Source organism: Schistocerca piceifrons, chromosome 2, assembly GCF_021461385.2.
Source record: "Schistocerca piceifrons isolate TAMUIC-IGC-003096 chromosome 2, iqSchPice1.1, whole genome shotgun sequence".
Taxonomy (NCBI): Eukaryota; Metazoa; Arthropoda; class Insecta; order Orthoptera; family Acrididae; genus Schistocerca; species Schistocerca piceifrons.
The window spans coordinates 416,721,688-416,782,635 of record NC_060139.1 but is presented as its reverse complement, the minus strand read 5'-3'; the positions used below and the strand labels follow the sequence as shown (position 1 = coordinate 416,782,635).

The 60,948-nt window shown below is 42.8% G+C and overlaps 1 protein-coding gene across 2 annotated transcripts; it reads right to left on the bottom strand.

Moving 5' to 3' along the window:
- Positions 1 to 273: 273 nt before the first annotated feature.
- On the bottom strand, positions 274 to 49,030 carry LOC124776956 (macrophage mannose receptor 1-like). 2 transcript variants are annotated; one of them, XM_047252189.1, is made up of 6 exons: positions 48,965 to 49,030; positions 37,509 to 37,667; positions 30,542 to 30,572; positions 12,430 to 12,681; positions 7,422 to 7,814; positions 274 to 636 (listed from the first exon to the last, which is right to left on the bottom strand). In XM_047252189.1, the coding sequence occupies exons 2-6, from the start codon at positions 37,644 to 37,646 to the stop codon at positions 470 to 472; spliced, it is 981 nt and encodes a 326-aa protein (XP_047108145.1). In that variant the 5' UTR covers positions 37,647 to 37,667; positions 48,965 to 49,030; the 3' UTR covers positions 274 to 469. The 2 variants fall into 2 exon arrangements, with proteins under 2 accessions (XP_047108145.1, XP_047108146.1); XM_047252190.1 differs by lacking the exon at positions 48,965 to 49,030 and adding an exon at positions 43,689 to 43,828.
- Between the last annotated feature and the right edge of the window lie 11,918 nt (positions 49,031 to 60,948).

The following is a 60,948-nucleotide window of genomic DNA, read 5'->3' as shown; positions in this document are numbered from 1 at the left end:
CTCATCGTGGGATTCATTTTGAAGATGAGGAGGCCGTCAAAACATCCGTGCGTCAATGGCTTAGGAAGCAGAGCTGTGATTTTTACCGTGCTGGGATACATGCCCTTGTTCAAAGATGGACCAAAACTGTAGAGATGGGCGGAGATTACATTGAAAAATGACAAAATGATCCTCAATGTTGTGGTTTTCAACCTATGTAATTGCATTTAAATTTCCTGACAATTAAACGTAGAAAAAAAAATAGGAGGCATTACTTTTTGACTGACCCTCGTATTTTACACAGTCGTAATATGAACACTGCACGCGATACACAGAGCTAAGAACGTGCTACAGATTACTGAGATATAATTATTCTCATTTCAGCTGTACAACTGTTCCGTCCTTCACTCGGCTTCGCAGCTTTACCGAGATCGGGACGGTCCCTTCTTTTCATTGGTGATATGACCTGTGTTCTGGAAACACCAACTTATTATACGGGCGCAATCTCACAGATGAAGAGGAACTTCTTGTCACACAGTACGTCATTGTAGTAGCCTCTGCCCGTCAGAGTTAGGCAGTTCTCGGGTTTCCCACCGTCGACGTTGTTCGGCTCGTTAACGCCCCAAACCTGGAACTCCATGTCTTTTAGGTGCCTGCCTGTAAGAAGTAAACGAAGTCATAGACTGTAGTAACCACTTCAGTTACTGTACAAAGATGATATCACTAGGATGCTTCGAAAACTATTGTTATCTGCAAATTCATGAATGTACACGATACACACACAAAGTCAAGAACGGAAAGAAAGAGGAGCAGAGAAGAACTATGAGACGACACGTACATTCTCACAGTAGCTACAGTCAAGATATTACAAACATCAAACTGCAATGAAATAGCAATTAAATCATCACATTTAAAAAAGTATGGAAAACTTATTCTTAGTAATTATGAAGTATTTAATAAGACAGGTAAGAAAAGCCATCCTGATGTATAACTGCATTAGATGAACTATGGGTGCCATCAGAGTTCTTTTCCCGTATTTCTTACGTTACTCTTCTTAGTGATCTTTGCAAATACTTCAAACGTAGCTTACTGTCTACTATCAACGATGCAAGTAATAAGCTAATATTGGAGGTAATCGACATTATCATATTAAGACAGTATTAATTGCGAGTCGCGATAATGATTGATCGAAAAGCTAAATATTCCTTTTCATTCGCACAGTTACATGCGTTATTACTGAAGTTAACTTTGGTCACTGAAGGTATGTTCAATATTCTATGTAATTTATACCTCTAAATTTGTATAACCTCGATTCAGCAGTTACCTTATGGCCAACATAAGACTTATCAGTTTGTAGTATAAACAACAACAAATGTTGGTATGATATTTGTGAAATATTTTGACTAAGTTCGGCCATCTATGTCTGCTTGTGTACCAATGAATTTGACACAAGAAATAACACGGAATATTTATACTTGCTCATGAATAATCTTCAACACATACGAATTTACACAAATAATGAAATGAAAATTGTCGTTAACATGAACAATGGCCGAAATTACGTACTTAGCGTTAATTATCGACTTAACATTAATTAACTGCTTAGACTACCAAAGAGATGCTTTCCTTAGTCGAATTAGTGGCACAACATCAACGGCGTCGCAGAAAGCTTCAGATGTTCAACGAAAATAGATACTTAATAACGTATGGCACAATGTAACCAAAGGTACTCCTCCCCTGTTGAGTCATAATCGCTTTCTATATGTGAATACAATTATTACCGGTGAACTGTAGCGAAAGCCACCTACAGAGCTTGAACGATGTAGTTCATGCAAAATCAGTGTGACAACTAAAAGAATGAGCGCACTGTGGAAGAAGACGCTTGCAATATCCTTGCCGCTTCGATATATCCCGAAGAGATCACAACACGGAGAAGCTATGAAATATTTTTCAGCAGCTTACTGTAATGTGCCGTTGATATTCTCCTCTCTTTGCCATTGTCATGAGAGATGTAGAGACCCAGAGAAGACAGGGCTTATTTTGCCACAAACACACCCCATTACGGAAGGGAACCCGTTTGGAATGTCAGCAGTTTCAGACGAAGTACTACATGCTTTCACGTACGCCTTATTCAAGTTAGATGTTTACTGATACCAAAGATCAAAAATTCAAATCTACAGTTACACATATGACATCGTATGTGAGAAAAATACACAGCCTCTTTATATTGTCTTGTATGCTAGTTGTAAAGCTTTTAAAGAATCTGCGAAACTATTAGTAGGATTTACAGTCCCTGTGCTCAAACATTTGAAACATACCGACATGCAGAGACGGAAATGCGTCAGAAAATGTAGTAAGAGACTTGAGTTTTAAAAAAATCGTGTACTACTCGTGCGTGAATGATTTCGTTTCCTGCTCAGGTACACAGGGCGGTACCATTCTTTTGTAGAACATCAGTTCTACTTTCCCTGACCAGGAAATGACTGTGACAACTGTAATTCCGTTTGGGATAATAAGATGAATTAGAGATTCAGAAATTTCTTGACAAAGGAAACACTCGGATCGTAATATTTCATTGCGGATTTCCATTCCTCGCCGAATGGGCAGGACTGACCATTACAGCTCTTGATATCTCTCTATCTCTTTTTTGTGTGTGTATGTGTATGAACTTAAAAAACTGAGAGCTAGGCAGTGGACTTACGAAGAAGAACTAATTGACAAGGAATTTCATACGATGGCCATTACCTTCAAACCAAGTATAAAAACTAAAATTATCGTCAACTCGAAGATTGGCTTTAAGACGACAATGCTTTCCTAGGCGTGGTCATATTGCAGGTGGTACTCCGTTATCTTCCTCTGACCTCTGACCTGACTTACGCAGCCAGTTGTAGGAGGAAAATACAGATTAACGTAGGCTTCAAACCACGCCCTGACTGGCAATTTTCCACATTAAGATGCGATAAGTGACAAAAATCCTTGATTCACAGGATATCGAACACGAGACGTTTGCATCCGCATTCTGTTTTTTGCCACCATTCTCCTCTACATCTTTGGCATCACATACGTATTGCGTTCGTCGGCCTAGCCTGTGAGGGCTTACACTGATCAGTGACAACATTATGACCACCGACCCATTATCGATATAATTCCGTCCAGGAAATAGCAGCGTCACCCGACGAGGAATTACTGCTAGTCAGACACACGCACGGTGAATTTCCCGCAGTGTGAGTGAACATGCTGTTCTGTGTAGAGCGGGGAAGGGGCACGTTCTACCTGATGGCCCGGAGGCTGGGCACGTTCTACCTGATGGCCCGGAGGCTGGGCACGAACATTTCGGAAACTGCACGATTTTTCGACTGTTCCAGGAGTGCTGTGGTGAGTATATTCAACACATGGTGAAACCTAGGTCAAACCACGTCCAAACGTCGTGGGGCTGGGCGGTCGCCCCTCATTATAAATGTCGGACGTCGTAGGCTCGGCAGACTGGTAGAACAGGACAAACAGGACAGGCTGCGAACTGTGGAGGAACTAGCATCAGATTTTAGCGCTGGACAGAGTACGAGTGTGCCTGAACACACAGTGCACTGAATACTCCTAACTACGGGCCTCTGCAGCCGAAGACCCATGCATGTGCCAATGTTAACACCATGACATCGGCAACTACGACCGATATGGGCATATGACCATAGGCAATGCATTTTGACACAATGGCAGAGCGTTGCATGGTGTGATGAATCCTATTACCTTCTTCGTCATGACTATGGGAGGGCGTGAATCCGTCATCTTCCAGGGGAACAGCTCCTTGACACATATACTACGGAACGGAGACAAGATGGCAACGGCTCCATTATGCTATTGGGAACTTACACGTGGACATCCGTGGGTACAGTGGAGCTCATGCAAGACACCACGACGGCCAAGGAATATCGCAAAGTGGTTGGGTTGCAGACCACGTACACCCCTTAATGACGATCATGTTTCCCGAAGGCAGTGGCATTTTTGAGCAAGGTAATGTGCCATGTCACAAGACCAAGAGTGTGATGGAGTGGTTCGAGGAACACAGTGGAGAGTTCCACTTGATGTGAAGGTCATCCAGAGTGCAAGATCTGAACCCGCTCGAACACATCTGTAATGTTGTAGAACGTGTTGTCAGAGCTCATCGTCCCCCTTCTCGTAATTCACGGAATTAGGTGACTTGTGTGTGCAAATGTGGGGCTAGCTCCCTCCAGCCACCTATCAAGGTCCCATTGCTTCCGTGCAGCGACGCGTCGCCGCTGTTATCCATGACAAAGATGGACATACTGGCTATTAGTTAGGTGGTCATAATATTCTAGCATATCAGTGTACCCTTCATTGGCGTTACCTGTGCAGTTATTCCATCGGTTAAGTCCTTGTATTGCTTAGATATTACGTAATAAATAAAAGTAAAATTTCATCTTTAAAACCTAATGACTCCTAGAAACTCAGAGGTCTCCTTAAAACGGTTGAAAAATAAAAGTTTCCGAGTAAATAAAATATCATTCGAAGATTTATCTTTGAGGTTTCGCTATGAAAATAACACTATATTCCTAAACATTAAGGGGAACTTTCGTTTATTTCTTTCTTTTGCTTGTGCCGTTTTTCCCGCGGATACGCAGGGTCGGCATGGTTATTCGGATATGGCATTGTTAGTTGAAGGGATGGCCGGATGCCGCCACCCCGTACACCCCCCCCCCCCCCCCCCCCCCACCGAAACCTGGACAGCAAGCTACACCGCGATGCAGAGCGCCTCTCTTGCAGAGTCTACCACTTGAGTTTGCTAACAACTCCGTCACGCTATCACGCTTACCAAATAACCCTGTGACGAAATGCGCCGCTCTTCTTTGCATCTTTTCTATCTCCTCTGTCAACCCGACCTGGTACGGATCCCACACTGATAAGCAATACTGAAGTATAGGTCGAACGAGTGTTGATGGACTAAATTTTCTAAGGACTCTCCCAATGAATCTCAACCTGACACCCGCCTTACCAACAATTAATTTTATATGATCATTCCACTTCAAATCGTTCCGTACGCATACTCGCAGATATTTTACAGAAGTAACTGCTACCAGTGTTTGTTCCGCTATCATATAATCATACAATAAAGGATCCTTCTTTCTGTGTATTCGCAATTCAATACATTTGTCTATGTTAAAGGTCAGTTGCCACTCGGTGCACCAAGTGCCTATCCGCTGCAGACCTTCCTGCATTTCGCTGCAATTTTCTAATGCTGCAACTTCTCTGGTATGATTCTTTCCCAGAAAAGAGTTGTTTGTGTTTTGCATTTCTATCAGACTGTGTCAGACTCGTTCGGGAGCCAAGGTGTGCAAGGCAAACTTTGGACAGACTGTTCTTTTCTTCGAAACACAGTTGGAGAATTCGAACACCTCGCTTATAAATGTTGTTCCGTTGTGATTTTTTACACGACAACGTTGGCACACTACAGTCACACGTCCACTGCCTGCTCACATCTGACGGGTGGACCGTGTATTTGTTGTTCATACAGTCGTTAGTTCAAACTGCTGTAGGTACTGCGCTGACGTCACTTCTGCTACAGGAATAAAATCAATCTCGGAACTATTTGAACAGACGGTGTACAATTCCCTGATCGTAATCTGGAAGATAAACTGATCTAGACGCCGTTCATTACGAGCCATGACTGTCGAGCAAGGCAGACTGGAACGTGGTTTATCGCGCACATCGTTTTCACCGCTATAGAAGTGCCATTTTGCAATCCTCTGCTGCTTCTGCTGCTGCTGCTGCTGCTGCTACACTACACTACTGGCCATTAAAATTGCTACACCAAGAAGATATGCAGATGATAAACGGGTATTCATTGGACAAGTATATTATACTAGAACTGACATGTCATTACATTTTCACGCAATTTGGGTGCATAGATCCTGAGAAATCAGTACCCAGAACAATCACCTCTGCCCGTAATAACGGCCTTGATACGTCTGGGCATTGATTCAAACAGAGCTTGGAGGGTGTGTACAGGTACAGCTGCCCATGCAGCTTCAACACGATACCACGGTTCATCAAGAGTAGTGACTGGCGTATCGTGACGAGCGAGTTGCTCGGCCACCAATGACCAGACGTTTTCAGTTGGTGAGAGATCTGGAGAACGTGCTGGCCAGTGCAGCCATCGAACATTTTCTGTGTGCAGAAACGCCCGTACAAGACCTGCAACATGCGGTCGTGCATTATCCTGCTGAAATGTAGGGTTTCGCCGGGATCGAATGAAGGGTAGAGCCACGGGTCGTAACACATCCGAAATGTAACGTCCACTGTTCAAAGTGCCATCAATGCGAATAAGAGGTGATCAGGACGTGTAACCAATGGCACCCCATACCATCACGCCGGGTGATACGCCAGTATGACGATGACGAATACACGCCTCCAATGTGCGTTCACCGCGAGGTCGCCAAACACGGATGCGATCATCATGATGCTGTAAACAGAACCTGGATTCATCCGAAAAAATGTCGTTTTGCGATTCGTGCACCCAGGTTCGTCGTTCAGTACACTATCGCAACGGTCCTGTCTGTGATGCAGCATCAAGGGTAACCGCAGCCATGGTCTCCGAGCTGATAGTCCATGCTGCTGCAAAACGTCGTCGAACTGTTCGTGCAGATGGTTGTTGTCTTGCAAACGTCCCCATCTATTGACTAGGGGATCGAGACGTGGCTGCACGTCCGTTACAGGCATGCGGATAACACGCCTGTCATCTCATCTGCTAGTGATACGGGACTGTTTGGATCCAGCATGGCGTTCCTTATTACCCTCCTGAACCCACCGATTCCATATTCTCTTAACAGTCATTGGATCTCGACCAACGCGGGCAGTAGTGTCGCTATACGATAAACCGCAATTGCGATAGGCTACAATCCGACCCTTATGAAAGTCGGAAACGTGATGGTACGCATTTCTCCTCCTTACACGAGGCATCACAACAACGTTTCACCAGGCAACGCCGGCCAACTGCTGTTTGTGTATGAGCAATCGGTTGGAAACTTTCCTCATGTCAGCACGTTGCAGGTGTAGCCACCGGCGACAACCACGTGTGAATGCTCTGAAAAACTACTCATTTGCATATCAGAGAATCGTATTCCTGTCGGTTAAACTTCGCGCCTGTAGCACGTCATCTTCTTGTTGTAACTATTTTAATGACCAATAGTGTATGTCCCACAAGAACAAAACCAGCGACCAGATTAGTCCTGCACCGACATAATCTGGCTCGGACAATCAACGTCGACGCTAAACGTAGGAGGCATCGATTCGGGGTGACCTCTATGCGACAGAGGTTTTCATTTTAACATTTGGAGATGTAGATATCAAGAAACGAACAGTGTACGATGTGTGTTTATGGCAATAACTCCGATGCGACAACTTTAACGGACACTGAATGTGGTGCTTACCTGTTTTGGTGACGAAGTCGCCTTCAACAGCTTCATCCGTGAAGCCTATGAAGTAGCCATCATACTTCGGCTCGACGAGTCTCAGCAACGCCTCACCGCGGCGCCACGTGTCAGTGACAGCGAGCGTCGCGTTCTCTGAGTGACACACCTCTGCTGCGTCCGCATATACTCTTTTATCCGTGTGCACCTTGTAGAAGCGCCCTGCGTCCGCCGACCATGTGTAGCCATCGGGAAGGCCCACCGAAAGCCGGCGCTCACACAAGAAAGGCGCTGGATTCTCGCAATTCACGTCGTTCAGCAGTCCGTCGTTGCGGACGTCGACGCAGTCTTCTTCTATACCATTACCGTTGTTGGGCTCATTAGGCTGCCATGGCAGGTACGGCACTGGACGACCTGGTAAAGTACAGGGGGTTCAATAAGAAACAGGATTAGGTTAACTATATCGTAAACGGATCGGCACGTACTGCATTAGAACCAGCCAAACTTGGGCACAGTGTAGAGCAAAAAAATAATAACGGTAAAGCGCACATATGGGAAAGTAGCTCATTAAAACTGTAAGTAGAGTCCGTTTTGCAGACAACGCGAAGTAAACATATACATATTGTTTGAAAAATATCGTATTATCGCCTTGAGTTTCAGTAGTTTCAGTAGTCTGGCCATCATCGGGTGCATAAGAATATTCACAGCATCATGTTAGTCAAAATATAATCATACACTACTGGCCGTTAAAATTGCTACACCACGAAGATGCCGTGCTACAGGCGCGAAATTTAACCGACAGGAAGAAGATACTGTGATATGCAATTGGTTAGCTTTTCAGAGCATTCGCACAAGTTTGGCGCCGGTGGAGACACTTTCAACGTGCTGACATGAGGAAAGTTTCCAACTGATTTCTCATAAACAAACAGCAGCTGACTTGCGTTGCCTGGTGAAACGTTGTTGCGGTGCCACGTGTAAAGAGGAGAAATGCGTACTATCACGATTCCGACTTTGTTAAAGGACGCATTGTAGCCTACCGCGATTGCGGTTTATCGTATCGCGACATTGTTGCTCGCGTTGGTCGAGATCCAATGACCGTTAGCAGAATATGGAATCCGTGAGTTCAGGAGGGTAATACGGAACGCCGTGCTGGATCCCAACGGCCTCGAATCACTAGCAGTCGACATGACAGGCATCTTATCCGCATGGCTGTAACGGATCGATCCCCGAGGCAACAGATGGGACGTTTGCAACATAACAACCGTCTGCATGAACAGTTCGACGACGTTTGCAGCAGAATGGACTATCAGCTCGGAGATCATGGCTGCAGTTACCCTTGACGCTGCATCACAGACAGGACCGGCTGCGATGGTGTACTCAACGACGAACCTGGGTGCACGATTGGCAAAATGTCATCTTTTCGGATGAATCCAGGTTCTCAAAATATCCACGGGTGTGCTGCCGGTCTATAGTGTCCAACGGGCACAATATTTCGGCGATCAAACATGTCGCCATCATCAGGTGAACTGACGGACTGAGCTCCTGTGAACGTGCCGGCACGGAGATCCGTACGCTATGGCTGCTCAGAGGGAACTGGGTTCGGTCGCGGCGGCGGCCGATTTAAATACCCTCCGCCCGCGGCGTGCTCCCTCTGCCGTCCGCGCCCCACGCCACGGTTGCGCGGTGGAACAGATTGCGAGCAAACGTATAGTTGTGCCGACCACGGCGGACAGAGCCATCACACCGACGTCATCTCAGACGTCGTCGCAATCTGTTCCACCGCGCGACCGTGGCGCGGGGCGCGGACGGCGGAGGGAGCGCGCCGCGGGCGGAGGGTATTTAAATCGGCCGCCGCCGCGACCGAACCCAGTTCCCTCTGAGCAGCCATAGCGTACGGATCTCCGTACCGGCACGTTCACAGGAGCTCAGTCCGTCAGTTCACCTGATGATGGCGACATGTTTGATCGCCGAAATATTGTGCCCGTTGGACACTATAGACCGGCAGCACACCCGTGGATATTTTGATTATCAAATACGCCGGGAGAAACTCAAGAATCACAATCCAGGTTCTGTTTACAGCATCATGATGATCGCATCCGTGTTTGGCGACCTCGCGGTGAACGCACATTGGAGGCGTGTATTCGTCATCGCCATACTCGCGTATCACCCGGCGTGATGGTATGGTGTGCCATTGGTTACACGTCTCGGTCACCTCTTGTTCGCACTGACGACACTTTGAACAGTGGACGTTACATTTCGGATGTGTTACGACCCGTGGCTCTACCCCTTATTCGATCCCAACGAAACCCTACATTTCAGCAGGATAATGCACGACTGCATGTTGTAGGTCCTGTACGGGCCTTTCTGTATACAGAAAATGTTCGATTGCTGCCCTGGCCAGCACAATCTCCAGTTCTCTCACCAATTAAAAACGTCTGGTCAATGGTGGCCGAGTAACTGGCTCGTCACGATACGCCAGTCACTACTCTTGATGAACTGTGGTATCGTGTTGAAGCTGCATGTGCAGCTGTTCCTGTACACTACCTCCAAGCTCTGTTTGAATCAATGCCCAGACATATCAAGGCCGTGACTACGGCCAGAGGTGGTTGTAATGGGTACTGATTTCTCAGGATCTATGAACCCAAATTGCGTAAAAATGTAATCATATGTCAGTTCTAGTATAATATATTTGTCTAATGAGTACCCTTTTATCATCAGCATTTCTTCTTGGTGTAGCAATTTTAATAGGCAGTAGTGTATATAAATACATCGGATTACAGTTTTGAGATGAATGAGTACACTACCGAGCACAGCTTTCATAGATTGACGACGTATTTTATGTTATCATGTAATGATAGCGTAAAATTCACCGTTTCATCACCTGACAACAACGAATTCATATTTCGCCTAACATGGTGCTGTGAATACTTGTATGAACCTGATGATGATTAGACTACTGAAACTGACCGTGAAAATAAATTATTTATTCAGTAGATCAAGGCTATAATAAGACGTTTTTCAAATACATAAGAGCTGCGGGGCACCAGTTGCTGAAACTGTATTGAGATACATTTACAATGACAGGAATAACGAGTACTGGGACATTTACCATTTGTCTTACAGAAAAAAAATCATTTGGAAAGGAACTCTCTATTCTAAGCCCGGATAAAATTGTGAAAAAATTATAAGGTTTTAATGTACCTTCATTGATGAGGTTGTAAGAAATGAAGCACATGCTCATATTAGACGAAGATGTGCCCGGAAAAAAGTCGTTTCCTTTTCAGTGGTACCATGCCGACATTCCTCTGAAGTGGTTTTGGGCGAGCGAAGAAAAACCCGTATCGAGGTGGTGGTACGAGGATTTGAACCCTGACCCTCCCGAACACCAGCCTCTTGTCTTAGGCAGTGGGCCATCTCGCCCGCAAAAAAACCGTATGAATTATGATCTCTATAGTATGGTTAAGAACAAAAGCCGTTATATTTGTGTTATTTCCCGAAAGGTGTTCGATATGCAGGATGAACATTAATAAAACCGACAAACTGCAGGGATGGATCCCTGGCTAGAAATAACGAATAAATGGCCCATGAACATGTGTCCGGAAGTGCATCGTTGCCACGGTAAATGGCGCTGACGAATGACAGTTCTTCTGATCACGAGCCGTGTGTTTTTTGCGTGCTCCAGGCTCAGTTATTGACGCAGCGTATTGTAGGCAGCCACATCTGGTAAAGGTTGCTTCGTCGGTAAAGAGGGCTGTCGACAGAAATCCCATTATTGTGACAGAAATCCGATATTGCCGGCCGGAGTGGCCGTGCGGTTCTAGGCGCTACAGTCTGGAGCCGAACGACCACTACGGTCGCAGGTTCGAATCCTGCCTCGGGCATGGATGTGTGTGATGTCCTTATGTTAGTTAGGTTTAATTAGTTCTAAGTTCTAGGTGACTGATGACCTCAGAAGTTAAGTCGCATAGTGCTCAGAGCCATTTGAAACATTTTGAAATCCGATGCTGATGATCCTTGCTCTCATTGCAGATGATAGGTATTGTAGCGGTTGTGATGCAGGATACAGATCATCGTACTTTGGCTCACACTGTGCTGGCGGGCCACTTGCCTGGAACTTGTACTAGTGTTCGTCTCAATATGCTATAGAACCCAATGCTCCATATCTTGTGTACGTATAGTCCTCCCTGGGCGTTTGTCTGTCGGAAAAGAATCATATTCACAAAAACGCCCAAAAAGGGCTTGAAATGTTGTGTGATTTTGTTGGTGTCTGTGAGGGTACCTGCTTGGCCGTACACAAACACCCTTTCGACTTGTTCCTGACATGAATATCGGACTATTCTGCTGCTTACAGTACACCGCGTTAGTCACACAGCCAGCAACACACAGGGAACACGCGGTACTTGGTTAGAGGAACTGTCATTCATTAGCTCCACTTACCGTGGCAACGACGTATGTTCACAGGATCTTTTTTCCTCCAGTTCCTGTCGGCTCTATTAATGTTCAACCTCTACTCTTTCTGAGCTACCCGTATTCAGGAATCTGATAACATCTTTTCAAATCCCAGAAACATTTTCTACACTAGCGAATGGCAAATGGAAATGATCGTGTGGCATTGTTAGCCGGGAGGCCCCATTCGGGGGACTTCGGTCGCCGTATTGCAAGTACATCTTAGGTGAGTCCGCATCGGCGACTTGCGAGTCAATGATGATGAAAATGATAATGAAGGACACACAACACCCAGTCGCCTACCGGGAATCGAACGCGGGCCTCCTGCGTGGTGGACGGTAACGCTACCGCTACGCTACGGAGGCGGACATTGTAATTCATGTGATGTGACAATCAATTTTGACATGTTACTGAAGTGATCTGCACGGTTAAAAATGTATTGCAGAGTGACTCAGAAATAAACACAAGAAAATATGAATTTACACCGAGGGAAGCAATGGTCGGATTTTAAGCTAAATGAGTAATTATTGTTTTTAAACATCAAACAAGCCAAATATAGAAATTAAACTATAAGTGATATTACCATCCATTCCTACGAATACGCCCTCGCTCACTCGATCTGAGATTCCAACGTAGGCGTACCATATCCCCTTCTCTTTGGGGAAGATCTGCTTCAGGCCGTCATAGGCGTAGCGGTCCGGTGGCACCGCCAGCTGCGCCCCCTCGTCTTCGCAGAACTTCTTGGCGGCCGCCCACGGTTTGAAGGTGCGGTACAGCCTGATGAGCCCGTAGCCCGGCACGTAGTTGTAGCCCGGTGGGATCTCCAGCACCTCGGCTGCAACAACACGTTCACCCTACTGCACAGAGGTTTACTTTGTTACGGAGAAACTGTCTTATTTGAGGCTGCGAAACGATCAATATTCCACGGGTCTCCTAGTTACCGGATAATTAGCTTTTGAAGGATCCCTACAGCTGAACAAATGGACATTTAACTGGATGAATATTGAGTACGCCACTTAAGTACCTCCTACAAGTCTCGGGATTGCTGCCGCATGACGTCGACTTCTTGCCACGGTATTTCGGTTAACAATAATTCAGCCATCTTCAGGTGAGTGTTTTGCAGTGCCACAAACTTGGCAAGAAGTCGACGTCATGCGGCAGCAATCCCCAATATTCTTTACTCTGGAAATGTTTCAAGAATCGCAGATTCGCACCTATCTGTGAAGCATTGCTAGCACAAGCTGATCATTTTAGTACCCCCATAAATCCAGGGATAGACTCATATCTGGAGAACATAGAGATAGGATATTTCAAAAATTTTGCATAATGATCGTTAAACTAATGGGGAGGTGTACTGTAGACCTGGTTAACGGGAAACTGTAATTCCCATGGACTGCAGAACTGAAAACGTCAACGGATAAGCGCCTATTTCATTGTTCACTCTGAGTGTAGCTACAGAGTAAAGTTACTGCATACAGAAATGTTTCGAAATTCTGTCGTTTTAAATCGATCTCGGTAAGTAATGCGTAACGGTGATGCAAAGCACTTAATGAGGAAGCGATGTCATATGTTTGCGGACCACTGTGGCTTGTTGTTAAGGTGAACGCACGGCTACAAGTCGGCTGCAGCGACTGAAAATCAACCATCAACTAGAAACAAAAGGTAACGTAACGATTTGCGACTCGCTATGGCCACCTGGAAGAAGCCGACGACAACACTGCAAAGAAGTAAGGGCAGTGGTATCGCTTGCGAGGAATTGGGCTTGAGATGACGTAAGCCGTACTAACTTAACGTTTGCTGAAGACGTACAAGCTCACATCTACCGGCTTACTTGGTAGTTTCGCAGACAAGTTCACAACTGATTACATCACAGCTCCTATAACTGAGGTATCTTATTTCCTTTGCAACGAACTTCTCAGGGTTCTACCACCCCTGATGTTACATTAAATACCGTTACAGTGAGTCCAAAACGTATTCGTCTACCTGCATATCTTTAAGAAAACAAAGTCTGTGTAACGTGAAAAGATATGTATACAAAATCTCAAGAGCCGTCACGTAAGAGGTAACTCGGTAAGTCATTTTTGTTGAAAAGTAAGGAAAGAAAATCATCCAAATCGACAGCAAGGTTAACAAAATAGGAAATATAACTCAACAGCTAGTTCATAAACTATTCGTACACCATCTAAATATGCCGAAATTCTGCGCGGACTGATTAAAACATAACTCTTACCCACGGCACACATTAGAGTCAACCGTGCGCGGCCCCACTCTATCGCCTGTTGTGGTTCTGAATGGCGCCGATACAGTGCAATTAGCGCCATGGGCCGTAAGCGTAATGAGACAAAGCTGATCGAAAGAAAACTTATTCTGCGATTACATAATGAGTGCAAATCTTCTTACGAGATTGCTAAAGCAGTCGGTAGACCTAGATCGACGGTTTAGTCGATAATAGATCGATTTTGTGCAACAAAATCATTAAGAAACCAACTACGTACCCGACGTCCTCACACTTTCACTGATGCATACTCAGACGACTACAGGCAGTAATAGCTGCAAAGGGGAACCCCACTAAAGATTAATTTTTGTAATTGAAATCATATTTTCAGATTGTAAATTAAGAAAAATATGAGTGGACGAATACTTTTTGAAGTAGCCCTTGAATAAACTCTCCATTTTGTCAAATGTGTTATCGCTATGGATGTATTTATTTCTTTGTCCATCAATAACAATGACATACCACGGTTTGTTGCATATGACTGGATGTTCATATTTTATGTTCCCTTCCTTTCACGTGACAAATACTTAGTTTTTTTAAAAAAAAATTACAACTAGACGAATACTTTTTGGACTCACTGTATGTGGTGAGTCCTCTTAACACTGTGTAGTGACTTTGTCATTCGGAAAATTGTTCTTTTATTACTATTAGCATTTCTTTATTTCTATAAATGAGGCGTTCGGTCGTAAAACATGGTAACCAACAAAATGAAAACTTACGGGAAATCGGCTGTTAAGTTTTGAGGAAAATATCAAATAGTTTGCTCTAACAAAACTCACATAATTATGTTGCGCAGATATTCTATGTGTACTGAAAAGTAAAATTCGTCTTAGCTGCTCCTCATAACATTTGGTTTGCGAATATAAGAACTAAAATCAGAGGAAAGATGCCCGTAGATACCTTATTTTTCATTCACGTATGAGACATTGCTACCTTGTTATCTACCAGATACCATGTTTTACAACAACTGACGTTAAATGTTGCTTCTGTTACTTGGCAGTTACCACATAGATGGAACCTTACCAAGATGTTTACAGTGCAGTGGTGTAACATGATAATCACATTGGAAATAAAATAAAGTAGCCAAAAGTTGCATTACCAATTGTTTTATTAGTAGTTTTTAGGTACAATAATTTTACATTTAATGCCCAGGAACTAAGCTCGTGTAATATCCGTGATATGCCTTTGGAATATACTTGAACAGGCTGAGGACATCGCGCAATTTTTCCTTATTGACTGGTATTGGTGTGTTATACAGCAGTGGAAGGGGTGCGTTAAATTTCCCCAGAAAATCTTCTATAAGAGGACGACCTTTCAGCTTCAATGATATTTCTTCACCAGATCCGAAATATGATGTATAAACAGTCAGAGAATCTGGGTCTTTGCGGACCAACAGAAGTTTGACAGACGCAGAAATTACATTCTTGGGTGCTCTAAACAATGCCTTCAGTGAAGAAACTTGAAAGAAATCTCCCTGCTGCATTCTGAACACATTACAGGTAGGTGAGCGTTGGGCGTTTTTCAAGATCTGTCCCCATTCCTACGGGCAGTACATATACTGAATGTGATGCCTCACATACTGCTCTAGTCGACCGAAATCTCTATCTGATAGCAACATAGTATGTCCAACTACTGGAAAAACATGTTCAACACGTTTTACACGGCCACTTGCCAATAATTTAAGCCAGAGAGCGACTATTGTCCAGTTTTTATTTTGACCACAGCAGTTATCTGCTATTACTATCAATTTCTTGCACTGTATGACATTCACGGTGAAGTGTTTCAATATGCAACTTGCAATTTCATCACTTCCTTTCCTAGCAGTAGCCTCGTCCCAGTAATGAAGGTACCCACGTTATTGGAGCTATCATGAATGGTGAGGTTGTAGCAAAACAATTTTCTTTTGTAAAATGCAGGTCCAGTGGATAATTTTGGAATGGGCAACGCCTGTTGGAGATCAAATGTTAGAACAAGGGCTTCTTTGTCCTCTGGGGCAACTTGGCAAAAATGTTTGGCCGGTAGCAGCATGTAGGTGGTGTCTCTCGATTTTGTGTCCAATTTCTTGGACTTTAACGTCATTTTTATCGTTTTCGGCTTGTTGCAGTTCAATTCTCATTGAGTCGAAGTCCTTACATGTGTCTGTCTTAGGAGAGTTGAATCCTATATTACATTCTTCCGTAAATATTCTTCTGAACTTGTCTGATGATACAGGACTGCTACCACTTTCTGAACAGAACTGAGTATATTCTTCAAAACAACGTTTAACTGTGTATTCCATAGACATAAACATCTTATAAGGATTTTTGCGCCTGGTGTAGTGACTTTCGTATTTGGGAAGTTTTGATATAAAAGTATGCAAATTTTTTATATCGTCTTCTGAATACTTTTTCTTGTGGTGCCCATGTGCACCTCTTTTATCTGATGGTGGAGTATGAGCGCCATTGTTTTTTTTAAAACCAAAATTTCGACTCTCCCCCTACTTTTTTGCAGTCCGTGGATGTTGAGGAAAGCAGTTTTACATACTTCTACTTTTTGCCCTTCAACCAAGATATTGTAAGTAAAGGTAAATTTTCTTCGAGAGGGACTTCCACTCTTTTTCGTACTTCATGCAGTTTTTTTAACATCTGTTAGACCAAATAGATAAGCGTTTTGGATGTTGCAGTTTCCCATTCTATTGAACTCTTCAAACACCGAGTTTCATTCGTCAGCATCAATCTTCGAAAAACATTTTTTTATTACAAAGGCAATCTGGGCCTGCTTCTCGAGGTGCTTGTGGATTTCCTTTTCCTCGATAAGACAAATAGCTTTTACCTAAATTACTTAATTTTTAATTTTTTTTCCTGTTGGTTTACCCCACGTTTCCTTTTTCTACCTTATTTGTTTGATTTTTCCTGATCATCTACAGTTTCCCTTTGTTCAAGAGGTACCGACGATCCTGCATAACGGACTCTGTTAGGCGGATTAGATTTTCCAGAAGCAGTAGGTGACCTTACATCTGCATTGTTTTCATCATGACTGTTGGTTGTAGACCTACTGGTACATGGTTCCGATTCACAATCCTGGTTGATATTGCGTGCGGTCGATTTCTGAAACAAAACAAGGAATACTTGTATCGAAAAGCTCATTACCCTATTTTCAAAAAAAAAAAAAAAAAAAAAAAGAGCAAGGGATAATAATAAAAATCTCGTGTGTCTCCCGATTCTGTTGCTAGTCTATCAACTTGAAGCCACTTGGGAGGTTCCCGTATCCCCAACCTGCAAGAGAAGGGATCTACAGCTCATCGCGGAAGGCGATCCGCGGCTGTATCTGGCGTAATTCGTATCTTATTGGAAACAATCGGTCCGAAGATTAACTGAAAACGCTTCGTCATCCGACCAGGATTCAATCTCGTGACCTTTGGCTTGGTAGACAAGCGTTTAAGTCGCTACACTACAGGACGTAAGGTAAAGGTGTTGTGTTTACGTTTCAGGTAAACATTTCTTCTGAAGAGCTGAGTTACACCATGACAATAGAAAAAATCCTGAGTGATTTAAGCTGGTGGGTGTAAAACATGGTAAGTCTAGTAGATACCATGGTCACCTTCACACATATTTATAATTTGCGAGTCAAAATGAAACCTATTTCGGTTATTTCTATATAATGCATTGTGTTTGTGTTTAACGAAGTTTGGTTACACGTACTCAGTTCGTATTTGATGAAAGGAACGTTCAGAATTTCCGTTTTTGAAAAGTTTCAATACGGAACAGGCAGTAAAACTTGGTAAGTGCAGTACATACCGTCTTTTACTTCAAACAGATTAAGAAATAAAGGCATCTGTTGTTACCTTTCTAAGGTGTAATTTGCATCCGATTTGTTTGCACTCATAAACAGGATAATTGTCTGGGCTTTCATCTTCGTCATTACAGGAAGAACTGAAGTCAGAATTATTGTTAGCGCTCGAAACTTTCGATTCAAGTTCCTCATCACTATGGAACAGACTGTGTCGGGCCGCCATGTTTGTTACTTACAATGTTTTACCTGCAGTCAGCTGTCACTTACCATAACATAATACCAACATAATTTCTTACAACGTACACATCTCCCACAGATTCCTTCACCAGCCTATGAAATCAGCTGTAAGGAGTCCGACGTTGCCAAAAACGCCAATTGGCAAAAAATTGTTAGATACCATGTTTTACGACCGAGTGCCTCAAATAATCTCTAGAAACCTCTTAAAATATGAAGTATTTGTTAGTGAATCTAACGTTTCTACGTCAGTTGATCGGTTGTTTATTTTTTAAGAGAGACAGAGGCAGGTTCAGGGAGCTCTTGTTTTAGCTACTGCTTTGTTGGAAGAAAAGTAGTTTATTAGGTTAACGTCCTGGTGACGACGTGTTCTTTCGAGCTAAGTTCATAGCTGTTATGAACAAGAACATATCCGAAAATACGTAATGATCCTCTTGGCAGAGGCACATCTGAAGTCTTCTGAGATGATTGTAGGAAGTGTTGGGAAACCAAATGAGGCTGGCCTTACGGGAGTATGGGTCCATCCATAAATTACGTCACACGTTAAGGGAGAGGGAAGGGGTCAACAAAGTAGTTTGATATCGTGTTACAAGAGGGGGAGAGTGGGGGATGAGTCTTAAGCTTAGTGAGGCTACATATATATAGTTTTGTTTCATATCACAACTCTAACGAATAACATTAAAACATAACAATTCTTTCATTATTATTTATTAAGGTTTAAATTTGCTTGTACTACTTTTTGGCACACGGCGGCCACGCGATATGGCTGTTTCTCACGTACGCTGCACCACGGTGTAGCTCGTCGGCCGCCTTTGACATACGCCGAAAGGTCAATACCGCCTTTGTGGCTCTGACAAAAACCGCGACCGATATGATTAGGTCTATCCCGTATTGTTTATGTCATTCATTCAAAACTTGACTTTCGCTGAGCGACGGATGTTATTCTCTTGGTTCTACGAGTTTGACAATGTTGAAGATGACAGTGTTGAAGATGAAGTGTATTCGACAATCGGAGAATTGCAAATAAAACTGAGGAAAAAGAAAATTACAACTGCAGACTTTCTCCGAAAATTTCTTCGTCGTGAAAATAACGAAAACAATTATAACCCAAAAGGTCACCTCCCTTAGTCTCGTTCACCACCGACTCTATGCGGCTTGTTTCGCCAACTAGCAAAGCTCAAGTCATTCGCAACCGTAATGACATTCGCAATTCGCTGTGCGTTTTTACTTCAACCCCAAGGCCTCATTGTAGGTACGTAAACAACGTGAAAGGATATACGACCGCTTCACGCGAGCCACCGAGCAGCGCTTCTCTGCAGCGCACCCTGCCCTCACACAGCACTTCTGGAAAGAGAAGGGGCTGTTTTGTCTCCGCGGTGCACCGATTTCATTTGCCATGCCGCCTTGTTTCAGTTCTGTCATGGAGTTCGATGAGTACGATACCTCTCTTTCCCTCCTATTTGTGAATAATAAAATCAAAAAGAGGTAATTTCAATGCAAATCCTGCGTGCCACTATATCTCGAAGGAAGAGTAGCTAAATGTTTACGAAATAGGTGGCCAATTTACCCAACTGTGTCGCGGCAACAAACGGTAAACATATGCATGTTAAAAAAGGCAGCTGACTGTGGGTCGTTTTACTGTGGCAACGAAAACATTTTCTCAATATTGTTTTTGGACATGTGTGATTCCCACGGCAGTCTCATGTTCTTTGAGGTTGAAGCACATGTTAGATCGCCAGACAGACCTGTCTTCAAGAATTGATTGCTTCATAACAAGTCAATTGACAAGGAAAGTACATGACCTCAAAGTAGGCAGTTTTATGAAGGCTCTGATTACTTTTCTCTTGTTGTCGTCAAGGTTTTGGCATGCCATCTTTTTTAGTGCGTTAATAAGGAGACAATTTCCTCTCAAAGAGTTTTCAGTACTTTCTGTGAGGGGCTAGAAGATATGTTGAACCTGTTTTTGGCATTCTGGCAATAGATTGCAGAATTTTTGATCGGCCTTAGAATTTATCTCCAGAATTTGGTGCACATATTAAAATATTTGCTCTATGTTGCACAGTTTTGTTTTTGATCGAGACAAATACATATCTGAAGATATTCTGAGTACTTGTATGATACATGACACGTTAACACACCCCACACGAGCTGGAAGAAATCTGAGTGACGCTCACCAATCTTCGTCTTCTCTGAAGAGTGTTTGCCTCAACGTCCGGTGAATAATTTGCTGTAATTTATACGAATATTCCTCATGCTCCATGTTGCATATCAATGAATGTTTTTCAGCTTCACAGTTGAAGTCTTCTGTACTGCCATCTCTAGCAAACAATACTATCTACAGGACAGTTCTACGAAACAAAAATGAGTAGCAGTTGCAATACCTTATGAGCCGACTGTTAACATGCGGCGTGACCCACTGCTTGGGCGGCCAGCGGCGCCACCAGTTGCGTCGTGTAATGTTCCGCAATGTTCCGCAAACGGTGGTCCAGTGGCGCGTTTGTTCCCCACGGTGGCGGTAAGTTGTCACTGACACCCAAACCTCCAGATGTAAGACAACTCAGATCGGTACCAAACATTGTGTCAATAGAGTATCAACCAAAACACCGATTTAGTTTGTGCTGTGTGCTGCCGTCCAGTAGAAGATGCGGAAACGGTAATTAAAAGTAACGTCGGCACTACGGAATATTGGTAAACCATATCCGTAAACTCAGAATAACGAATTGAACGGGTGTCATTGAACGTCTGCCCCGAGCAAAGGCAACGAAAATTAACAAACAAAATGGGATCAACAAAAATAAAAAAAAATGGCAGAGCGTGAAATTATTATATGGGAGAACATTTTCAACTAACGAAGCGAAAGGAGACTGTCAAAAGAACATTGCTACAAACCCTGAAATGTCCTTTTACATGGCAGAAAAACGTTCTCCCATATAACAATTTCATGAGTAATCTGTTAAAAAAAATCGCCTTCAGAGGGTTTGCAACTTGCGACCCTTAGTAAGACGACCTGACGCTCTATCATCTCACCTACCACAGATCTTCAGATTCTGAGCTCACAGATACGGTTTGCCCGTACTCCGTAGTTCTGGTGTTACTTTTAATTAGCGTTTACGTATCTTCTACTGGACGACAGCAGACAGCACGAACTAAATCCGTGACTTGGTTGATTGTCGACGCTCAATTTTTGGTACCGATCTGAGTGTCTGACATCTGGAGGGTTCGGTGTGGCCGGCCGATGTAGCCGAGCGGTTCTAGGCGCTACATTGTGGAGCCGCGCGACCGCTACGGTCGTAGGTTCGAATCCTGCCTCAGGTATGGATGTGTGTGATGTCCTTAGGTTAGTTAGGTTTAAGTAGTTCTAAGTTATAGGGGACTGATGACCTCAGAAGTTGAGTCCCATAGTGCTCAGAGCCATTTTTTTTTTCGGTGTGAGCACCAAAGAAGAACGGTGGCGCTGCACGTCTGAAGGCGCCCATTTAAGCCAATACTTCGTCTGCAGAAGCGCCACTGACAAGCACCTCTTAGAGGCTCAGTGTGCAGGCGGCCAAAATGATGTGTGTCAGAATGCTCATCGGTATATTTTCAAATGAAATGCTTGGTGCAATGAATAATCAATTCATTGTACTGCAAAAACATATGATCCAAACATCAGCAGTGAGAGACTACATGTGACTTGGATGCCCCAAGGAGTGTGTTGGAACCCTTTCTGTTCATGATGTAACGGGAGGCGCAGAAAGAACGCAGGGATTTGATTTGCGTAGTGGGAGTGGAATGGCGAGGTGGGGGAACCTGTCGTTTTGTAGGTTAGAGCGTCCAGTTTCAGTAGCAGTGGCCGCAGTTGAATGTGCATCATCGCGTTTTCGCAGTTGAACATTTCTTCAAAAGTAATGACTCGATGATTGCTGTACAACTATTTTGCCGTACATACTTGAATGTTCCGCGAAATGGTTCGATACCTGATTGCAACACAATATTGCGTTAGGTTGCTCTTTTCGCACAATTGTATCAGTCATGAACCAGACATCGCCTGGACGTCCTAGCACGGAGCGAACGCAGAAAAATGTCGATGGAGTAAGAATATCCGTTTTTTAAGTCCACGCCGCTCCGCTAGGCGGCGTGTTCCAACATGAGCTTATCTCGTCGTTCACTGCAGCGCATCCTTCCTTTCAGAACAGTGATCGTGCAGAAGATTCACGACCGTGATTATGGTGAACGGGGGCAATTTTGTGGGAGAATGCTTGATGTTCTTACTGCTGTTGATTTGTTGATGATGAGCGATATAGCGCACTGCCACTTAGATGGTTATGTAAACAAACAAAACTGTCGCTGTTGGGCAGTAGACAATCCAAAAGAAATGCATCAAAAATCATTGCACAGTGCAAAAGTGACAGTGTGGTGTGGAGTGTCGAAACTTGGAATCGTTCGGCCTTATTCTTTTTTTAAGAAGGCGGTGTTAGTGTAAGAGTGAATGCTGCACGTAATGTTGAAATGTTTCGCAATTTCGTGCGATCACAACTGGACACTATAGGGATAAACATGATCTCACGTTATGGGGATGTCCACTGGCCAGCAAGCTCGTCGTGTTTGTCGGTTTGTGATTTCTTCTTAAGAGATTACCTAAAACGTAAAGTGTACTGCAACAAACCTCGTACACTCAATGTCCTGAAAAGTTGCAATAAGTGAAGAAATTGCTGCTGTTTCACATGACGCGTTGACTAAAGTGGTGCCAAAATTCGAAGAAAGACTTTTAATGTGTATTCACGAAGTAGTCAGCCATCTGCCTGATGTTATCTTTAAAACATAAAAAACGTGACAATTCATGAATTTGGGACATTACCAATTCTAGTGATTAAGTATAGTATGTAATCAAAATAGAGCCAATTACACCAGACTGAAATCCATGTGGTCCTTTTGGGCCACCCTTTATATTAACACCCTTGTGGACAATATTGACAGTAATCTCACACTTTTTGGCGATGATGCAGTTATCTATAATGAAGTACTGCCTGAAAGAAACTTCATAAAAATTCATTAAGATCGTGGTAAGATTTCAAAGCGATGCAAATATTGTCAACTTGCTTCAAATGTTCGGAAATGAAGACTGTGCACATCACAAAAGAGAAAAAAAGTGTAGTATCCTGTGAATCGGTTGGGTCATACAGTATCTGAGCGTCCATGAAATGGAATGATCACATAGGCTCATTCGTGGGTAAATCAGGTGGCAAACTTAGTTTTATAGGTAGAATACAGGGGAAATGCAATCAGTTTACAAAGGAGATTGCTTACAAGACACCCATCTTAGAATATCGCACAAGTGTGTGGAACCCATACCAGATAGAACTAACATGGGATATTGAGCATATGTATTGAGAATGGCAGCACGAATGGTCACAGGTTTGATTGATCCACAGAAGAATGGCGTGAAGATGCTGAACAAACTTAACCATTAGACTCTAGAAGGTAGACGTAAACTTTCCAAACAAGTTTCAAGAAACGTCATTAAATTATGGCTCTATGAATGTATTAAAACCAGCTACGTATCGCTCCTGTAGGGATCTTGAGGACAAGATGAGAGTAATTACAGCATGTACGGAGGCATTAAAAATCATTCTCCTCGAGCTCCATTTGTGAATGGAACGAGAAAAACTCTAATAACTCGTACAATTGGTACGTTCCCTTTGCCACACACTTCACAGTGGTCCGGAAAGTATAGGTGTAGATTTAGATGGAATTCAGTGACTTACACATGCCGATCCACGCTGAGACCATTGCGCAAAAAGAGTGACCCTCACTGTCAGAAGAGCACAAACTGTACCCAGCTTCCTGCTGACAAGTTCTGCTGTTGCATGACGGGGTGCGAGCGAAAGGACAGGGCAATTGTAAACATACTACAAAGCTGAAGTACACGGGACAGCACGATTCTTGTGGAGGAAGAATTTGTGAAAAAGAAAAAAAGTGAACATCAGTGTTCTCCTGCGCGACAATGCAACACTCCACGCCCGCATCTCGTGGTCGTGCGGTAGCGTTCTCACTTCCCTCGCCCGGGTTCCCGGGTTCGATTCCCGGCGGGGTCAGGGATTTTCTCTGCCTCGTGATGGCTGGGTGTTGTGTGCTGTCCTTAGGTTAGTTAGGTTTAAGTAGTTCTAAGTTCTAGGGGACTGATGACCATAGATGTTAAGTCCCATAGTGCTCAGAGACATTTGAACACAACACTCCACACGTCGCGCACATCGCAAGCTTCGCTTCAACGCTTTCGATGGGAGATTTGGAAACATGTTCCATACAGTGCACTGTGCGATTTCCAATTGTTCGGCTAGCTAAAGGGACACAGTGTGAAAGAGATTTGCCAATGATGTGGATGTTCATACAGCCATTCTCGAAAGGGTTCGTGGCCAATGTGCGAATTTTTCTCGTTGAGGGACTGAACGGTTGGTAGAAGGCTCAAACCGTTGTTTATTGATACTAGGCGACATTTTTGAAACAGGGTCGTGTGTCTATGTCAGAAACTCTTATTTGGCCTGTCATAATAATATGTAACTTAATTTTGAGATTCTTTCATATAAGCATTCATTGATTATTAGCCATTTCGGGAGTCTGTAAAATGTAACTTAATGATTAAGAAATGAATGAGGAATGAAGACCTCACCAATAATCACAGCCAGCTTTTCAGTCACATAGTGTTTGTGGCGTTTGTGACAGCTTCGCGTTTATCACAGTGCGAAAAAAAAATCTGTCATTGCATACTGACAGACTTTCACATTAAATTGTATATAGTGACTGCAGGAAACCGTGAAATAGTTAATCATTGATCGGTCTACTGCGTGGGACGGAACTAGAGACGCAGAGGGAAGTAGACTGAGGCTGTTACTCTCGAACGTAGGGCCAACTCTGTACGAGGACGACTACAAAAGGTGTTCAAAAGCTGTTTTGGTCACAGTGTACATTGTCAAAATACAGAAAAATGTAAACAATTTACAGAACAATGAGGGACAGCGAAAAGTATGCGTTTGGGGCGAGAGTCAGATTCAGTGCTAGTAGAACCAACAATGTGGTGTAACTGACTAATCGCTTAAAAGTTGTCAACTTGAACAAATGTCAGTAATGGACACAAATGGTTGCACGTGTTAGCCATTGCTGCACACGTGTCACGGGTAATGAGTTACCACTGGAGGAAAGCTAGTTTGACTGGTTAGGCACAGATGATACGCCATAGTTTGGCATCTGATGGTTTAAACTTTGAGTAAACATCCGTGGCCTACGTAACAGAAATCTGTGCTTGTACTGAGTAGATCTGTACGTGACAACGCCTGATCTGCTGTACCAGTCGAGAAAAACAAGATTTCACATGCTGCTTGTGTATTCTGTGTGTTCGCCAAAATGGTTTCTCTTTATGCGAGACGAAATCGCACAAATCTGTCACGCATGTCCTCTTAACATACGACTTCTCTTTAGTGTTTTTGGAACCACTCAGTGACTCATAGACTCGCTACATAGGTCATCAACATCCATTACCAAATAGAACAAGAAGTCACAAAATGCAGTAAGGTCGCACAAATCAGATCTACAGCCATTAACGGATCCCAGCAGCGCCACGTCGACTGGCTGCTGTATGACAGTGAAATGAAAAGCTACACGATACCAAACACTATTAACTTATGGCACAATATATCCGTATGTGCTTCAGTCATCTTGTCCCGACCTCGCTTCCTTTTTTATCATGTTGTTGTTGTTGTTGTTGTTGTTGGGAACTTCAGTCCAAAGACTGGTCTGAGAAAGCTCTCCATGCTACTCTCATCTTCTCCGAATAGCTATTGTAACATGCATCACCTTGAATATGCTTATTATACTCGTCTCTTTGTCTTCCTCTACCATTATTACCGTCCACACTTCCATCCAGTACTGAATTGTTGAGCCTTTGCAGTCTCAGGATTTGGCCTATAAACTCATTTCATGTAGTCAGGTTGTGCCACAAATTTCTTTTCTCCCCATTTATGTTCAATACCACTACATTAGTTACGTGAGTTACCCACTTATCTTCAGTATTTTCTGTAGCAATACATTTCAAAAGCCTCTGTTCTCTTCTTTGCTAATCTGTTTATCGTCCAAGTTTCACTTCGATACAACGCTGCACTCCAGACGAATAGCTTCAGGATGATTCCCTAATACTAACAAATGGTTCCAATGACTCTGAGCACTATGGGACTTAACTTCTGAGGTGATCAGTCCCCTAGAACTTAGAACTACTTAAACCTAACTAACCTAAGGACATCACACACATCCATGCCCGAGGCAGGATTCGAACCTGCGACCGTAGCGATCGCGCGGTTCCAGACTGTAGCGCAGAACCGCTTGGCCACCCCCTAATACTATATTCGATGTTAATAAATTTCGCTACTTCAGAAACACTTCTCCTGTCATTGCCAGTCCACATTTTATATCCTATTTATTTCAACCATCATCTGTTATTTTGCTACCCACGCAGGAAACCTCATCTACTACTTTAAGTGTTTCGTTTCCTAATCTAATTCACCCAGCATCGCCTTACTTAATCCGTGTAAATTCCATTACGCTCTTGCTTTTGTTGAAGTTCATCTTTTATCCTCTTTTCAAGACACTGTCCGTTCCATTCAGCCGCTGTTTACATTCTTAAGCTGTCTCTTCACAGAATTACAATGTCGTCGACCAACCTCAACATTTTTATCCCTTCTCCCTGAATTTAATTTCTACTCCAAATTTTATTTTAGTTTTCTTTACTGCTTGCTCAGTGTACAGATTGAATAACATTGAGGTCTTCCGTGTGGTTTCTGTACAAGTTGTAAATAGCCTTTCGATCCCTGTATTTTACCCTGCTACATTCAGAGTGTGTTCCGGACAACATTGCTTTGAACATAGTTTTGACTCTCCTTAACTTATCTCCTAAGAGAATTCGTAGGGTCAGTAATTCCTCGCGTGTTCCTACATTTGTCCAGAGTCCAAACTGATCGTCCCCGAGGTCGGCTTCTACCAATTTTTTCACTCTTCTGTAAAGAATTCGTATCAGTATTTTACCCTCCCGCCTGAGGGTCTAGTCCTCCCTCGGGCATGGGTGTGTGTGTTGTTCTTAGCATAAGTTAGTTTAAGTTAGTATTAGTAGTGTGCAAGTCTAGGGACCGATGACCTTCGGAGTTGGCCCCTTAGGAATCCACACACAGTATTTTACCTCCACGACATACTCATAGGCTCTGAGTAATAATATTCACAGCTGCCAGTACCTGCTTTCTTTGGAATGTTAACTATTACATTATTCTTGAAGTGCGAGGGTATTTCGCCGCTCTCATACATCTTGCACACCATGTGAAATATTTTTTCATGGCTGGCTCTTCCCTGGGTATCAGTAGTTCTGACTCCTGGGGACTTATATCGACTGATGCCGTTCAGTGCTGTCTCAAATTCTGCTTGCAATGTATAACTTCCCATCTCATCTTCATCGGCTTCCTCTTTCCTTTCTATAATATCGCCTTCAAATCCATGTATCTCGTAAAGCTCCTCTATAAACTTCATCTTTCAGGTTTCCCTTCCTGGCTTAGTACTGTTCTTTTTCTATCCATGCTCTTTATATGGGTACAGTAGCTTCTGTTTTCTCCAAAGGCCTTTTTAACGTTCCTTTAGGCTGTATCTATACCTCCCATAGTTACGTATGCTTCTATATCGTTACAGTTCTCTTCTAGCCATTTTGGAGTTCCTGTCAGTCTAATTTCTTTAGATGTTCGTGTATCATTTCGCTTCCTTAATTTGCTGCATTTTAATATTTTCTCTTTTCATCAGTTAAATTCAATATGTCCTGTGTTATCCAATAGTTTCTATTATGTCTTCTCTTTTTATCTATTGTTGATCCTCTGTTGCTTTCACTATTTCATCTCTTCTACTGTACCCTTTTCCCTTGTTCTGGTCAATTATTGTCTAATGCACCCACTGAAATTCTCAAAAACCTCTGCTTCTTTCAACTTAACTGAGACTCACCTCACTACTTTCTTACCTTTTTTCAATTTCTTCAGTTTTAATCTGATGTTCATAACCAATAAATTGTGGTCAGAGTCCACACCTGCTCCTGGAAATGTCGTACAGTTTAAAATGTGATTCAGAGATTCTGCCTTACAGTTACATAAACTATCTGAAATCTTCCGATGCCTCCAGATCTTTTTCATATCTACATTCTTCTTTCATGGCTCTTAAACCAAGTATTAAAGATGATTATGTTAGGGTCTGTGCAGATTTCTATCGCTCGGCTTCCTCTGTTTTCATTTCTTCCCCCGATTCTCGAACTACTTTCGCTTCTCTTCCTACAACTGAATTCCAGTTAAATTTTCTTTTCCCTTAATTATCTAAAATATCCCTTTTGTCTCATTTTTTAAATCTCTTCATCGATGGAGTTAGGTGGCATATAAACATATACTTCTGTGGTGGGTTTTGGCCTTATGTCTATGTCGGCTACGAGGCTGGCTTTTAAACCTGTACTATAGTGATGGGTGTTAGCTTTGTATCTGTCTTGTTTACGATTAATGCATGGACTATGTTGCTCATATGAGCTCACCCGCGTTCCTATTTTCATATTCATTATTAGAACCAAAGTCCTATTTATTCTGCCACCACCGACAAATCCCCACTATGTGGAACTTCAGTCTGTCCACTTCCCTTTTTAAAATTTCTAACCTTTCTGCAACATTAAGGAACTAACATTCCATGGTCGAACCTTGGAGTGGCAGTTTTGTTTTTCCTGATGACGACACAATCCTGAGCAGCCCTCAACCGGATATTTAATGTGGGACTAATTTACCTCAGGAATATTTTATCCAAGAGAATGCCAGCATCATTTAATTATACAGTACAGGTAAATACCCTCAGGAAAAATTGCTGCGTTTGTTTCCCCTTGCTTTCAACCATTCGCAGTACTGGCGCAAAAAGCCATTTAGGTTGATATTACAAGGCCACATCAGTCAATCGTGCAGACTGTTGCCCCTATAACTACTGAAAAGGCTGCCGGCCCTCTTCAGGAACCTCAGGTTTGTTTCGCGTCTCAACAGATGCCGCTTCCCCCCCCCCCCCCTTCCAACCCCCACACCATCCCACTTTGTGGTTGCACCTACGTATGGTTGTCTAATCGTAGACAAGCTCAAGTTGTGCCAACGCTACTAGGTCCATGGTTCATGGTGGGGAGGAACTTTTGGCTTAAGAGTCAGCATATTTTAATATACAGCATTCAACGTAGAAATAACTCAGCTAAATGTTTGCAAATAAATTTGAATACATTGTTTATTACAAGGTATACAACCAAACTCTGAAACTATTTAGTTTTTTACTTGAGCATGTGTGCTCATAGTTTTGACTATGGACAGCTCGCAATATAACTGTACGGTTGTTAAAATTTGGTGCTGATGAAGACATTCTTAGAGGTGTCGAAAACTAGGTCAATGTATTAAAAATTATTTGCAACCTGTTGGCTGAGTTATTTCTCCGTTGAAATTTGTATACAGTTGCTGAGAGACTGCCATGTTTAAAATTGTATATACGGCATTGGTCATATACCCTTGGTAATAGATTCAAGTTTCAGTTTTTATCACTATTTTGTCTTCTCCTAGAAAAATGGGAGCGTGTGATACAAAACACGCGAACAGTAGATACAAACGGATTCAAGTCCATTTGTATGAAATTAGGTTTGTAATGGAAAAGAAATGCATTTGTTGCATACTAACATCACAAGGTCTTGCCATTTATGGACTGTTTTCGAGGACGAATATTTTCATTACATTTTCTTGTCCCATATTGTTGATAGCAAAAGCGTTTCACTCTTTTAATCAAATTGAGAGATTTTTGGTAGGTTATACAGTTGTTTATGCTATCACACTGTACAGGACGAGTGTTTAAGAGTGATAGTGCAAGTCACAGAAGGCTTCAGTTATCTTTGTATTAGCCGACTGATGTCAGAACACGGGGCTTCAGGTATGAGAAAGTGTTCAAGAATGTGGAAGCACACTACATAAGGAAATAAGAATAACACCTTGGATAATGAAATTAAAAAATTACTTCAATAATAATTATTTGCTACAGTAACTTAGAAAAGCAGTACAGTGAAACAGTCGACAAGGAAAATGGCTTGTTCCTTACATTTACATAGATATAAGTAAGCTTGCTTAATCCTATGATAGTCGACAATTTATTGTTACTTTTTGTGACTAGGAACATGCTAACGTTACAGTTACCGAAAGTATTAATCGTGAACAATGTTGGGAAGAGATTTGAATAAAACCCAAAGCGCTTACCTATATAGATATTATAAATATTCAGACTTACCTAAATATCACAATTATAGAGAATATCACCATTTCATCGTGACTGTAGTCGTCTTATTATATGACATATTGTCACAAACTTGACTCACCTTTTCCGCAAGAAACACCAGAGGGCTCATTCTGCAAAAAGTACAAAAATACAATGAAATTTAATATTGTTTGTTTTCTTGCAAACTGGTTCACATAACACTACAGGCAGGGATTACAGAGTGTTTCTGAGGTACACTCACATAAATGAAAGCTTTTAATCGGGCCACAGTAGGTATAAGTCTGTACGGAATTAATGTCCAGAAACCTACCGGTACCGTACTGCAGGAAAGATAGTGAAATGACGCATCCAACTATTTCGTGTCAGCTGAATGATATACGTTTGACAATTCACTGTTTGATTTGTTTGTTATCAATTACTTAATTTAATGTCAGTTTCTGTTTTATTAGTAAACCCATATTTTTACATAATCTGTACAGTAAAGCGTAATAGTAAATAGAAATCTGCATTAAGTTTAATTCCATTACCATAAATGGTAATTTACAGTAAAAGAGAAAATCTACGATAATAGCGTAAGTTGAACGAATTGATTAAATTTTGTGCCATGACTGGGACTTGCTGACCATTACAGCACTGCAGCGCTATGGGTAACATTCCTGCATGGACTACCCAAGTCCAGTGCAACTCGAACTTCCATTCATATCTTCAGCTTATTTTCTCCTAAATTGTCACTATTGCCAGGACTCTCCAGGACTGGAACAACAGCCATCGTTGGATATAATGGGGAAATCCTGTACCTCAGGTGATCGTATAGATCTTACAATTACATTTTCCTCAAGGCATTTAAGTCTCATCTTTATCTGCGGAATGGTGCAGCCTGAATAAATGAATTAAATTTGTGCCATGGCCGGGGCTTGAACCAAGGTCTCCTTGTTTACTTTTAATTCATACACTCCTGGAAATGGAAAGAAGTACACATTGACACCGGTGTGTCAGACCCACCATACTTGCTCCGGACACTGCGAGAGGGCTGTACAAGCAATGATCACACGCACGGCACAGCGGACACACCAGGAACCGCGGTGTTGGCCGTCGAATGGCGCTAGCTGCGCAGCATTTGTGCACCGCCGCCGTCAGTGTCAGCCAGTTTGCCGTGGCATACGGAGCTCCACCGCAGTCTTTAACACTGGTAGCATGCCGCGACAGCGTGGACGTGAACCGTATGTGCAGTTGACGGACTTTGAGCGAGGGCGTATAGTGGGCATGCGGGAGGCCGGGTGGACGTACCGCCGAATTGCTCAACACGTGGGGCGTGAGGTCTCCACAGTACATCGATGTTGTCGCCAGTGGTCGGCGGAAGGTGCACGTGCCCGTCGACCTGGGACCGGACCGCAGCGACGCACGGATGCACGCCAAGACCGTGGGATCCTACGCAGTGCCGTAGGGGACCGCACCGCCACTTCCCAGCAAATTAGGGACACTGTTGCTCCTGGGGTATCGGCGAGGACCATTCGCAACCGTCTCCATGAAGCTGGGCTACGGTCCCGCACACCGTTAGGCCGTCTTCCGCTCACGCCCCAACATCGTGCAGCCCGCCTCCAGTGGTGTCGCGACAGGCGTGGATGGAGGGACGAATGGAGACGTGTCGTCTTCAGCGATGAGAGTCGCTTCTGCCTTGGTGCCAATGATGGTCGTATGCGTGTTTGGCGCCGTGCAGGTGAGCGCCACAATCAGGACTGCATACGACCGAGGCACACAGGGCCAACACCCGGCATCATGGTGTGAGGAGCGATCTCCTGCACTGGCCTTACACTACTGGTGATCATCGAGGGGACACTGAATAGTGCACGGTACATCCAAACCGTCATCGAACCCATCGTTCTACCATTCCTAGACCGGCAAGGGAACTTGCTGTTCCAACAGGACAATGCACGTCCGCATGTATCCCGTGCCACCCAATGTGCTCTAGAAGGTGTAAGTCAACTACCCTGGCCAGCAAGATCTCCGGATCTGTCCCCCATTGAGCATGTTTGGGACTGGATGAAGCGTCGTCTCACGCGGTCTGCACGTCCAGCACGAACGCTGGTCGAACTGAGGCGCCAGGTGGAAATGGCATGGCAAGCCGTTCCACAGGACTACATCCAGCATCTCTACGATCGTCTCCATGGGAGAATAGCAGCCTGCATTGCTGCGAAAGGTGGATATACACTGCACTAGTGCCGACATTGTGCATGCTCTGTTGCCTGTGTCTATGTGCCTGTGGTTCTGTCAGTGTGATCATGTGATGTATCTGACCCCAGGAATGTGTCAATAAAGTTTCCCCTTCCTGGGACAATGAATTCACGGTGTTCTTATTTCAATTTCCAGGAGTGTATATTCAGCATACACCAGCAATAATCACGATGAAAGGGGAAAACAAGCTGAAGATATGAAATTTATGTTGGGGAGGGAATTGGACTGTAGTAGTCTGTGCAGCAATAGCCATAGTGCTGCGGTCGTGTCATGGTTGCCGGTACGGTAGATCAGCGTGTTCGGTCAGAAGGTTAGCTATCCTCTGTAATAAAAAAAAACTGAATGAACGGATCAACGACGAATCCGAACGGGTGTCATCGGACGTCCATCCCGAAGGAATTCAATGAACAGTATAGAACAAAATGAGATAAAAAAATAAATGGTCAGTATTTCTGCTTAGTAAGCAAAGAAACTTGGGTTCAAGTCCTGGCCATGGCACAAATTTTAATTCATTTACTCAGCTTACACTATTACCGTATAAAAAGATGGCACTTAAATGTCTCTACGAGACTGTAAATATTCTATTTCTTCATGAGAAAATGTTGAACGCTGCATCGGCACTAGAAACAACAGTGGTATATCAGTGGCCAGAAGAAAAGATAAAAAAGAGGAAGAAGTACAAGAGGGTATTTGGCACAATCATCTGAGAAGTCATCTGGAAACTATTAACGTGGCTCAGGAAGAATAGGGCGGCGCACTCAGTCGAAGACGTTTTGTTCCTCACCCTTTGATTTAATAAAGCAGGTCTTCATAGTGAAAATAATGGGGAAACTAGAACAAGTAAGTGAAACACATTACAATCACACTCATAATCTTCCACATAGAATTAGTTAACATTAAGCATAACCATAACATTCCCAACTGCAAAAAATTTCGAAGAAAATAACTGAGCTACATTAAATTCTATATGGTCTCAGATGACAAACAGGAAGAAAATAACTACAATAAAAAACATAAAAATCCAAGAAAACTACAGCATCTAGTAACAAGTCATATATATGTATATATATAAAATTTTGTATCTTTTCAAATTCGTAAATTAAAATACCAGATTTATGTATGTACAAATAGTAAAGAGCATTTTTCCTGTTTTATAGACAGATAATAAAAGACCACTGATTATGCTGAAACTTTAGCGAAACATGCCGGCAAAATATAAAGATATAATATAGTGGTTTATTCAAGGCGGACCTTCTCTAAAAACAAAACTGTCGGAGAAAAACTTTAGGTGATTGAATATTGTCAGTTTCCCCCAAGTTAAACGATTTAAGCAGCAAACGCCACTTGCCGGAGGACTTCAGCGTCTATAAAGGGTGATCGAAATGAGCAAACTCAACTCGCTAACAATACGAGCCCTGCAACAAAGGCGCCGCCCTTTCGCGGCCGCTGACGTATCGGCGGGCCGATCCAGACAAACCGCCGCAAATATCAAGAGTCCTACAGTAGCTCCAGAGATTGGCCCCTACGTTGAGACAGAAGCGAGCAAAGAACTCACGAAGGAGAATCTACGTATTTATGTGTAAGTATGGATTATCATAATCATGATAACAACAATAATAATAATTATAATAATAACGATAATTTCGTGTGGCTGCATTCCCTGTGCAAGTCTCTCAATTGGACGTCGCTTTCGCGACTAGCGTCTCCGTACCCAGTTATCCAACAGGGAAAAGGAGACCTACAGCTGAACGTGGCCTCCAAAACAAGTTTCGTTTCTGGCAATTCTCCGCCATCATTGAGAAGTGTTTGCTAGGTTAAAAACAGGCACAGAAGTCCGTTGTCCTACGAGGATTTGTTCCCGCGATCTTTCAGTTGTCGGGCACGACTAGACCACCAGGACCGACTCGGATTCTGTTCAAGCCTCGGTGCTGCTATCCATCAGCCCTAAAACGTTTGTTAGAACAATTAGAATCTGTTGCTGCTGCGAAAAGCTGAAGTATTTAGCGCGGTCACAATTACCATCTTTCGTTGGGAGTCTCTGGCCCCAGACCTGTATTCGGGAGAAAGTGCTTTTCGCATCTTTCTTCAATGGTGTGAACACTATTCTAGGTGATTTCTTAGATGAAGTCCTGCTGGACTAGCATTTTCTACATCATAGGTATTTAGTCAGTGGTGGATCTGCGATTTACTATTCCTTCTAATATCATAAGAACTGAGATGCGAAAACAGCCCCTACCTTGGCTGACTGCCGAACAGCGGCAATGTGGCGGAGCTTAGACATGATGCGCAGTGCGTAACATCGCACAGTGAATTTGTATGCGCTAGAAACGACAATAGACCAGCAAATCTGCTTTACCCATCGTGTGAAGGATAACACAGAACTATTGTCTCTAAAGTTCCAAAGCTGAAGTTCGGCAAATATTCCTCGCATCTAAGTTTTCTTAGAGGTTCGCGATACGAAAGCCAGATATCTAAAAATTAATATACAGAAAAACGGGACAAAAATATGCTGTTCTTTACATTAATATCTCCTGTATATTAAAGAAAGATTCCATTCTGACAACAGTTTGAAGATTAATTTGTACAAATAAAATGACCACATGTCTGGTAACACGGGGTAAATTATAGTGAATGCCAAGCTTAGTAATTGGAGCTAAAAACTAATGCTCTTAACTGAAAACTTAATTTATTTTTACCACAAATAACTTACAATTTATAGTGACAACATAAAGCTCATAATGTTTATTAGAAATGAAGGTCGCTTGTCTCAATGCAGTTCTAACAACATATTCCATTGCCAGAACTGAACACTTCGCTCGGCTGAATATACACGTTTTTCTTGCTGACAGGAGAGTTATTATTGCTCCGTCAATATTACCCACAGTGTATTCATCGACTTGTACATTTCACAAGGTGGTTGACGAGTGGGGGCCGAAGCGTGCAATAGCCCTGGGTTTGGTGTGGGGCGGCGGTGGGGTGGGTAGACTGCTGTGGCCTGTTGTGGGGTGTGAAACACCGAGGGCTACGGCGGGACGAAGCCTCTCCGTCGTCTCTAGGTCCCCAGTTCAATACACAATACACACAATAACAGATAAAAATATCTTGACATACACAGCCTTTCCTATAACTTTAGCAAGCACTAATGGCGTAGAAATAGGTCGAAAATTGTCTACATGATCCCTTTCTCCCTTTTTATAAAGCGGCTATACTGCTGAGTACTTTAATCGTTTAGAAAACTGACCATTCCTAAAGGAAAAACTACAAATATGGCTAAATATAGGGCTAACATGTGCAGCACAGTACTTAAATATTCTGACTCCATCATATTTCAAGATTTTAAACATGGCTGCAACAGCAACTTGGTTTCGGTATATATAAATATACCTTCATCAGAAGTAAAAAATCTAAAATTACATCATGCAATGGAGATTAATAAAACAATTCCGTCAAAGGCGTCGTCAATAATTATCTATGAGAGTCCTTAGTCTTCAGAGATTTAATTATTGACTCCGTCTCCCCCCTGTCAGTATCACCTTGGAGTATTTCTGACATCAAACTCGGAAAGGCATTTGCCAAGAGACTTACATGATTCCCTGTAGAGACTAAATTTTTATTTAATTCATCAGCAATGCTGAGAAAATGATTGTCAAATACTGTACATAGATCTGATTTATCAGTAACAGAACTATTTTTGCTACGAACTGACTTTATATCACCAACCTTATGTGGCTGACCAGACACTCGAAGAATATGAGTAATGTGTTAAGGAAAGCATTATATTTGTCATCTATGTTATTGGCACTACAAACATACTGCCACTATTAGTCCTTGACGTGGTTTAAAAAACTCTCAATTGTCGTTGGATTAACTTTTCTACATCGTTTGTAATTATATGTGGCATTTGTTTGAGTACAAAAGCATTTTAGTTTTAAAATATGTGCATCATGGTCTGAAAGACCATTCACCGTTTTACTAACAGAATACCCATCTAGTAATGAAGAGTGACTAAACATATTGTATACCGCTGTGCTACTGTTCCTCTGCACCCTAGTTCGAAAAAACACAGTCTGCATCAGATCATATGAATTTAGGAGATCTACCAACATCCTTTTTCTTATACAAAGTTGATACTGAAGTCACCACATATAACTAATTTCTGGTACTTCCTACAAAGGGAATCAAGAACACTCTCTAGCTTGAGCAGAAATGCTCTGATGTCAGAGTTAGGGGACCTATAAATAACAAAAATTAGAAGTTCAGTTTCACTATATTCAACTTCCCCTGCACAACATTCAAATATCTGTTCAGTGCAGTGCCGTGATACTTCAGTGGACTCAAATGGAATACGGTTTTTTTTACGTACATGGTCACTCCCCCACTCGGCAAGGAACTTCTTGAACGACAGCCAGCTAATCTGTATCCTGGTAAATATGCCTCTGAATTGTCAAATTGCCCGGCCTGGATGGCCGAGCGGTTCTAGGCGCTACAGTCTGTAACCGCGCGACCGCTACGGTCGCAGGTTCGAATCCTGCCTCGGGCATGGATGTGTGTGATGTCCTTAGGTTAGTCAGCTTTATGTAGTGCTAAGTTCTAAGAGACCGATGACTTCAGAAATTAAGTCCCATAGTGCTCAGAGCCATTTGAACCAATTGTCAAATTATTTAAGTGGTGCTCCGAAACAACAATAATTTCAGTCAACATCTATAAGCAATTCACTAACTTTATTTCTAATGCCTCTTATATCTTGATGAAATATGATACTTCCTTCTCTGCTTTGACACTTGTCCTCTGAAAGTGATCTCTTAGTTAGAGGGACTTTCTGTAAGCAGGCGTACCTTGTTTCTGGTGCAGTGGAGGGCATACGTCCAGTCCTGGTGGTGCTGCACCCGGCATCCGCAGAACAGGTCCACATCGGCCAGGCCACTCGGCACTGCCGTTGCCGCCAGCACTGCCCACACCGCCAACAGCTGCATCTCACCGATCCACTACTCCTCCTGCAACGACACACGTCCTCTTAATTAGCTCATTTTTAATTTTACCAAATAGACAGCTACAACCATCCGAGAAATCAAAAATGTGTGTTTCTACTTATACAACAACCAAAATGCTTACACTGTCCACAACATATTCGTTTCCTCTTGATGCGCAAAGGTTGTCTTTCTCCGCTGATGTCATTTGATGTTGATGTGATTTTCTCGGTGCATCAACCTTACCAAGTTATTTTTAAAACTCAAGCCTTTTGTTTGTTGTTACGACTGACTTCATTGTAAGGAGACAATAAATTTGAATGGTGCATTGTACTCTTTAGAACAGAATATTCGCCGAGGTCTTTTCTGCCACTACCAGGTGTTCTCTAAAGCTTGAATTTTAAATTAATCTGATGTAGGTAATATAAGAGCACTTTATATCAGTGGTTCCTGCTGCGAAAACTCAATGAGCATTTCTTATGATTCGATATTTTCTGACTTAACTGGTTTCTTGATGAAAATAGTAAATAATTACGCAAAACAACATTTTATAGCCGGCCGATGTGGCCGAGCGGTCCTAGGCGCTTCAGTCCGGAACCACGCGACCGCTATGGTCGCAGGTTCGAATCCTGCCTCGGGCATGGATGTGTGTGCTATCCTTAGGTTATTTAGATTTAACTAGTTGTAACAAGGGAACCTCCCCATCGCACCCCCCTAAGTTGGCACAGTGGATAGGCCTTCAAAAACTGAACACAGATCAGTCGAGAAAACAGGAAGAAGTTATGTGGAACTATGAAAAAAATAAGCAAAATATACAAACTGAGTAGTCCATGTGCAAGATAGTCAACATCAAGGTTAATATGAGCCTAGGAGCGCCGTGGTCCCGTGGTTAGCGTGAGGAGCTGCGTAACGAGAGGCCCTTGGTTCAAGTCCTCTCTCGAGTAAAAAGTTCAATTTTTTATTTTCAGAGAGTTATCAAAGTTCAGGCACTCACACATAATCAACTTCGCTCTCCAAAATTCCAGGACATGTTCAGATTTGCTTGAATATATGCAGGATTTGACGGTCTACACATGGAAAAATTTGAAAACGTTGAAAACTTATGTTTTGACAGAGCGCAGGGAAAACTGTGCGACCGTGAAACTGTTGCATTCATTTGTTGCAGTTCATGTGACTAACTCTTATGTTTTCATCACTTTTTTGGGAGTGATTATCACATCCACAAGAAAATCTAAATCGGGCAAGGTAGAAGAATCTTTTTACCCATTCGCCAAGTGTATAAGTTAGGTGGGTCGACAACAGATTCCTGTCATGTGACGCACATGCCGTCACCAGTATCTTGTAGAATATATCAGACGTGTTTTCCTGTGGAGGAATCGGTTGACCTATGACCTTGCAATAAAATGTTTTAGGTTCCCATTGGAGAGGGACGTCCTTTCGTCTACTAATCGCACGGTTTTGCGGCGCGGTCGCAAAACACAGACACTAAACTTATTACAGTGAACAGAGACGTCAATGAACGAACGGACAGATCATAACTTGGCGAAAATAAATAAATTAAGCTTTTCACTCGAGGGAAGACTTGAAACAGGGACCTCTCATTCCGCAGCTCCTCACGCTAACGGCGGGACCACGGGGCTCCTAGGCTCATATTAACCTTGATGTTGACTATCTTGCACATGGACTACTCAGTTTGTATATTTTGCTTATTTTTTTCATAGTTGCACACAACTTCTTCCTGTTTTCTCGATTGATCCGTGTTCACTTTTTCAAGGCCTATCCACTGTGCCAACTTATAACTAAATCTGAGGGGGGTGCGATGGGGAGGTTCCTTTGTAAGTTCTAGAGGACTGATGACCTCAGATGTTAAGTCCCATAGTGCTCAAAGCCATTTGATTTTAGCCACTATTTTATAACTATGATTCACAAAATTTTATTTTACATGCTCTAGGCTCTAATGCGTAAAATACATTTTTAGTATTATTCTTTCACAGATGTTATTCACATCCTCTGAAGTAATTTGAAACGAAGAAATTACGAAAACTATTTCAGAATACTGAAGTTCTTTCAGCGTTCAACAGGGGAATGAAGTGAAGATGTGAGGCACTGACGGACTACTATGTAAAAGGCTGTAGGTTTATTGGTTAAAAATAACGTTACATCACAATATTGAGAATAGTTAGCTCATTCCTAAGTAACTGATAGTTAAAGAAGCTTTTCGTAGTATCTACGGTTGGAGATTGGTTACAAATTATTAACTGAACATTACGGAATGTGTGGGAGAGGGGAAGAAAACAACCCAGTTCTCCCTTTAGCTGTTTCCGCATTATTTGGACGTGGCGAGAAAGCATGCTCCGTTTGCTCGTCCAGTTGTAGTTCCAATTACTTTAATTTCAACTACAGTGCTTCAAACTTTGATATCTTAACAATGCTGTAAAAAGGTGGAGTAGATATACTACAATTTCCAGCATGTATGATATTAAATGTTTCATTTTCAGGCCTAGGTTAACAGCACGTGTATTTGGAGAAATGCTTAACACAATGCTGGCTTGTAATTCGTATGTATTGCAACCGGTTATGGTCTTTGACCATCCGTCACGTAAGAATGAACACCATCACAACATCACATGTCATACATGCCTTCACGTACGAAGAAAAATCTAGACTTATAAAAAAAAAAAAACAGTTCCAGCGTCAGTCACATTTATTTTGTCTATACGCGTTTCGATGGTTCACGTCGTTATCTTAAGGCGGAGAACTATTTAGTGACATAGCTGGTGTTAGTGAAAAGAACAGATCCCTTCACACAGCAACAGACCTAGTGAAAGGGAGGTTACGATGCACCCTGGATTAGGAAGCGCAGTGTTACAGATAAAAAACAGCAATTTTTGGGAACAAAGTATAGTTAAAACGGAATACAGTCGAAAAAGGATAGTCCCTTCCTGCTTGGGTTGCAAGTACTCTCCACTGTACATTATTTTTACAGTGTATCTTTAAAGATGTTAACGATATCAGAGATATTGAGTACAAAAATAACTGAAAGGTGAAATTGGTGGATTGGTCATTTGTTACTGTACTTCACAATTCCAATAATTTATTAAATTGATATAAACGTAAGTATGTTTATGTTTCATTTAAATTATATACATAGCCTACAACACAATACAGACAAGGGCAGGAATCAATTATTATATTAGATGGTCAGCTTCAAATAAATATGTTTTCCTTTTATTTAAAAAAAATAATAAGTTCCAACAGATCCAGTATTTATGTTGCAGTGCTTGTATATAAATCAGATTTCATACAACAGAGGGGCGTTCAGTAAGTAAAGTGACACTTTTTTTTCTGAAAGCAGGTTGGATTTTATTCAGGTTTTTAATATACCATGTACTGAGGTGAGAAACGTCACGTGATTCCTCCTCATATCGTGTCGGACATCATTTTGTCCAGTATAGTGCAGCAGCTCAACGTGGCATGGACTCAACAAGTTGTTGTAAGTCCTCTGCAGAAATAATGACCCATTGTGCCTCTATAGCCGGTCCTAACAGCGGAAGTGTAGCCTGTGCTGGAATTTGTGCACGAACTCAGGCTCTATTTTGTCCCATAAATGTTCTATGGCATTCATGTCGAGCGATCTGGGTCACCTATCATCCGCTCAAATTGTGCAGAACGTTCTCCAAACAAATCACCAACAGTTGTAGTTCGCTGAAGCGGTGCATTAACATCCATCAAAATTCTATTGTTGTTTGGGAACGTGAAGTCCACGAATGGCTGCAAATGCTCACCAGTTAGCCGAACATAACCATTTATAGTCAATGATCGGCTCACTTGTACCAGAGGACCCAGTCCATTCCATGTAAACACAGCCCTCACCATTGTTGAGCCACCACCTGCTTGCACAGTGCCTTCTTGACCGCTTGGGACCATAGTTTCGTAGGATCGTCGCCACGCTCGAACGGTACCATCAACTCTTACCAACTGAAATCGGGACTCATTTGACCAGGCCGCGGTTATCCAGTCATTTAGAGTCCAACCGATATGGCCACGAGCCTAGGAGAGGCGCTGTAGGCGATGTCATGTTGTCAGTAAAAGCACTCGTTTCGGACGTCTGGAGCAAAATCGTGTACGACCGCCGAGTTCTCTGCAGGCATGCACGATCTCGCCGCCGTCACCAACATGTGTATCGCATTGCGAGTACAGATCCTTGAAGTACCGGTAAACTGCAGTAAAAACATCACTCTGTCGGGTCAAACGAAGTCCATCATCTGCGTCCAGCTCCCCGATAAAAGCTCGCTTGCGATCGGCACCATGTTTTATAAGGTGATACAACGATGCAAATTCGTCCTCTTGAAGCGATTTTGCTTTAGATCTGATCTCCAGTCCTTCAAGCTGCGGTCGCTTTATGCCTATAAGCTTCGACTTTATTTGTTTGATGGTCGCCTGCTGTGTGTTGGTGACACAGTCGCATACAACTCTCGCAGAACTGACTGATAAAAATCAGTCGCGCGTTTGACATCTTGCGCCCGTTGCCAGCTGTAGTTTTTTAAAGGATAATCGCATTTTCCGTTTGACCACAACATTCCACCAGGCTATCTTGCTCGGATATCTGCAGCATTGCTTGAGACAGTCCGCCCATGTCGTAGAGATTACATCTCGTAGTGGGGCATTGGCGAGAATAGAAACATTTAGGCTCCACGGAATCCTATGCCGTTTAGTATGCTGTTTGGCCAGATTTATCGTGGCACAGAGGGCGCAGTGGTCGGAGGAAGTAGCCGGAAAGACATCGGTGTCCAGAACATGTTGGCAAATATTCTCTGAGATGTACAAACGGTTTAGACGGCTACATGCGATGGAGGTCAGGTATGTATACTTTACCAGGGTAAGAAATTTTAGTTCCCACGTATCTTTCAGCTGCAGGTGAGGCACCAGATCATGTAACCCCCTACAGTAATTAAAGTTTGGCGATTTATCTTGCCTCTGGATCACACAGTTAAAATCACCAATAATTATCACCTTGGGTTGTGGCGTAACAAGCAGATGATGTCTTATTTAAAGAAGTTAGCTCTTTCTGATTTTAGAGTCGTTCCAGTTGGAGCATAGATATCGACGACGGTGACGTCAAAAATTTGGCAACATTTCGATATTGGTCACTGGGATTCCGTCTCGTGATACGTAGAATGGCCGCTGCGGTGTTTACGGTACTACGCGGAAGTACCGGCACGTCCGGTCGCTGTCGCGTCCCAAGCGAAACTAACCATTGGGCTATCCATACACGACAGACCGCACACGAAAATTTCCATATGTCATCAACCATTTGTCAACAACCTGTACTCGTGCATCCATTATGTGTATTCTCCTACGGGCGAGACATTTTACTTGAAAGTCGCTTGCTCGGTGTCGGGGGATGCATGCGACAGTGCAGTACCTGTGTTATCCCGAATGTATGCATGTCCAAAGGAACCTTGCATCGTATTCGAAATACGAGTAACACAGGCACAGCAGTATCGTGTTATCTGTTGGTTTCTGTATCGGTTTCTTCGGCCGATGTTAGTTTGGCGATTTTTCCGACGGTTCGCCAGCACGAGTGGCAGGCATCGTCTTAGCGTCTCCCTCAACCTCCTCCACCAGCAATGGTTGGTGAAGTTTTGACAATGCCAGCCACTCGTGCTGGCGAAATGTCAGACAAATCGTCAAACAAACGTCGGCCGAAGAACCCGAGACAGAAGTCAATAGGTAGTTTGGATTTACACAAACCAGAGGATGAATATTTATCTTGTCTATTTTTTAGGATGTGAAGAAGTCTGTGCTAATTTTAAGGCAGATTTTCGTACCATATTTTCCCCGGCTCGAAGTTTATCGCCAGCTCACTAGGAGCAATACTGTCGTTCTCTGCTACATTATCATAACATGGGCAGTACACTGGTTATATTTTAGTCTTCTATGGCCCACACTAAAAGAGCATCGGTAACAGAGCATCTCGCTTGGTAGGGTTTTCCGTGTTTCTGAATGTTGAACTCATTGCTCTTCCTCAAGAGACGATTTACTTACGGATGATACGCGCAGTGTGGTTAGCAGTCCGCTGTTTCTTATCCCGCACTGCCTCTCCGTGGTTATTCCCCAGACGCGGTCACGTGTGAAGGTCGCTGACAGCAGTTGGCAGCGGATCCGCAGCAGGGCTTTCTAAACAACAACGTGTGTCTCCCAGTTTCTCCTGTAAGTTCGACAGAGAGCCTCTCAAGTCCACGATACACAAAGCGAAAGCTTGGCTAGTTGTGTTTTATTTAGTGTTTCATCTAGTAAAGAGTTTAAGTCAGCGGGCAGTCTTGTCGTGTGGGGAATTGTAGGACGCTTCTTAAAACGTGGGGCGTGAAGCGTATGCAGGAAGCGGCTACCAGGTAACACAGAACATATGGGTTTAAGAAGGACATAGAAATTCTTCCACTGGCCCAATATATTACGTTTTGATTTCAAAGGGAGATAAATTTCGGCTTATTAATAACACATAGTTGAATTCGCCGTAGCAGATCGGGGCAGGAGCGTCCAAGGAAAGGAACCAGAACTTGTTTGCTTGTCTCGTGAGCTCTTAGCTCACGTAGTACTAGAGGAAGAATCTGGATGAAACAAGATATTACAGCAATAACAGTTTGTATCGCAGAGATAATTTGGCTGCCTGTGGTAGAGATGTGTTTATAGCCGTAATTAATTCAGTAGCTTCTTCTGAGGGTAGGTTAGAATCTAAGTATTAAATAATTTGGACCGTGTTAGAGAGGGTCAACCATTGTAATCACATGTCCTACCTCAAGGGGAATAGCGGCAGATTTGAGGGAAATCTTACAGAGAATTGTGTGTCTTCCTGATCATGTTGTAGTACCTGGGTGAGATTTCAGCTAACCCTTCGTAGATTGGGAGACTCAGGTTATTTTTGGTGGGTAGTAGGGACAAGGAATCGTGCGAAATTTTTCTAAACACCATATTCTAATGTTACATTGAGAAGTTAATAACAGAACCGTTTCGCTATCATAACAATTTGAACCTTCAGATTACGAGGGTCACTCCAAAAGAAATGCACTCATTTTTTTTTTAAATCCATCTTTTATTCTACATGTTTGAAAGTTTTACAGTGTGTAGATACATCCTTTAGGAACAATATTTTCATTTCTCCACTTAATAACCCTCCCTCTCAACTGCCTTACGCCATCTTGCAACCAGCGCCTAGATACGCGAACAGTAAAATTCTGGACCAAATTGTTGGAGCCACTGTTTGGCAGCGGGCACAAGGGAGTCAACATTTTCAAACCTTGTTCTACGAAGAGAGTATTTCAGTTTTCGAAAGAGATGATAGTCACATGGAGCCAGGTCATGACTGTAAGGCGGGTGTTTCAGTGTTGCCCATCCGAGTTTTGTGATCGCTTCCACGGTTTTTTGACTGATGTGTGGCCGTGCATTGTCGTGCAACAGCAAAACATCCTGCTTTTGCCGATGTGGTCGACACGACTCAGTCGAGCTTGAAGTTTCTTCAGTGTCGCCTCATATGCATCAGAATTTATGGGGGTTCCTCTTGGCATGATGTCCACAAGCAAGAGTCCTTTGGAATCGAAAAACACCGTAGCCATAACTTTTCCAGCAGAAGGTGTGGTTTTGAATTTTTTTTATTGGGTGAATTTGCATGATGCCACTCCACTGATTGCCTCTTGGTCTCTGGTGAAAAATGATGGAGCCATGTTTCATCACCAGTCACAATTCTTCCAAGAAATTCATCTCCACCATTCTCGTACTGTTCCAAAAGTTCGCTGCACACCGTTTTTATTGTTTCTCTGTGAGCCACTGTCAACATCCTGGGAACCCACCTGGCACAAACCTTTTTTAACTCCAACACTTTCAGTATACTGCAAACACTTCCTTCCCCTGTCCCAACCCAGCGTGACAATTCGTTCACTGTGATGCATCTGTCAGCAGACACCGATTCGTTAACTCTCTGCACATTGTCTGGAGTGTGTGCAGTACGAGGCCTGCCGCTGCGAGGACAATCCTCAATATTGCCGTGTCCGCTTTCATCACGTAACCTGCTTGCCCACCGGCTAACTGTACTGCGATCGACAGCAGCATCTCCATACACGTTTTTCAACCTGTTGTGGATGTTTCCCACTGTCTCGTTTTCACAGCACAGGAATTCTAAGACAGCACGTTGCTTCTGACGAACGTCATTGTAGCAGCCATCTTGAAGATATGCTATGACGGCGCCACTCTCGGGAAAAGGTTGAACTAAGTTTGAAAACAAGCAGGAAGGATGTATCTATACACTGTAAAACTTTCACACATGCAGAATGAAAACTGTGTGCATTTCTTTTGGAGTGACCCTTATACAAACAAACTTTCCCACTCAGTGAATGTAGAATAGCTAATCCATTGTTGCAGGACTGTTGTAGCATAACTGGTTACGGGTGTCCTTAGGAATGTAAAAGAAAAAGTAGGAAGGAAATTCTGTTTTGTAAGTGCAACGAGAAGCAGTTTTCAATGAACCAGACAGTCAACACGAAACATTAGTCTCTGAGTGTGAAAATGTTCTGTATAAATGGAAGAAGTTCAACAATGTCGTGCAATAACTCCTAGACACCTATGTACATAGCAAAATTTTGTGAAGCACCCGAAGGTCTCGCCGTCGATCGACAGCTGTATGAGAAAGCCGCTTCACTGCAGATTGAAACGTAGCCAAAGCCTCAGACAAACAAATACTGAACGAAGAAAACTTGTGCGTAATGACAGACATGCATGAAGCGTTAGACAAATTCGAAAGTCAATTTCTACTTCACAGTCTGTCAGAAACTGCTAAGCTGTTTCGGAATTTTAATAAATTAATAAAGGGATCAAAGCCATTTGTCCAGTGATCATAATGGCATCGAGACGGGGAACGACTGACAGAATATGCTAAATTCCTTTTTCCAAAACCATTTCATCGAAGAAAATCGGACTGCGGCTCCCCTTCTCAAGCGTAACACCAATGCAAAACTCGCAGATACAGAAACAAGCGATCATGGGCAGCAAATAGAACAGAAATTTCTAAACAGAGGAAAGGCCACTGGACCTGATGTGACACTAAGATGAATCTACACAGAGTACGGGAAAACGGTAGCCGGAGGAGCGACGCGTTCCTACTATAGGAGAAAATTTGCAGCTCCCTACTGGCCTTCTTCCAGCCAGCGGAGTGTTCGGTAAAAACTGGGGAAGTACTGCGCAAAGTACCTTCCGCCACATATCGCAAGGTGGAATTTAGTGTAAACGACTTGCTCTTAGCAATTTTGCAAAAAGCGGAGATTGATGACGAAATACCACAGTGCGGCATATATTGATACTGAAAGTGCCAGTGACGAAGACTGCGTGTCGATCCTGTTTTGTGACTTCAATCAAGTATTTATTCTCACATGCGTCTATTTCAGTACTACCTTGAAATACGTATCTGTTTCACAATTCTACAAAAAGCTCCTTTCAATGTTTACATTGGTGAAAATTATACGCCGTTCAACTGGTGACTTATATTGACATGTCCCTTCCCCTGTGTCTGTTGAATTGTAGAAATGTCATCACCTGACAGCTGAAGCTGCTGTTACATTTGTTATTAATTGTGTGACCAGCTTCGACCAAAGACAAATATCCAGTACAGAATTTTGTTAACAGCGTGAGTTTATAACACAGTGTCAAAATTTTAATTTTTGTGAATGTTATAAGTCACTTATAAATATTAAGTTTGACATTCGCTTGGCCTCTTCTAGCAGCTAACGTTAGTAAACCTGATGACAGGTTTACTGTTTCCCGTAGCAACAAAAAAGAAAAAAAAGAAGATTCTGCTCATGACAACCTTTTTTTCAGCAATGACTACAAAACAATTGTGCTGACATTGCTCGTTAACAGACTGTTTATGCTAGAGCAGTGGCGAGCTTGGTTGCACAATTTTGCCATATTGTTACTATCCGAATGTTTATAGAAGATATGTGACCAGAAGAGCAAATAATATGCAAACCAAGGTCTTACAGTGCGCTGTGAAGACCACAAAATGTCGATTAACAACTCTGCTTACACTTCTCTGTTCAGTTTCAAATTGACAGTATATCTAGTACTATCCTGATTTGGAGATGAAGGACATACACTGTATCGAAAGACGGGCTAAATCATTTGTAAGGTAATTAATCGAGACCGCAGTAAATCTAGAGAACTGACTGCCGAGATCACAACGAAGTACTCGTACGCACCCGAGCAGTCGACTGGTTTTCTACTAGATGAAAGTAATAAAGAAAAAGGGTATGGTATGAGTGCAAACAATAAGTGACAAATGTTGTCTTCAAACGTTCCTCTACGTTTATGAGCTGAATTACATATTTCACATACCAGATGCTTCAAAATATTATGCACAGATATTAATTTTCCTGAGGCTGATCAACGTACAGGTCTGGTAAATTAGACAAAAGCTGTATTAACGAAACTTTCTTTTCGGTATCATGTGATGCCACTAGGAGCCATCAACGACAGTTGCAGATTTAATTTGGTAACTGCAGAAAGAAGATTCAGACAAGTAATGTCAAAAAGCAAATCAGTTCAAAGACATAAGCGAGACAGTAATACCGGGTAGTTTTGGTGCGTGTCTTGAAATAATTCTACACAACATTTTTCTGAAGCAAAAAAGAACAGATGTAATGGAAATGGCCGGGATTCAAACACAGCAGGCAATCGCAAAGCGCTGAAAAAATGGTTCAAATGGCTCTGAGCACTATGGGACTCAACTTCTGAGGTTATTAGTCCCCTAGAACTTAGAACTAGTTAAACCTAACTAACCTAAGGACATCACAAACATCCATGCCCGAGGCAGGATTCGAACCTGCGACCGTAGCGGTCTTGCGGTTCCAGACTGCAGCGCCTTTAACCGCACGGCCACTTCGGCCGGCCGCAAAGCGCTGAGATTTGTAAACACGTTCTTTGTAAGGATGTTTTGTTGGGTATCTGGAACCTAATGCCATACAGGTGTGTTGCCATTTGTGCACTATAATCGCAAAGTGAAGAAACAGACAAAACAAATAACTTCCACAGCTCTATTTGATAATAAGTCGTCAGTGGTCAGAATGAAGAAAATTATTGTTTTTTCACACTTAGTCACAAATAGTTTGCAGAAGCAAAGAGCGGTGCTTTGAAGAAGTGATGTTTACAACTGTACTGAAAAGACGCATTGCTAAAGAAATAAACTCTGATGCAGATGAACGCTGAAGACAGATGTGAGAAGCCGCCGCTCGCAAGACGATGCAGCAGCGCGAGTGAAAGCGGCCTGGAACGGTACTCACTTGCCAGTACGCACCGCAGCGATGCCCTTCAGTCGTCGTCTGCTGGCCTCTCCGTTAGGACGTGCTGACGCGCGCTGCGGCTGCCCCCCCCCCCTCCCCCCCTCCCCCACTCTCCCGTCCCTACATCATCCCCGCCGCGCCGCGCTTATCTCATCCACGAGTATTCCGCTCTTGTCTTTGGTCACAACGCATTCTGTGAACTTTAACGACCAGCCACTTCCGTTGCCGAGTGGGAAGCACCTGTGCTTCGTGGAATATTTTCTCCGACTCCGTTCTATGCAACGCTGGTGCGTGAAGCGGTCGTTAACAGGTGTTCACTTGCCTGAATAATGCTCGCGTCAAAGACGCGTTCATTGACATCCACTGGAAACGTACCAGTATTGTTCAGTTGCGTGTTTAAAATTCTCGAATCGTCCATAATACTGCATGCTTTAACGAAATGTTTTTTAGTCAAGGGACAACAGGGCGTTTTAACACGTAGCTACACAAGAGCCACTTCTCTGATTTTGCTCGTTCTGAAAATAGCCGCGCTAAACAGCATAACACTCAGCACAATTCATTCTTAGCCATTAACATCGTATTTGTACAGCCAGTAACTGAGGTATCGACGTTGATTTCCAGTCACTTCAAACAGTCTACGTATTTAAGACACCTCTAGGTCCCTTGTCACACTATTCGAAGCACTCCTACGCCTGTTATTTCTGAGGATAAGGAGGCTACATACCGAACATTTCTGGAAAAAACGAAAATCGATATGCTGATCAACCTCCAAAGCTCTCGTACTGTTTAATTGACTAGTTTCACTCATCAGATACCCATTGCTCTAGCGACATCACGTCATAGGTTTAGGCACGATAGTCAACACGTAGCGGTGCGAGTTAGATCTCAAATGTTTAATTCCAACGAGCGGAACCTGATAATTAAATTAAATGACGCGTGGCGGCTTCAAATAATTGTTCTAGTGGCTCTGAGCACTATGGGATATAACACCTGAGGTCATCAGTCCCGTAGAGCTTAGAACTACTTAAACCTAACTAACTTAAGGACATCACACAAATCCATGCCCGAGGCAGGATTCGAACCTGCGACCGTAGCGCTCGCGCAGTTTCAGACTGTAGCGCCTAGAGCCGCTCGGCCACCCCGGCGGGCGGTGGCGGCTTATTTGTAAATTATCAGCACTGGTTGCAGCGTTCCCTCCAGGTGTTGTCTGCGTTTGCTAAGAAACGAGAAGTTAGTCATGGCGTCAAAAGTGTTGTAACCTCATCACTATATTCTTTTCTGTATAAAATTTAGCCCAACTGTACCTCCCGCTCTATAAAATTCTACGTGTTACCTAAACTATGTACCCACAAAGTGTTATCCAACTTAAACTTGGATGCTAACCTTCGACTAAACGAACCTAATTTGAACTGAACTGGTCTGAATACAACTTGCCTTCATATTAAATGCGCAACTGAAATAAAACAATTATCTGGCCCTAATCAAAATTTCTACTTACCTTGCGTCTTGAGAACATTGTGGCAGATTTCACGAAAGCGCAACAGCGACCAGCAAACAGGCAGCTACTAAGCTACGTAGATTTATATTTCTAGATAAAATTTCCAATTGTTGTATACAACATGCGGTAATATGTAACGACAGACAATGGGGTCGGGAGAGTAACTATACCTATGAAATGATATTCCAGGATAATGATTTTAGATTGAAGTATATTGAAAAAGACAGAGTACAGCTTCTTGTGAATTTCACAAATAACATTGATCTGAATAATAATATGCTTAACAAAGTGAACAATGATTTAAAAAGGGTAGTACGTTGACAGAGAGTTCCTATGAAAACGAAACAGCTTTATCAGTTTATATGTTAATACATGACTCAGGGCAGTGGGGTGGTCTTTCTCCTGGGGTGGTCTTTCTCTCAGCTCTGAGCAAGTGGTAAAAGTTAACTATGTCCCAATAATCATTTCTACAAATTCGGTGCGCAGTGCTGCAGTCTTATCTCAGACTTCTTCTCTCCAAATATAATAACATTATCCAAAATTTATATTCTCCTTGCTTTCTAATAAAGGGTGATTAAAGAAGATATGCAAATATTTTAATACGTTATTCTACAAGTAAAACTAAAGAAAAAATTCATATAAACAAAAGTCCACAAATGTTCAGTTACGGATTTTGCCTGAAATTTAGCAACTTCGCTAACATGAAACCATCGCGAAACTGTACGAGGTTAATTTAAAGCACGATTTCCATTATTTTGTTGTTATTGATGTGGTGAATCTAATAAAACATGTCCCAGACGTGTATCTGCAGTAGTTTTCCAGAACATCCAGAGAAGCAAAGATTATTATACACACATCCTTGCTTTACACCGCTACAACTGCGAATGCTTCCGATGCCTTACCGATGAAGCAGATTTTTGCCTGCGGTTTCTCATGGAAAGGGATTGTTAAGTGGGCATCTATTCTTCAGCAGCATCTTAAATAGCTCATTTGGTTCACGAAATCAGACTCATGGCACTTCTCTTGCAATTGTCGCAGAGAGATCATATCGATGATAAATCGGCAAGATCTGAAGCCACATTAAGATTCTGGGTAGAATTTGGATGCTAGGATTTGTAGTCGCATTAGGATGACTCTTGCATATGCCATTCTGGCTGCACTTAGGAGTGAAATGTCTCGGTAATTGTTCAAGTCACTTCCCATCCCTTTCTGTTTATACAGAGCAACAGTCTTCGAATTTGGCTTAATCATTGGGACGTACCGTCTTCTCAGCTGGTTGCGAAAAATGAGTTTAGGTGTTTGAGAAGGACAGGCTTGTTATACTTAATAACCTCTGCAGGGATCCCATCTTTACATGGAGTCTTTACATTAGCAGTATAACCTTTTGCTTCACTCAGTTCTTCCATAGCAGGCACTGCATCTACTTCTTCCGTAACTGACATTTGTTTCATGGTGTCAAGTGTATCCCTTCTAACGTCATTCTCAGCTGCATACAATTTGAGGTAGTGCTTGCCTTCACCTGTCTTGGACTTCAGAGGAACTGTTTTTCTGACAGTTGGACCAATTGCTTTCTTAATTCCATTATGCATAGCCGTAGTGTCCTCAGAATCGGCAGCTTTATGTATACCTGCTCATGAATTCAGCCAGTAGTTACCTACGCATCTCCTGGAAGTTTGCTGTGCCCTGTTCTTTGGTTCTCGCCAGTCACCCCGAGATATTCCATCTGGGTTTCTTTTGTAAGAAAGCCAGACTTCCCGTTTAGCTTCAATGACTGGCTAAATCTCTTCCAAATTTTGATCGTACGAGTCCTTTTACCTGTTTTCATTTATTTCATAAGCCAATACTGCCAGTTTGTAAATAACGCCAGCAAGTTGTGCCAGTTTGTTATCAACTTCCTTTCTGCTTTTCCTAGTACAGCTCTTTCAGAATTACTGTCAAATTCCTGTTTTCGATGTTAGTCATGCGCTTGATTTGCGCTGATACGAAGGGGACTCTCGGTTTGATGTGGTGATATTTCTTAGAGGTGACCCTCTTTATGCACGCCACCAGAGCGTAGTCAGTGTTTCAATCAGCACTGTGATAGCTTCGCGTCAATAGGACATTTTTGAGATCTGCCAGTGATGAGGGCGGGGCTGTCTCCAGGATACCTTGTTCGATCCTTAAGTTGAAAATATGTGTTTGTATTGCATAATCCATAAAAACAGCAGGCTTTCAGCTGTCTCTCGCCATTTTTATTCATTTTACCACTCCATGATCACCCAGGCAAGTTGGCTACATGTCATTATCTGATCCAACTCGAATATTGAAGTCCTCTAGAGTATTTAGTGACTCGGAGCCGGGTACTTCTTCTATTCTGTCATTGAGTAAATCGTAAAGCAGATCCTTCTCTTTCATGTTACTTGATAAAGTGGGAGCGTACACATTCCAGATGTTGATAGTGTGACTTGGAAACCACATACATAAAATAAGAATTCGATCTGTTTCATCAGATGGCGAACAATAGAATTCAGGAAGGCGTTTTTAGCTGCGAATCTTACTGTGTGAAGTCTGGCTCGTCTTAAGACTTCGTCCGCAGCTCGTGGTCGTGCGGTAGCGTTCTCGCTTACCACGCCCGGGTTCCTGGGTTAGATTCCCGGCGGGGTCAGGGATTTTCTCTGCCTCGTGATGACTGGGTGTTGTGTGATGTCCTTAGGTTAGTTAGGTTTAAGTAGTTCTAAGTTCTAGGGGACTGATGACCATAGATGTTAAGTCCCATAGTGCTCAGAGCCATTTGAACCATTTGAACCAGCCTACGACAAGTGAAAGCAGGGGGAGGTGGACGAAAATTTGAGACATGGAAAGGTGGAATGGGATTTAATAAAGCAAGATACAATATAGCAAAGCGTACAATGGCCGTCATTTGAAGAGTTTTAAAAAAAGGGTCCAAATTTAGAAGACCTAATAATATGGCAGCAGAGAGAGCGTATAATTAATTTGGAGTTCAATTTCTTTGAGGTAATTATTACTGAATTAAGGAAACTTGCTACCAGCTTGTTGAAACGTTTCATCTGCCATATCGCTTCAATAAAGAGAAACAGGACGCGGTTTATAAAGTGCGTGTTTGTTTTTTGTTAAATTTGAGGAAATACTAGGCGAACATAAGTTTACCGCCGACCAAATATATAATGTGAATGAAAACACATTGTCCAGAGTTCACAAACCTTGTAAAGGATTGCCCCAAAAGGGATACACCAAGTGGGCGCTATCACAAGCGGAGAAAGGGGTCTTCCAATTACCTGCATATGAGCAGTGAATGCAGCAGGCGAGTTTACATTTCCCACGTTAATAATTAAGCGCACCAGAATGAATGACGTTTTGCAGAGCCGAGCGGCATTAAATACAGCATTGGGATGCACAACAGATGGCTGGATAACATCATAACCATTTGTCCGATAGCTAGAATACTTGACAAAATGTGCAGAATTAGTAAAAAGGGGCCAGAAACATATTGTGCTGTTACTGGATGGACATAGCACACACACTAAAAATTTAGAGCCAGTTCATTTGGCTCGTGATTATGGTACAACCATGCTGTCATTTCATCATCTACAGCCATTGGACAGACACTAAGAAACAGCTACAATGAAGCGGCAGCTTTATCTCTACGTTCAAATTCTAGCACTGCCGTAAAACAAGCTAACGCTGCAGATTTCCTGCGCAATATGTATGGACACAGCACTAAACTGTCTTAGGCGACAAGCTTGTGGTCAAAAAGAAAGAAATGTCATCATAGAAGAAGACTTGTAGCCACTACTGGTGTGTACTGTTGATCAGTCAGACCAAGAAACGGTTGATGGCACTGAAGCAGCAATTCTAAGATCGGTAAAGCCGCCTAACGTTGCAGGGCAGCTCAGTGAACAGTGTGGACCTTATACAATGTCTCAACAATGTGGACCGGAAAACAATATTGCAACAGTTGCCGACATTAACAGTCAATAAATAATGTTTATCTTGGACACCTTACCTCCTACCCCACGTGTAACAACAGTTAACAAGGAAAATCCGAAACGACGTAAACCAGTTCTGCAATAATCATCAAGTCGTTCCAGAAAGGCAATATAAGCCAAAAAAGCCAAATAAAAAGAAGAAATCAGTGCGGAAACCTATATAAAAGAGACAGTTAGATAAAACCTTAAGAAGAACAATATACATATATATATGACAGAGTTGGTTACGTGAAATATCTAAGGAAGATCGAGAAGAAGACATGATTCAGTGTATGAAATGTAAAGGTATCTGTGGAAGTTTATAGTTTGTAATTTTTTATTGTGACCTTTCGTTACGTTATGCCATGGATTTATTATGTCGTTTCAGACTTCTTACCCAGATACGACTTAGGCTATTGGGGATACGGATTAAATACCATGTGCCTTAATCGTACCAAAGACACAGATTTGGAATGGGATTCAAATTCATTTTGGGGAAAGATTTTTGCATTTGTGTAGGAGCTGGTTGATAGCTTTAAAAATAAAGATTCGGTGTACCTAAAACAAATTGCGTTATTTACAATACACCATTAAATACAGCAATTCTCCCTTAACGTACTCTGCGACGAAGGTTGTTGACATCAACAAGCCCGCCTTCATAAATCACAGATTTCAGGTACAGCGTCTCCCCGACCAAACCATTTGGAAGGGAAAGAATTGTCCATAAGGCATCGCACTGTGCCGTTGAAGTGAGGATGGGGGATACCACCATACTTGTTCTACAGTTTCATTTTTTTTTTTTTTTTTGAGTCATCAGTCTTCTGCCTACTTTGATGCGGCCCACCACGAATTCCTCTCCTGTGCCAACGTCTTCACTTCAGAGTGGCACTTGCAACATACGTCCTCAATATTTGCTGGATGTATTCCAATCTCTGGCTTCCTCTACTGTTTTTACTCTACAGCTCCCCCTAGTACCGTGAAAGTCATTCCCTGATGTCTTAACTGACGTCCTATCATCCTGTCCCTTCTAATTCTCATCGTTTTCCACATATTCATTTCTTCTCAGCTTCTGCGCAAAACTTCCTGTCATTGCTTATCTCATCATTCCACCTAATTTTCAACATTAGTCTGTAGCACCACCTCTCAAATGCTTCGATTTTCTTCTGTTCCGGTTTTCCCTCAGTCCGTCTGTCACTACCATACGTTGCTGTGCTAAAAACGTATATTCCCAGAAATTTCTTCCTCAAATTAAGGCCTATGTTTGATACTAGTAGACATTTCATGATCAGGAATACCCTTTTTGCCAGTGCTAGTCTGCCCCTGATATCATCCTTGCTCCATCCGTCATTGGTTATTTTGCTGCCTAGGTATCAGTATTCCTTAACTTCATCTGTTTCGTGATCATCAATCCTGATGTTAAGATTCTCGCTATTCTCGTATTTACTACTTCTCATTAATTTCGTCTTTCTTCGATTTACTCTCAATCCATATTTTGTACTCATTAGCATATCATGTAATTCTTCTTCACTTTCACTCAGGATAGCAGTGTCATTAGCGAACTATATCGTACCTTGAATTTTAATTCGATTCCTGAAACTTTCTTTTATTTTTATCATTGCTTCTTCGCTGTACAGATTGAACAGTATGGGCGAACGGCTACATCCATGTCTTACACCCTTTTTACTCAGAGCACTTCGTTCTTGGTCGTCCACTCTCATTATTCCCTCTTGGCTTTTGCACATATTGTACGTCACTAGTCCCCTCCTATAGCTTACCCCTGTTTTTCTCAGAATTTCAAACAATTTGCCCCATTTGACACTGTCAAACGCTTTTTCCAGGTCGATAAATCCTATGAATTTGGCTTGATTTTCCTTTAGTCTTAATTCCATTATCAGCAGCAACATTAGAATCGCCTCTCTGGTGCTTTTACCTTTTATAAAGCAATTTTTCCACGTATTAATCTTGTCAGAAAGTTGACTGCAGGAGCTGTTAAGCTGATTGTGCGATAATTCTCTTGCAGTCTTAGGAAATGTGTGGATGATGTTTTTCCGAAAGTCATATGGAAAGTCTCCAGACTCATACTACACACCAACGTGAATAGTCGTTTTGTTGCCACTTCACCCATTGATTTTAGAAGTTCTAATGGAATGTTATCTATCCCTTCTGACTTATTTGATATTTAGTCCCGCAAAACTCTCTTAAATTCTGATTATAATATTGGCTCCCCTATCTCTTCTAAATCGTCTCCTGTTTCTTCTCTAACACATCAGACAAATCTTAACCCACTTAGTGGCCTTCAGTGTACTCTTTCCACTCATTGTCTCTCTTCTCTGCTTTTAACAGTGGAATTCCCGTTGTACCCTTAATTTTACCACCCTTGCTTTTAATTTCACGGAAGATTGTTTTGACTTTCTTATGTGGTGAGTCTGTCCTTCCGACAATCATTTTTTATTCCATTCCTTCACATTCTTCATGCAGCCACTTCGTCTTAGCTTCCCTGCACTTCCTATTTATTTCGTTCATCAGCGACTTGTATTTTTGTATTTCTGAATTTCCCTGAACATATTTGTATTTCCTCCTTTCATCGATCAACTGAAGTATTTCTTCTGCCACCCATGGTTTCTTCGCGGTTACCGTCTTTATACCTATGTTTTTCTTTCCAACTTCTGTCTCGGCCCTTTTTAGAGATGTCCATTCCTCTTCAACTGTACTGCCTACTGCGCTATTCCTTATTGCTGTATCTATAGCCTTAGAGAACTTCAAGCGTATCTCGTCATTCCTTAGTACTTCTGTGTCCCACTTCTTTGGCTACTGATCCTTTCTGAATAATCTTTTAAATCTCAGCGTACTCATCATCATTACTACATCATGATCTGAGTCTATAATCGTTCCTGAGTACACCGTGAAATCCGGTACCTGATTTCGGAATCTCTGTCTGACCATGATGTACTCCAACCAAAATCTTCCTATATCATCTGGCCTTTTCCAAGTATACCTCCTCCTCTTGTGATTCTTGAACAGAGTATTCCCTGTTATGTCATAAATTTATTACATATCTGAATTAGCCTTTCACATCTCTCATTCCTTGTCCCAAGCTCATATTTCCCGTAATCTTTTCTTCTAATCCTTCGCGTACTACTGCATCTCAGACACCCATGACTACTAGATTTTCATCTCCCTTTACGTACTGTATTACCCTTTCAATATCCTCATATACCTCCTCTGTCTCTTCACCTCCAGCTTGCGACGTCAGCATGTATACCTGAAGTATCGTTGTCGGTGTTGCTTTGCTGTCGATTCTGATAAGAACAATCCTGTCACTGAAATGTTCACAGTAACATACTCTCTGCCCTACCTTCCTATTCATAACGAATCCTACTCCCGTTTTACCGTTTTCTGCCGCTGTCGATATTATCCTATACTGATCTGACGAGAAATCTTTCTCCTCTTTCCACTTCACTTCATTGACCCCTACTATCTGAAGATTGAGCCTTTACACTTCCCTTTTCAGATTTTCTAGATTCCCTACCATGTTCAAGGTTCTAACATTCCACGGCCCGACTTGTAGAACGTTATCCTTTTGTTGATTATTCAGTCTTTCTGATGGTAGCCTCCCCCTTGACAGTCCCCTCCCGGAGATCCTAAGGGGGACTATTCCGGAATCTTTTGTAAATGGAGATATCATCATGACTCTTCTTCAATTACAGGCCACATGTCCTGTGGATACACGTTACGCGTCTTTAATGCAGTGGTCTCCATTGCCATCTGCTTCCTCATGCCGCTCATGATAGCTGATTCTTCCGCCTTTAGGGGCAGTTTCCCACCCTTAGGACAAGAGAGTGCCCTGAACCTCTGTCCGCTCCTCCGTCCTCTTAGACAGGCCGTTGTCAGACTGAGGGTGACTTCTTATGCCGGAAGTCTTTGCCCGCCAATGACGATAATTTATTAAAATGTAAGCGGCGGCGAGTTTCGAGCCTGGGACCGAGGACGTTTTGATTACGTTTCAAAAACACTACCCTGCCCCTTCCTTTTTTATGTCATTTTGTTCGTTGGATTTGTTCAGGGCGGAGATCACATGATACCCATTCAAGCTCGCCGTTGATTAGTACAATCACTTCTTATTATTACACAGGCCAGTTAACCCACTTACTGAACATGCTGCGCTCCCGTGCCGGCGTCCCCTACACCACGTATACATCTACCGGTGCAGTACGGGTACAATTTCATACGAGAGGCCAAACTAACGTCTTCCAACAAATACGGCAACGCAGCATACAGGAAACGCATATATCGCTCTCCTCTCAGTCTGGGTGGTAACATATGTGGCCCTCTCCCTGTGGGATGCCGATCGATGATACCATGCCCGATAATGACACCGCATCGTTGTTGGTACCCTCATACCATTGAGCTGTGGCAGTTTTCTTGTGCCCACTCGTGCCAATTATGCCAATTCATTATGCCCTCCTTCGTGGAATAAGCTCCGTCGGCGAACAGTATTATCTTTGAAAAATGCTGGTTGTGCCTCTGACGCCGTAGGATGAATTTGCGGAAGTCAAGCCTCTGCTGGTAGTCTCCTGGCCTTCTGCATGCGCAAGGGATAGGTAGTGGTTTCTGTGCATTACTAGCATAGCAGTAGATTGTGACACTTCGACCGTATTGGCGAGAGATCTAGTGCCTTTTATTCGGTCGTCCACAACAATTCGCAATAAATTCTCTTCATCATCCGCCCAGTAGTCTACTGTCGGCCCCCAGCACTAAATCCTGGAGGCGCAACATATGGACAATACTCCATCAAGCGCCTATCCACAGGGTGAAATGCTTTTGCTGTTGGAAGGCGCCGATAAGGAAACCTATCGTGATAGAGTCGTCTTGCAACGTTAGCTCTTTCATGGGCAAGCCCGTATGTGAAGTGCATGTCGGCGTGTTCCTTGTTTGTGAAACTTGCCGTGGGAGTAACATTGCGACGCGTCCGTCGGCGTCTGTCAGCGCGGCGGGTATCGGCTAGAGTGGACGGCGCAGAACTGCAGTGAATACGTCATGCACGCCGCGGTTTTCCTTCCGCGAAAGACCTCTCTTTCCGTTTCCAGGAAAAACATTCCCTGACATGAGACTGTACACTGTGTCACCGGCGGAAACGCGTGGTGCACTGCTTTTGATGAAGTTCCACATCCACTACGATGGGATCTGCTCCTTCTCTTGTTTTTAAGATCCTGGCAGATTCAAACGGGCGCAATGGTATGTCATGTGATTCATCTGTACATATGTACATCTGTTTTATGTGCAAAATTCAACGAAAAGAACAAAATTAACATCGTTCGTCACATTTTGCGTATAGCAGCATGCAGTCGTCAGAATATTTTCCCTCAATTACGGCATAATATTGATGATCCGAAACAATATGACCACTGCCCATTGCGAGACTGAACACTGCCTAGTTGCAATGCGCGAGACGCAATGAGGAAAGCATAAAAACGACACAGAGAATGTGCACCTGTCACCCACTAGTCGCAGGCAGTTTGGGTGAGTGGACTGGGGGCCATTTAAAGAATGCATCTAAGGCTCTCTTGATGCTATCCCTGTTCGTGACAACGCTGGTGCTGATGATGCTATCAGAGCCTTAACTGATACCACGCTACGTGCGATTGACGAGGCGATACCCAGGATGCGGCACTCTCGCAGGTGGCCCCTTGAAATAATGAGTGCCATAACACCCAAGACAGAATTTTCAGAGAGTAGCAATTGACAAGATTCCCTGCCACCAAACGTATCCTCAACCAATTGCTCCAATAATACACTACTGGCCATTAAAATTGCTACACGAAGAAGAAATGCTGACGATAAATGGCTATTGATTGGACAAATGTATTATACTAGAATTGACAGGTGATTACATTTTCCGCAATTTGAGTGCATAGATCCTGAGAAATCAGAACCCAGAACAACCACCTCTGGCTGTAATAACGGCCTAGATACGCCTGAGCAAGGAGCCAAACAGAGCTTGGATGGCATGTACAGGTACAGCTGTCCATGCAGCTTCAACACGATACCACAGTTCATGAAGAGTAGTGACTGGCGTATTGTGACGAGCCAGTTGCTCGGCCACCATTGACCAGACGATTTCAATTGGTGACAGATCTGAAGAATGTGCTGGACAGCGCAAAAAAAAAAAAAAAAAAAAAAAAAAATGGTCAAATGGCTCTACGCACTATGGGACTTAACATCTGGGGTCATCAGTCCCCTAGACTTAGAACTACTTAAACCTCACTAACCTAAGGACATGACACAGATCCATGCCTGAGGCAGGCTTCGAACTTGCGACCGTAACGGTCGCGCGGTTCCAGACTGAAACGCCTAGATCCGCTGGGCCACAGCGGCTGGCACTGGCCAGGGCAGCAGCTGAACTTTTTCTGAATCCAGAAAGGCCCGTACAGGACCTGCAAAATGCGGTCGTGCATTATCCAGCTGAAACATAGGGTTTCTTAGGGATCGAATGAAAGGTAGAGCAACAGGTCGTAACACAT

Bases quoted from the DNA above. Each gene is read 5' to 3' on its own strand.
- LOC124776956 (XM_047252189.1), bottom strand. From the start codon at position 37,646: ATGCAGCTGTTGGCGGTGTGGGCAGTGCTGGCGGCAACGGCAGTGCCG. The intron at 30,573-37,508 runs GTACGCCTGCTT...TACTTTTTGCAG, and splicing joins TCCACTGCACCAGAAACAAG to AATGAGCCCTCTGGTGTTTC. The intron at 12,682-30,541 runs GTGAGTCAAGTT...GTGTTGTTGCAG, and splicing joins TGGTGTTTCTTGCGGAAAAG to CCGAGGTGCTGGAGATCCCA.